Source organism: Lactuca serriola, chromosome 6 (genome assembly GCF_051521515.1).
Source record: "Lactuca serriola cultivar US96UC23 chromosome 6, Lser_US96UC23_V15, whole genome shotgun sequence".
NCBI classification, from domain to species: domain Eukaryota; kingdom Viridiplantae; phylum Streptophyta; class Magnoliopsida; order Asterales; family Asteraceae; genus Lactuca; species Lactuca serriola.
In genome coordinates, this window is record NC_136413.1 from 155,785,638 (window position 1) to 155,857,726 (window position 72,089).

A 72,089-nucleotide genomic window follows, 5' to 3' on the forward strand; every position below is an offset into this window, starting at 1 on the left:
GACTGGTGGAGGGTCGTTAGCCGAACGGGTAGGACAATGACTTTAATCCTCATTAAAAGTATAATGATACTAAAGTAACTAAATGTTTTATACATTCCCAATCTTATTTATTTTACGAAAATGTGAATAAGGTGCTAACCCATGAAATTACACTTTGCACTTTGTTTAAGTCGTTAGTGGAGCGTGTGTGGTTAACTGGCACACTAACTTGGACTTAACAAGGTAGGCAAAGGGTAACTTAATGTTTATCATAGTATCGATGGAGCGTGTGTTGTTAACTGGCACATCGATTGAGGGGTAAATATTAAGGGTACCAAGTAATTTACATAGTTACTTCACACCTTGTTTTTGTGATCCTTCGCATCCCAGTCACAAAACTTGAAGGGCACACTCGAGATTGAAACATGTCATTGAAAAGTTCAGTGAATCTCAAAGAATCTAGGAGTTTCAAAACCAATTAAAACCTAATAATTTATTTCGTTTTTCATGGTGGAAATTGGTGAATCGTCATTCACCTACCTTCAAATATTTTATAGCTTGGATTACGGCATCCCTCTTCTAAGTTATAAAATATTGTGTTGGGTCCTAGCCTTAATATTACATTTGGGTGTTTTATTAAGGACTATATTTATATCTAATCTAAACTTGTCTTTCTTCTTTTTTATATGTCTTCAAAAAATGCTGCTTTTGGCTCAAACCCTACCGGCTCCTTCTCTCTCATGAACCTTTGTGGGAGAGTCATCTTTGATGGTTCCAACTTTATGGATTGGATCCAGAACATCAGGATGGTCACTAGCTACGAGGACAAGGAATATGTCCTTAACAAGGAGCTGAAGGAAATTGATGAGTCCACTGCTAATCCTGAGGAGATCGCTGAATTCCGGACTCGTGAGAGAGATGCCGCGAAAGTGGCGTGTATCATGATGGCCACGATGACAGCCAAGCTCCAAAAGTCCTATGAGGACTATTACCCTTTTGAGATGCACCAGGACTTGATGGACCGCTACCATCAAAGTGCTCACCAAGAGAGGTATGGCATCATCTGCTCAATGATAACAACCCGAATGAAGGATGGTGAACCCATCACCTACCACTTGCAAAAAATGCAAAGGTATGTGGACCGGTTGCTGAATCTAAATGTGAACTTCCATGAGGAGTTGGAAATTGACATCATTACTCCTTACCTTCTTGTTTTGATCAATTCCAAATGACATAGCACATGAACAAGGAGGAAGTTACACTCAGCAAACTTCAAGGACTCTTGAAGACCACCGAAAGTGGTCTTAAGGGTAAGTCGGTTATTACCACTCCTACTCCTATCGTGGCCCCTGTCTTGGAAATCGGGCAAGGAAAAGGGAAGAAGTGGAAGAGCCCCTCGAAGGGTACCAAGGGAAAGTCCCTTGAAGGCTCCTGTTCAAATGGAACCAAGAAAGGTTTCGTCACTTCCTCTGCTAACCCTAAAGAGGCTGAATGCTTCTATTGCCACGAAAAGTCGCACTGGAAGTGAAACTTCCAAAAGTATATGCAAGATGTGAAGGATGGGAAAGTGAAACCCAACCATGCAGGTATTTACACTATATTGTCTAATAACTCACCCCATTCTAACTCTTCGGTCCTTGACACTGGTTGTGGTGTCCATATTTGTTCTGATTTGCAGGGACTAAGAAGAAGTGAGGATGTGGAGCATGGGAAGATAAGCTTAATCATGGAGAATAGGAAAGCATCACCTGTCACCAAGATTGGAGTTTATACTTTGTTGCTAAGTAGTGGGTTAACGTTAGATTTGAATAAGTGTTGTTACTTGTCTGAAATGGTGAGGAATATTATTTCTTTTCATGCTTTGTACAAACAAGGGTTTATCTTTTCTTTTGATAATGAATATGGTAGTATTAATGCTTTCTTTAATAATGTTCTTTATTTTAAAAGCATTACCTTGTGATGGTGTGTATGAAGTCGTGTCGGTTGTAGATAACCTGGGAAATAATGTGTTGTGTATTGATTCTTCCACTAACTTTGATAAACCATCATTGTCGCATTCTCGTCTTGGACATGTAAGCAAGAAATGCATAGGCCAACTCCAAAAGGATGGATTCTTGGAGTCATTTGACCTAAATTCAAATGATAGTTGTGAATCTTGTCTACTTGGAAAAATGACAAAATCACCCTTCACTGGTTCTTGTGCTAGGGGTGAAGGTTTGTTGGATCTGGTACACACGGATGCGTGTGGACCCTTCAGAACCGCCACAAGGGATGTTAACCGCTTCTATGTGACTTTTACTGATGATTTTAGTAGATATGGATATGTCTACTTAAACAAGCATAAGTCAGAAACCTTTGAAAAGTTCAAAGAGTTCAAGCAGGAAGTGGAGAATCGATTGGGCAGGAACATTAAGATGCTTCGATGTGATCGAGGTAGTGAGTATCTTAGTACAGAGTTCCTTGACTATCTTAAGGAATGTGGGATTGTCTCACAATTGACACCTTCCAGGACACCACAGCTTAATGGTGTGGCTAAGAGGCCTAATCAAGCTTTTTTGGACATAGTTTGTTCCATGATGAGTTGAGATTCGCTACCAATCTCATTTTGGGGTATGCCTTAGAGACCGCCACCCATATTCTTAATCTAGTCTCTACCAAAAAGGTTGCCAAAACACCTCATGAGATGTGGACCGGAAAAGTTCCAAATCTGGACCACATCAAGATTTGGGGTTGCAAGGCTTTCATGAGGCGCGAGACTCTCGATAAGCTCGAACCCCAAAGTGAGAGGTGTATTTTCATTGGCTACCCACAGAAATCCTTTGGTTACCTCTTCTACAGACCCAATGATAATGTGGTCTTTATAGCAAGGAGGGGAGTCTTGAGAGAGAGAGAGAGAGAGAGAGAGAGAGAGAGAGTTCATAAGCCAAGGAAACAATGGGAGGCAAATTGACCTTGAAGAAATTCAAGAGTCAAGTGGTGAAGGAACCTCAAACACTAGCAATCAACCTGAGGAGGAAACTCTTGTTGATCCGACAAAAGAATCTATACCTCTGAGGCATTCCACCAGAGTTAGGAATGCAACTAAGCATTACTATGGTTTCCATATTACTACGGAAGGTGATACACTTATCAGTGATAACACATTGATTGGTCTGGATGAACCTAACTGCTACATGGAAGCCATGGCAAGCCCTGAGGCTGCTAAATGGAAAGAGGCTACGGACAGCGAGATACAGTCCATGTATGACAGTCAAGTTTGTAACTTGGTTGATAATATACCAGGTCATAAGACAATTGGGTGCAAATGGATCTTCAAGAAGAAGACCGACGTGGATGGTAATGTACACACTTATAAGGCTAGACTGGTTGCAAAGGGTTTTTCTCAAACTCCGGGAGTTGATTATGATGAGACCTTTTCACCAGTAGCAAAGATTAAGTCTATTAGGGTTATGTTAGCCATTGCTGCATTTCATGATTATGAAATATGGCAAATGGATGACAAAACCGCTTTCCTTAATGGAAAGTTGGTTGCGGATGTTTACATGAGTCGACCAGAGGGTTTTGTCAGTACAGAGTGCCCTAATAGTGTCTGTAAGCTTGAGAAATCCATCTATAGATTGAAACAAGCACCTCGCAGATGGAATCTTTGTTTTGATGAGAAATTCAAAGAGTTTGGCTTTTCGAGGAGCGAAGATGGATCTTGTGTATATGTCAAGGCTAGTGGGAGTATAGTTAGCTTTTTGGTACTATATGTGGATGACATACTACTCATGGGAAATGACATCCCAATTTTGTAGGAGGTTAAGTCCTGGATTGGGAAGTGTTTCGCTATGAAGGACCTTGGAGAAGCTGCTTATATCCTAGGGATAAGGATTTTGAGAGACAGGAGTAAAAGACTAATTGGACTTAGTCAGAGTACCTACTTAGATAAGGTGTTGAATAAAATCAACATGCAGAATTCCAAGAAAGGAGAGTTATTGATCCAAAGTAACACCAGATTGAGTAAGACTCAGAGTCCGAGTACAGAGGATGAGATAGCTGAGATTAGTCGAGTTTCGTATGCTTCCGATGTAGGCTCGATCATGTATGCTATGACTTGTACTCGTCCTGATGTGGCCTTCGCATTGAGCATGGTCAGTAAATATCAGGGGAATACTGGCAAGGCTCACTGGACTGCGGTAAAGAACATTCTCAAGTACCTTCGGAGGACTAAGAACTTGGTCCTTACCCTCGGTGGGAGTGATGACTTGAGAGTAATAGGGTATAGTGATGCTAGCTTCCAAAATGATAGGGATAATTTCTGCTCTCAGTCAGGCTGGGTCTTTACCTTAAACGGAGGAGCAATTACTTGGAAAACTTCCAAGCAAGAGGCAGTGGCTGATTCAACTTGCAAATCAGAGTATATAGCGGCAAGCGAGGCAACAAAGGAGGCTATATGGCTAAAGAACTTCATTGGAGACCTTGGAGTTGTACCAGCTATAAAGGAGCCTATGGAAATTTTCTGTGATAGTGAAAGTGTAGTTGCCTTAGCCAAGGAACCAAGGGATCACGGGAGATCCAGACACATCAATAGAAAATATCATTTCATCATACATCGTATAGAAGAAGGACTCCTCATGGCAAAGAGGGTATCATTGGATGAGAACCCAGCAGATCCCTTCATGAAGGGACTGGGTAGGGTTAAGCATCTCAAGCATGCGAGGCGCATAGGGCTGAAGAATGATATTAGTTTTAGTAGTTAGATAATTTTGAAATTTGTAAAGTGTATTTGACATTCGATGATGAATAAAAGTTGTTGTTTATTTATGAGTAAAGTGTTGCTATCATTTGTCAATCATTTACTATAATTTCATTTTGTATGTTTTGACTTCCAGAATAAGTATGTTATGGTATATTATATTATTCAAATTCTCCACAGTCAGTCATATGTTGGAAGTAGATATAAATCAAGACTGTCATGAGTTGGCTTGTAGATGTCTAAGTTGTTGGACATAGCAAAGAGGTGCTACAACACTCATGAGTGCTCATAAGTTTTGAGTATTAGATTCAACCCACGCTCACTTGTATCACTTCATGGAATTTATCTCGAGTGATCGTGAGACGGTAATATCATATAAGTCTTCAAACCTAGATATATGACTTGTTGCCTATGATTTGGTTATGCATTGATTGTACGAAAACGCATTGGTAACTCGATGTTATAAAACGTGCCTTTGTGTATAATTCAACAATTAGTAGAACAAGCATATGATTCGAAGTTTATCTGTTCCTTCTTAGATTAGAAGGGATATCTGGGCCCCTCAATGATTTTGTTTTGACCTATGTATTGGGCCCAATCAGAACTAAATTTATGTGTGCAATTAAGTCCTATGTCAAACAAATCGAAAATCGAGAAACAACTACAGGATAAAAATAAGACATTGTTCCATGTATTTGTCCAGCTGATATCTAGAATAGAGGACTATATGATCACTTATCTTAAATGGCGCATCATCATCATCTTAGTTCCGAGAGACCTTGAAAGAGCTACGATTGCTAATCGGTTCCTAAAGTTATACTTGTTGTTATAGTTATTAGACTTATCCAAGTGGGAGACTGTTGGATAAGGTGTCTAAGTCCATAACTATTTCTGGTATGTACTTGACCCGGTTTGGCTTGGTCCATTTGGGTTGCATGGCATCATGTATTTGGATAGACTAAAATGAGAGAAATAACACTTAAGGTTTATTTATATATTATAAGTTCTAATATATTAATAATATTATTTAATTAGTATTAATCAATAATTAATTAGGAATTAATTAAGTGATCAAAAGGAGACTAATTAAATATATGGGTTGATTGTGTAAATCATCCATACTTATATAATGGGCTAGTGCTTCATGGATTATCAAGTTGGGCTAAAACCCATAGGATGCTCCATGGTGTTTATAGAATCCATGGGTCATGGAAATGAAAAGTCATGACAATTAGGGTTTACATGGTGTAACCCTAATTGTAACACACTATATAAGCATCACTTTGTTCACCAAAATCAGTCACTAAGATATACAAGTGAGGGCTAGCCGATTTCTAAGTGTTCTTTATTTCTCTCTAAGTTATTCCAAGTGCATTTGGTGTTGTGTGAGACATTTGAGGCATCATACTTGAGGTTCTAGGCTCACAAGGTTTTCAAGGAATCCAAACTACTACAAGGTATGTTTTCTTGGTTACTTTTATGTTTAAAAGTTTCCTATGTATGCTAGATAGGATATAAACCTTGGAAATCAAATTTTCATGTATCATAGTAAAACATAGATCCAAGGTTTCTAGGGTTGCATGTACACCTTGGGAGTGTTAGAATGCTTAAAACATTACAGAAACATCCATCCACGTCAGACAGCCACCTCATGGCTATGATCATATCCTGAGTCCCAACAAAGGTCGGGGGCTTCGTCTTATCGAAGTCCCAGTACTGGAAGACCTGACTGGCCCCTCTCCCTGTCGCTGTTACAGCTAATGTAGCTGTTGCGGCAGCCATCTCATCTAGGGTTGCATACCTGTCATCAAAATACTCCATCATAGTGGTCTTGATAGACCCAAACATCTTTGGAATCTGACCCCAGACAATCTCGACCACCTCCTTGCGGATGATCTCCTTAACTCGGTCCTCTTTCAATGCTGTCCCATCCTGACTGATCATCTCGGGTGCTACCAGGGCACCCTGGTCGCCTTGCCCTGATCCCGATCTGAATCCAGTTACAAAATGCCTCGTAACCACCATACTGAAAATACACCAAGAAGATATCAGATAATCCGCACAAATAACAGGGAACCAACTCCCAACTAAACCCTAGGGGTTGTGACTTCCTTGCTATGTGTATGGGTCTTGTGTGCTTTCAGTAGTACGAGACCATGCTACCTTCCACACCTACCCATATTTGTTTCAAGTATCACCACAACACCCTGACAATATACATATACATGGTGGTTGCTCGATCCTCACTCCTAAAGGAAGGCTAACTATCTCATAACTGACCTACCAGCCTCACACAACCCACCCATGAAACTTCCACCAACCCTACAGCACTGTTGTATGCTAGCCATACATAACACTAGACCCTATAGACTTTCGAATACCTTATCCTACCCTGAGCCATTCATCAAACAAGAACCGGAAATAAGGCCAAACCAAACATTCTCAGGCTATAAGATCTTAATTATGTACGGTCGTGATGCATACCCTAAGCAACTACAGTAATGATGCCAATTTCATATAAGGTAAACCATAGGCTATCAGGCATCATGGGGTCTACTTACTGGCTCCGGCTGATCGTACACTCTGCATCCTCCTTTAATCGTTTTGAAAACCATTAAATATCATTTTGAAAATCTTTCCTTGACTTGAGACTGGATTCACACGATTTTTCCTCCAATTCACTCAAACCAAGGCTCTGATACCAAGTTGTAACATCCATAAAAATCATGCCAAATTTAAACTTTATAAAACATTTCAAAACCATTAAACGTTACAACTTGTTTTCAAAAACATTATAATATCAGAGTATACCAAAAACAAAATCATAAATATGAGGAGCTGTATGATCACGCATTTGGCTTCCCACGATCATCTAATGTAGTTGAAACAAAACTGAAACTGTAAGCCCAAAGCTTAGTGAGTTCCCCCAAAATACACATACATACAAGGATATACATATAATCACAAACATCATACTATAGGTCCAGTCAACCATCAGGTTGGAATACCCTAGGCCCTTAACCATCCGGTTGGAATGCCAACATACTATGCGTCCAGCCATCCTAGGTATGGAATACCCCAGGCCCACAACCAACAGGTTGGAATACCCACATACTAACAGTCCAATCATCCTCGGGATAGAATACTCACGGCCCACAACCATCGGTTTAGAATGCCTAGGTCTATTGGCTTTCGCACAAGCAGAAGCCTCAACCACCAATCAAACATGTGCACATATAGCAGATAATCGCATACAGTCTATAGACAAACAAACCAATCTAACGGATCATAGCAACATAATAACATCCTATCTACCAGGATAATGATCTAACAGATCATAATATCATAATTCTATCCTATCTACCAGGATACTGATCTAACAGATCATACTAGCATAACATATCAGGATAACAATCCAAAGGACCAACCTTGGTGCCTTCGGCCCTTGAGTATAGTGAGGAAAACTCACCTCACAACTGTCAAACAGAAGTGATAAGCTCAAACTCTCAAATCATAGGTATGAACTCCACCAACTATAATTACTATAGGACCATTTCCATAAATTTCCAATTTACAAAAATACCCCCAGAAGTCAGATTGGTCAGCCCTTGGTCAAAGTCAAAGTCAACGGTCAAGGTCAACAGTCCATGTTGACCCTACTCGTCGAGTACAGTTCACTGATTCGTCGAGTCCATCCAAAACTCGAGAAGTCATGAAATCCCCAGTTGACTCGTCGCGTTTCTAGACAACTCGTCGAGTCCCTACGTGTCCAAAAGTCGAGAAAACCCTAACTGACTCGTTGAGTTGTCTTATTGACTTGTCGAGTTCATGCAAAAACCCTCAAGGCTAATCTTCATCGAACTTGCGGAGTTGGCCATGCAACTCGTCGAGTCCCTTCAGTCCTTTCTCCATTCAGATGCTTTTAAGCCACCCCAAAGCTCCATATTGCAGATTAAGCTTCCCAAGGCATGTTTTTCACGTAAAGTTGCAAACTTTATGTGAATGCAAGGCTCTAAGGGCTTAGAATACCAAATCCAAGCTTATAATGGGGTTTAACTCAAAAGGGAAGGCTCATACTTGCTATGGTTGGAGACTTTATAGATATAGAGACCAAGATAATTCAGATCTAAAGTTGCAACTTCAAATCCTAGCCCATACCCGAAAATGGTTAATCATACATGCTAGAAAATACCTAATCTTGAACATGAAGGGATCTAGAATGAGGAAAGTCTAGGTAATGACTTTTTACCTTCAAAATGATGCCAATAAGCAAAAAAGTCAGATCCACCAGCTCCTCCATCCTCCAATCCTCTTATACTTCAAGTCTTCTTCTTCCAAATCACTTTCCAAGCTTGAAAATCACACAAAATAAAGGGCACACATTAATTAGGGTTTCAAAGCTCAAGGGGACTGTGAGGGGAGGCCAAGGGAGGATAATGACCCTTTAAATAGGGTGCAAAACCCTGAAAATTAAATTTTCATCCTCCAGCTCTAACTCGTCGAGTCGAGTCGCGACCTCTGACTCGTTGAGTTGGTCACTTAAGTTACGCAGCCAAATCAGTTCCTACTCGACGAGTCAGGGCATCCAACTTGTCGAGTCGATCTTTCAAAATGAAAATATAAAACTGAAAGGTTTATACCTGAGAGTCAGGGTGTTACACTACCAACTCGTCAAGTTGGGATACCCCGACTCACCGAGTTGGGTCACTAAAACCTACGGCTACAATCCTTCTCAACACGACGAGTTGGAGCTCCCTAACTCGTCGAGTTCCAACAGTGATTTTAAATGTTTAAAGAATGATTTATACATGAACCAAGCGTTACATTTTCGGTGTTCGTTATACATTTTTGGTGGTGTTCCTGTTAGGTACTAGGGGTAGGTATGATATATGGGCGACCAATAGTCTTAGGTATGGTTTCTGTAGTTTTAGGCTGATGGATTCCTAATTTTGTGAAGTATGATGCTAGAGTTGGTGTGTAGATGCAATTTTGAGAGTTTCATGGTTTGAGTAGTTTTCGCTCTGAGTTGGGTCGTATAGTTGGGGAAGGAGCGATAGTCTTGTAGTTGAGTGTTTTCAAGTGTTGGTTTGTTTGTTGGACTTAGTTGGGTTCCGAGTGGTCTCTCTAGTTTTCTTCATGGTTGCTTTAATTTTATAAACAGGCTAGAAGGACCATATGGATTGTGTTGGTGCTGTTTTCAGAGATTCTAACGGAGATGGATTTCGAGGATGAAATCCAGTTTAAGTGAGGGAGAGTTATAACATACAATTTAAGGATGATTCTTATTTTGGGATTTTGGACCATGAAAAGGCCTTGGGCTTCAATGGAATAAATTTTAGACCTTATTGGACGTGGATATTATTGGTTAAGTCAGTTAAGCTCTTGAATTGTATTTTAGAGCCAAAGGGTACAATTGGAAAGTTATATTTGGACTCCTTTATTAAGTTCAATATGCATTAAGTCAAAAGTAATTAGATATAAGTATGGGGCTTTTCAATACCTTCGGTTGCATATAAAGATCACTTAAAAAGGAGTTGATAAGAAGAAGTTATGGTTGTTTGAAGTTGAAGTGGATTGTGGGAAATTTGGGTTCTCCACGGCGTGGAACGCTATGCAGCCCAAACCCATAAAATTAGGGTTTGGCTCGTATTTAAGGTTTTCAACCCCTTGTTTTAGGTCATTTTCCAGCCTTCATTGCACCAAGAAACCCTCTTTTTAGCTCCCTTCTTAGATTAAGCTCCTCCCATGTCCTCTGTCCTCTTTTGGATGTTTTTGGTGATGTTTTGATGAAGCTTGAAGATCAAGAAAGTTTCTTTTGGTTGTCTGGAATGTTGTTACCGGTTTGGACCCATCAGAGTCACTCAATTTATGACTATAAAGTTCATATCCTGCTCTTTAGTTCTGTAAGGCCCTAGAAACAAGGATCTTAACCAGTGATCAAGCAATCTGAAAATCAAACAAAATAAGAATGGAGTAGAAGAAGATTAAACCAAGCTTTGCACACGTTAATATCAAAGAAACGTCGGGTACAACTTGGACACACACACTAATGATCGTAAACTCTGTGGATCATCAACAACTACTGACAGATACAAACATACCCTATATATAGGGGAAGGCTGGCCGTAAACAAGTTTACGGTCGTAGACCTATTTACGGCCATAAACACACCTCTTAGCCGTAAACGCATCCAAAACACACTATTACATGATAAAAGACCCATTAAGACCTATACATAGATAACCTAGCCCAAACCATAAACTGGACCCTTTAATCTCCCCCTTGGTTTGGGGCTAGCCTTGACTCAGTCGTTTTCAACAATAAGAACATCGGACCTCCCCCCCCCCTCCCCATCTCCCCACGCCACATCTCTTTTCCAATAATCCCGGCGACCATTGTCGTGTATTCTTTAGCAGTAGACTCGAAGATCTATTCAACTACTTTGATCTGATGTAGCGCCAAATGATGAATGTCCCACTTTCCGAATTAAAGTAGGTCTCTTTTTTCGAACAGGCAAAAGCAACCATCTTGAAATTTAATTATAGCAGTCGCAGTGGTTTCATCATAGACCCAGTAAAGCATATTCGCAAGAGATCCATCACAGAAGTTCTGCAACACCGGAATTTGTCTCACTTGGTTGGTTGGTGGCCATATCACAGTCTGGAAAGGTTGATTTGTTTTGGGATCCAGTACATGAGGAAATCTCTTAATAATGGACTCAAAATTCTTCATATTAGGAAATCCCTTCTTTACTTGGTTCTCCAAATAAAGCTTGACATGAGTTGCCTTTGGATTTCCTGATGGATTTACAAATGGAGCATTGCATAGTTCTGAAAGATCAACCCTAGTCCAGGAACTGAAATCATGGAAGTGTTTGTAATATTCTACGTTTGAGCTTTTTCGTTTCACTATCCACATGTTTAACCTGTCATGAAAGCCCCATGAGACAATTCCTGATCTGTCACCGTACTCGTGTCCAAATCTTTTCCTTTCAAGATCAGTGACGGTGACTTTGGGTTGATTTCCAGGAGCGTTCTGATCTGAGCTCTTCTTGAACAGTAGTTGCTTTTTCTTGGCAGATGCTGCTAATTTTGTGTGTTTCAGTGCAACAAAGTTGGGTGCTTGAACTGGTTCTTTCTCAAAAATATCAACGACCCGAGATCTAATTTCGGTGGGTGGGTTAACAGGGGGATCTTGAGATGACTGGTCGGCATTGAATTCTTGAACATATGATTTGAATTTGTCGCCATGTTCCTTTGCCAGTTTCTTCTTGAGATCAAAATAACATGCAGCTAAAGTTCCCATGTGTGTTTGCAGATCAGATATTTGTTTTGATTTCAGTGTCTTATCCGCTTCGAGATCTGCAACACAAATTTTAAGTTGAGCTTTTTCAGCTTCAAGATCAGCTACACGAATGTCAAGCTCACTGTTTTTCTGGTTTAGCACGTCGATCTTTTTTTTAAGTTCGAGTATAGTGGAATCATCCTCTCCTGAGTGGCCTTCCTCTATAGAAATTCCTTTAGCGCGGGAGGAAGGCACTGAGCTTTGTTCTTGGGCCAGATGTATAGCAAGCCTCTCAGAGGAAACATCGTGAAAAGGCCTAGGAGGGGATGATTCTGGGGGAGCTGAAGAACCACCAACTACAAAAATGGTGCTTGGTCCCTTCGTGAGATGGTATAGATGAAGCAGTAGCAAAAGTAGTTGTTGGAGAAGTTGTTGGTTGAGTCTGATTGCCTTGAGATAGTTCTGGAACGAAAACTCTCTACCTCGGATCACGTCTTCTCCTTTTCAATGGAGGCTGGGAGGTCTGAGTTTTCAATGGTTCACTCACAAGTGGCTCAGTAGTAGGAATAACATCCTCAAGGGGAGGAATCCTTGAAGTTGTCTCCATAGGAGTTGTAGTATCAGCCATTTGTTTGGAAGTAGGAGGCGTTGTTTCAATAACATCTTATGTTTCCCTTATCTCCGTTGCTGGATGAGCAACATCATGAATACTGTCAAAAAACGTGTTATGGTCTTCATTGGACAAGAAGTTATCATTGCCTCCAAAACTCAAAGAAATATCATCCTTGTCAAAACCTGTAAGATCTAAATCATTAAATGAATCATCATCATCTCCTTCATTTTATGTTGCATCCTCCGTCGTTCCCTCATTGTAGTCACTCTTAACATGTACAGAATGCAGGTCATGCTCTTCAACCACTATAGCAACAGGTTTAACAACATCATCTTTGTGATCTGATACAGGAATAACATCATCTTCGGAAATGATATCGTCTTCAGAAGTTATGCGGTCTGATGAAACATGAGATTCAGATGCCTCACATGAATCGGTAAACAATCCAAACTTCACTAAGGGATACTTTCCTTGAAAAGTAAATTTTCCCTTTTGGTTTTGCTTCATTAGCCCGACAGTGTTTGGCCCAATAGACTTCATGTCGAGAGTTTCTCCTTCTTTAGTCATCACAGGAAATTGCTCGTTGATGAACACTTGAATGAACCTAGGGTACAACAAGAATTTGTTCCTTGTTTTTCCTTTGATGTTTACAATCACCTCGTCAAGGATAAACTTGGAGAAATTGTAATCCAGTCCCACAGCCAGTGAAATGATGGCAACTGTGTTCCTCAGAGAAATTTCAACCGCACCAGATTTTCTTCCTGATATGCAGTTCACAAAGACGTGAGCTAAGAACCTCCAGTAAGTTGGTAGCAGCTTCTTCATTGTTGGAGGATAGTCGCCTTCATAGCCCATCTTGATGAGAAATTCTTGAACATGGATAGTTTCAATCTCAGTAGGGAAGGTAGATTGATCGTCGATTTTCAGAACGTCCCAGATCAATTGTTCTGTGATGATGATTTTGCAATCCTTTATTGTAGCTTCAACAGATGCAGATCCATCTTCTCCTTTCTTCACATCAGCTGACCTCCAGAATTCTTTGATTAAGCCTTGATAGATTGTTGGATTCACTGTAAGAGCAGTGGTCAGGCAACATTCTCTTAATCCATGCATCATTGACTTGAACTCTCCATGAGCAACAAGAGGATCCGCCAACAGAATTGCCAAGTTGTGACTGTCAGCGAATTTGAGTTCTGCCATTTCAATCTACACTAAATCAATCCAATTGAGAAAACAATTTATTTAAACATTTAAAATTGATGTTTTACTCATGTTGCAGTTTAATTAGACTCTTAAGTGAAACAAATGATGAAAAGTCAAAGTTGGGTTGACCAAAACTGAGTTTACAGTCAAAAGGGAGTTTACGGTCGTAAACTCATGGCCATAAACAATTGGCCGTAAACACCGGCCGAAAGCTCCTAGCCGTAAACACCAAAAATGATTTTCTTCGATTAAGTCCTTAATACAGATCAATTTGATGTGTGAATAGTTTATTGAGGATCGAAAATGCTATACCTTCAGTTTCAACCGATCAATTTCACAAAAATCACGAATTTTTTTAGAGAGAGAGAGAGGATTAGAGAGTTTGCGGCCAAAAACTTAGAAAATGAGGAGTGGAAAGGTTTTCGGCTGGAACAAAACTTTATATACCCAGTCCAAAACTATGGGTTGCAATCCACAATGCATAAAATAAAGTCCAATACCCAAAATTTTAAAAATAAAACATTTTGAAGACAAAAATTTAAAAATAAAAATAAAACTAATTTTTAAAAACTAAACAAAAAAAATTATCAAAAATTTTATCAAAATGAAAAATAAAAATAAAAATAAAAATAAAAATAAAAATAAAATAAAATTGAAATGAAATTGAAATTCAAAAGAATTAAAACTAATTTCACCTCAACTAACACTAATACTATTTTTGTGATATTGGGATCAAAGTTGTTAGACAGCCTTAATCCACTTATCAGTACTTCTGCCTTCATGTCCATGTCTGGTCGATCGTCGGTATTGTGGTCCACTTAAACACGAAAGTTTGTGACAAATTTAGGACATACTATAAGTGACAAGACATTCGATCCTATGAACTTAGATAATATTCCTAAAAGACCATCCAGTTGACTACGACCAAGGATATTGTTGTCCACCTAAATTGAGCAGCGAGATCTACATACAACCTATATAATGTTCAATTTTAATTGTATTAGAACGTGTTTCTTGCTTCCTGATATACTCCAATAATCAAGGTCTTCCAGAATACTCCTTACTTTAGATGAGCAGATAATTATTAAGGAAGAACTCAGATTTAGAATGCATATGTTGTGCACTTAGGTCAGATCTCTTCCAATCGGCAGAGAATGAAGCATATGACTAACTAGAGTTTAGAGGGATTGAGAAGTAGAAAGTTGCATATACTGTGTACCAGGTCAGATTGTTAATCACGCAAAGGAGACAGTGTATGTCTAACGGATTAGGAAGAATAGCATAGAAGAAGATGCAGAGAGACAAAGTTGCATATGTTGCATTCCAAGTCGGATCTCTTCCAACCAGCAGAGGAAGCAACATATGACTAACAGATAGAAAGAAAGAAAATAATTTTCTACAGACCTAATTTATCAGAATTCCCCAGTTGCCCCGTCAATACCGGAATTAAGGACAAAGTCCGCACATTGAGGAAAAGTTAATCCACAATTCTAGATACAGATCATTTAATGTATCTATAGATTCTCATATATATCTCTCTGCTCAACCTACCCAAGCGTCGTCTTGTCAGGCTAAATGGAACTATCTAGGTCAATGATTTGTCAGGTCTCTAGATTCCTTAAGTTCATCTGATCCTAGTCATGTCCATTTTAAAAACTTTCGTGCCTACCAGCGCATCTAACACAGAGCTTAGATAATTCGACTTTGGTACCTTACATGGATTCAGATTGCCTGTTATCACATGATTATATCACTTCCCAGCACATTACCTACCACATTATTAACATTGGGAACCTGTTCCAGCCGAATGAGTGAACGCTTATAACAATCTCTGATGAAATGAATTCTGATATCAATGTGCTTGGTTTTTGAATGTTGGGCTGGATTTTTAGCAATCTGAATTGCAGCCTCATTATCACAAAATATAGGGGTTTCTAGATAATTCAAACCGTAATCCAACAGTTGATGTTGGATCCAGATAACTTGAGAACAACAAGCAGAGGCAGCAACATATTCTGCTTCTGTTGTTGAGGTTGAGACGTTGTGCTATTACTTGCACTGCCAAGACATCAGCCGGTCACCAAGGAATTGACACCCTCCTGATGTAGATTTCTTGTCAAGCTCACAGCCTCCATAATTACGGTCAGCAAAAGTATATAAATCAAATTCAGAATTTTTCGGATACCAAAGACCTAATTTTGGGTTGCCTTTGAGATACCGAAAGATTCTTTTGACAGCAATAAGATGTGAAATTTAGGATTTGCCTGATAACGTGCGCACTGACAAACTGCAAACATAATTCTTGGCCTGCTTGAAGTTAGATACATCAACGAACCGATCATCGATTTGTAGTGAGTTTGATCTACGGATTCACCATCAATATCTGGAGATAACAGGGGTCTCTCGGCCATTGGCGTCAGGGCAGGTTTTGCGTCTCGAAACCCGAACTTCTCAAGCATATCCTCCACATACTTTGCTTGATGGAGCAGGATTCCGGTTGATCTTTGTTGGACCTAAAGCCCCAAAAACATGGTCATTTCGCCTAACGAACTCATCTCGAACCTCTTTTTCATCACTCATTCGAACTCTTTGCATAGCTGCGGACTTGTAGACCCGAAGATAATGTCGTCAACATAGATCTGAACTAGAATTTGATCATTACCCACATGCTTGATGAACAAGATTTGATCGATAATGCCACGAGAATATCCATGCTCGAGCAAGTGCTTTGTGAGAGTTGCATACCACGCTCGAGGAGCTTGATGTAACCCATACAACGCCTTATCCAACTTGTAGACGTGATTGGGAAACTTTGAGTTAACAAACCCAGGGGGTTGATCAACGTAGATTTCTTCCTTCACCGCGCCATACAAGAAGGTTGTCTTGACATCCATCTGGTAAACCGTGAAGTTCATGTAGGAGGCGTATGCAAGGAAGATACGGATAGCCTCCAAGCGAGCCATCAGAGCATAAACCTCGGTGTAGTCAAGACCCTCCACCTGTCTAAACCCACGAACCACCAATCTCGCCTATTGCACACTATGACTCCGGAATCATCCTTCTTATTGCGATATACCCACCGTGTGTCAAGAGACTTTTTTCCCTTGGGTAGTTCAACCAGCGTCCAAACCCCGAGTTTTTCAAATTGATTTAACTCTTCGTGCATAGCATCTACCCAGCTGGGCTCATTCAAAGCCATTTCAACATTCTTTGGCTCAATTTGAGAGATAAAGCAAGAATAAAGACATGTATAAACATCTCCACTCTGACTTCTTGTTTTAACACCATCACCCAGCTGGCCAATGACATTTTGGATCGGATTATCGCGTTGAACACAGGAAGGTATCTCCTGGCTGATATCATTGAGTGAAACGGGAAGATTGTGAATGTTGATAACTCCATCATTTGCTGAATGATTCACTTCAGATGAAGCTGTCTCTTTAGAAGGATTTGCTACAAACTCATTAGCAATTTGCTCAGGAAAGAGAAGTTCCATAAAAGTTTGAGTAGCAGCATAAGAATCTCTGGACATGAACTCTCTTTCAATAGGAGTAAGAGGTGTGGCATCAGCATCTGGAGCGTGTTGTTGACTTGGAGATTCTAGACAAGTAATTAGAACAGATGACTCCACCGTAGGAATTGCAGAAGACACTATCGGCAGTCTGTAAACAACTTCTTCGTCTTCATCTTCAGGTACAGTCTTCGAACCAGAAGTAGAATCAGATAAACTATCTGAATACACATTGAATGATGTGAACAAATATGTGTAATCAAACAGCCAATCAGGACCCACTCTAGCATCCGTTACATTCTCTTCCAACTAGCACACATCGAAGGATTCTACTATTTGATTTGTTCTTTTGTTATAGACCCTGTACGCATTGCGAGCAACATACCCCATAAAATAGCAGTCATCAGCTTTGGCATTGGACTTCGGGTTGGACTCCAAGTAAAAAAGGGTACAAGGGCAGCCAAATATGCGGAAGTGACTGATCGATGGCTTGTGACCATATAGAATTTCGTACGGAGTCTTCATCTGGGATTTGTTGATCAAAACACGAATTTGAACATAACATGTTGTGTTGATCTCCTCAGCCCAAAAGAAAACTGGCAGTTTTGAGTCACACAGCATCGTCCTTGCAGCGTCTTGCAATGTTCGATTCCTCCATTCAACAACATCGTTTTGTTGAGGCATGTGAACGGAACTATATTGACGCACTATTCCCTTTTCTGCTCAAAAGTGAACAAGAACCACATTCTTGAATTCTGTTCCATTATCTGTTCGAAGCACCTTCACTCGGTTATTGGTTTGGTTCTCTATCATTACGATGAACTTATTGATCAGATCAGATACCCTAGCTTTGTTGGATAAGAAGAAGACCCACGTAAAACGCGAGAAGTCATCGATCACAACTAGAAAATATGAATTCATGTTGATGCTTAGGACATTGACCGGACCAAATAAGTCCATGTGCAATAATCGGAGCACTTGATTGATTGAATTGACCTGTTTGGGCAGGTGTGGTTTTCTGTGATGCTTTCCCTAGGCACATGACACACACTTTTCAAATGTTATGAAGTCTCTGATAGGTAGGCCACGCACCATATCATTTTTAGCAAGACGATTTAGATTCTTAGCGTTCGCATGACCAAGTCGTCGGTGCCACAGCATAGCATTTTGTTCTGAGACTTTAGAAAAGAGGCAGGTGAATTGTTCAGGAATGTTTCTATTTATGTCGATCATATATGCATTTCCATCCCGCTTTGATTTGACAAGAATCCACTCATTCGGGATGACAATGCCTGGCTTCAGGATCATACACTCTTTATCAGTAAAATGTGTTGAATAACCTTTATCACAAATCTGAGAAACGCTCAACAACCTATGTTTTAACTCGGGAGCAAAGTTGATGTTCTCGAAACTCAGAACTTCGTTTGTCACAGTTCCTTTCTGAGTTATTTTTCCACCTTCTCTGCCTGCAAAGAAAATGAATCCCCCATTAAAAGTTTGAATATCGTTCAGTTGGTAGATGTCTCCTGTCATATGTCGGGAACAGCCGTTGTCGACATACCAAGGTCTGACGACATTCCTCCGCAACTGTCCCTGCAAAAATGAGCGAGATCATTTAGATTTGGGGACACAGATCATTACTTTCCTGGGTTGACCCTTAACGATCACAGATTTATCTTTTGAACTTTTTGATTTTGAATTATCATTTAAAAGACTTTCAGATGATGACTATGATTGGTTGGAAGTTAATTCGGGCACCCACTGGTATTTGGGTTTCTTAAAAATCACAGGTGATTTTGAAACATTTTTCTTTCTAGTTTGCTTTGAGCATTTGGATTTTCTACCAGAAGTGGTTGAAGATCCAGATTCGCTCTTTGATGAAACCGACCTCGGCTTAGCCTTGTTCGATTTTGGCAAACTATTTGTGACTTTATTATTGAAAACCTGTTTATTCTTTTGAAAAACTACTCTTTTCTTGTTTTGATTAGCCTTCCAATCATCATCCTGAGGGCGAGATCTCGAGGACTTTCTAGTTAAAGACCTTCCCCGAGACTCGTTCTCTCCTCTTTGAGACGAAAAATGCACAAATGCCCTATAAGGACAATTCCTAGCGATGTGACCGGCAGTACCACAGTTAAAACAAATTTGCTTATTATTATTGTAACTGGTACTGCCTTTGTCTGATTTATTTTCTTTACTGACACTAGGGATGCAAGCGGGGGAGGATATTGGCGGAGACTGCAATCCCCGTCCACCTCCGATCCCCACATCCGTCCCCGTCCCCGCCCCGCCAAATCCCCGATGGAGTCGGGTAAAAAAATCCCCGTCGGATTCGGGGAACCCGATGGATACCCATTTAAAAAATAAATTTCATTTTTTCTTAATCTGAAAATATAAAAATTATAAACAATAATTAAAACGTTCAAATTTTTATCTTTCATTCTCAAAGACTACAAAATACAAAAAGGATTATCATGATATTCTAAAATTTTGGTAGGAAACTAAAACAAAATGACAAATTTACTGTAATCTTGTTTAAAAAAATATATATTTGATATTCAACAGCCCCAACATTAGTACTTCCAACAGCCAGCCTCACAATTTGGCTCCATGGGTTGTTGAATTTTATATCGTCTCACTACAAGAACACATGAAACAAACTACATAAACAGGGAAAAGGAAATTAAACGCAGTAACTTCAAAGTCATAGGAAGTAATTAAAAATACACATGATACAGTCATATAAATCATTAGCAAGCTCATAATAGTATAAATATCCAAAGTATCATAGCAGAAAGATACCAGATAAAACGATTACAAATAGATTCTTTGAATACATATAGAATCGACGCAGTAGAATACATAGACGTTACAGATTCACATATTCGTTAAGATAAATCGAGTCAGTGAAGTGCAAAGAAAAAAAGTAGATATCGATTGCAAATAAAAATCCATTGCAAATCCGTTTTTTGAACAAATCGACTACATATATGTCGCAAAAAAAATCGAGTACAGATAGCTTTACATATAAATTGAAAATCAATTTAGTCGCAAATAACAAATACTCAAAATTGAGTACATAAAATAGTATTATATCTATTGTAATTAAAATCTATTAAATACTTAGAGGGTGTTTGGTTTGACTTTTCAAATGACTTTTTCTTTATCTTTTACAAAAAGTCTAAAAAGATGTTTGGTAAGGTAAAACTGACTTTTGAAAATGACTTTTTCTATAGTGTATTTTGAGTCTTTTTGAAAAGTCACGTATTCCTGACTTTTTCTAACTTTTCACCAACTAAAAATTAGAAATTACCAATATACCCTTGTCCACCCTAATTAACGTCATTCCCAGTTCACATTCACATATACGAATCTCTCTTCTTGTTCTCTCCGTCGGCGACGCGTCTCGATTTGCAACAAACCGGCGACGCAGCTTAGCTTTTCGCGACTCGACTTGCAACAAACCGGCGACGCCGGCGACCTACAACACCGGCGACACTGGGCGATCTGCAACCCCGCGATCAGGTTTGTTTCTTTTCATTACAATTTCCGATCTCAGATGTGATTTCCGATCTCAGATGTTGCAATCTCTTCCTATCTATTTCCGATTTCCATTTGATTTCCGATCTATGATGTTACATTTGATTTCCGATTTCTGATGTTACATTTGATTTCCGATTTCCATTTGATTTTAGATTTCTGAAATTGATATTAAATGTAATTGATTTACTGTGAAAATGATGTGCTGTGAAATAATTGATATGCTGTGAAATTGATTTCCAAATTTTCCATGAACTGGTCTTCTCTCTAGCCTCTGAAACAATTGATATGCTGTGAAATTGATTTGCTGTGAAATGTGCTCCTACCGATTTCAAAATTTCCTTGAATTGTTCTTCTCTCTAGCATCTAAAATAGTGATTTGTTATTCCTGATTTCTGAAATATGCTGTCAAATAGTAATTATTTTGTGAACTTTATGAAAAATGAATTAGCAATTAGTGAAATTGATGAAATATCAAGCTGATGAAATTTTTTGTTCATGGATTATGTTTGTGTTAACAGATGACTGTTTTGACATATTTGTTCCGAAAACCCATGGTAAGTTAAGGGTTTTGACATATTTGTTGTTTAAAAAAATGCAATATTTGATAAAAATAATGTTAACTAAGATCATTAACAAAGTATTATCATTGTATATTGTTGAATGTTGTGACATTGATATGTTGTGATAATCTATTTTTTCTGTTTTGATTAAAATTTTGATAAACTAATGAAATCATTTAGAAAGGTTAATGAAATTGGTTTGTTGCTTAAATGTTAATACTATATGTATTCACAGATAATGGATGAAAACAACACTACAATTGGTGATTGTGAAACATCTTTAAAAATGAAAAAACCAAAATTTGGGTGGGATAATCGTAGCTTCATGGTGTTTATGAATCCTACAATCCCGTACGAGGTGATACCGGTAGTGATGTTTATGAAGAAGGTCCAAGTACACGTCGCACGAGCAATGATGATTTATATATGGCAGCGAGACGGGATATTATTGCACAAGATATAATCACATTACGTAGATGAATGTAATATTATCTATGATATTTTTTTATGAATTATTTACAATTTGTATGAGCGTAATTTTAATATTGTCATGGTCTAATCCAAAAAATTAGAAATATTTTAATTTGTATGAACGTAATTTATATTTTACATTTATATGAACGTAATTCTAATATTGTCATGGTCTAATACAAAAAGTCCTCTTATAAATTATTTACAATTTGTATGAACGTACTAATTTTAATATTTTCATGGTATAATCTAAAAAATTAGAAATATTTTAAAATAAATTTATATTTTATATTTTCTAATAAAATGTTTATAAAATTATAATATGTGTTTAAAATTTTTTTTATATAAAATAATATATGTAAATTAGTAAATCAATGTAAATATGTAAACATGTCCTTTTTTGTCATTTTACATATAAAAGTTAAATCAAACACTTTAACTTTTGACTTTTCCCTTCAAAAGCTAATCCAAACACATTTTAAAAAATAACTTTTCCAAAAAGTCCTTTTACAAAAAGGACTTTTGCCCCACAAAAGTTAAACCAAACACCCTCTTAGAAATGGCTCCCAGTTTATTAAGCACGACCCTTCACAATTTACTAAGAGACATGCTTATTATTCTCTTTCTTGTAAATTGAAACCTATTATACATACTATTAATCCTTAAAAAGATGGTGAACAGGAAACTTTTTATGCCACTTAATTTTATTCGCTTACTGCTTTTGCCACTTGTCTCACGAAATTCCCACACCAATTTCTTACTTAAGAATTTTGGCACATTACTTTGGACATATTGACAGTTTGGTCCTTCCGGCTCCATGTCTTGGAATCTCTGGAAGTCGACATGTGGCCTTCACCGCCAATTCTACCAATCTGTAATTACTTCTTCGAAAGAAAGCCTCCTGTTTTCCCACAAACGATCTACGCCTTCTCTCTCTTCTCTCCTCCTTCGTTCTCCCTCTGTCTCGTCGGCCACTCACCGTCGTTCCGTTTCTCTATTAACTCCGACGTATATAACCGGTGTTGTAGTAGCCCTTCACGGAAGGAAAGCCCACAACCAGGTATATCGATCTAAGCTATTTCCAAAACTCTAATTTCTGTCTGCTCCATTTTTTCTTTTGATAGACCTGTCTCTTCTACAAATACTCGATTTCCCATCGTCGCCTTCAGCTTTTCTCCACCGGCGACGTATTGGATGAAAGTTCTTCTCAATTTTCTATTTTAGGTATTTGCTTTTGCTTGCTTATTCTTCCAGTTGTTGCAAAAAGACTTCAAGTATGTATTTGTTGTACCCTACCGCTAACTCTGCTCAATCCTGCTTTCTCTCCGACCACCATCGAAGCACTACACCAGCAGGCTGTCTTTGCTGTCGCACCACATTAGCAAAGGCCAAAATTTGTTGTTTGTGTTTTTAACTGATGCTCTTCCCTGGAGATGAAATTTTTTGTGGATGGATGGAGAAAGAGAGATTGGTATGAATACTGCTACTTCGTTGACACCTCAATATTTAGGTGTTGTCTGCGGTTCTCGATTTGCTATCTTTAATGAAGTCTGCAATTTTCAGATGGTGTCGATACTTCCTCGGGATTTCGAATCCTTCCATAAACCTCCGTTTCATGTCTCCTCTATCAAAGCAGGTTATTTCTAACTTCAAATCGGTTATTCACTATAGATTAATCGAAGCTACATCCTCACTTTAATCTTCTTTTTCTGAAGGAATTCAATCATTTGCAACTACTATAAATCAGGTAGGGCTGAGAGTACAGTCCAAGTGTTCGATGAAATGCTTCACATAGGTGTTGCTCTACTGCGAATACATTTTATATCATGGTAAGTGGGATTTATGATGGAGAGGATTGAGATTGAGTTGGACAATGATATTTTCAGTGAATTAATCATTGGGTGTTGTAAGAAGGATAATGCACTCACAGATGCAGAACCCAAACGGTGGAGAATATTGATTTTCTACTTTGTGTCATTCTTTTTGTTCTTTGTTCATCTATATAACTATCAAATATTTAACATCAAGAAACTATTTTTAATATCTACCTAATGTGCTATACGACTTGGGCACTGGTGTCGAAATCTTTTCCCCATAGCACATCATTTTTGCGAAGGTTAGTTAATGATCTATCATCTATCAATATTCAATAATATATAGTAACCAAAATTGACCAATTTTAAAAACATGCTTCTCATGATTGATCAGGGTATGTCTGTGGTTGCTCCAAAAGCAACAAGATAACCAATTTATTCTCCAGTTGGTTTCAACAGTTTATTCATCAATGCAATGAAAGGTACAGTTAAGTTTTCAATTTACACTATTGTCCCTTTATTATATATTGGAACCAAATCTAATATTAGTTATATTTGTGTGGATGTTTGCTGTGTAGCTTCTCTCTGTTATACATTTTATACAAGGTATATGAAGAAATACGAGATGCTCCTCTTAACACATTAACTCCACAAAGAATCACGATGATTGTAGAAGATTCCATTAAGGTAGACAAATCAACACTAAAAAGTCGTATCATTATTTATATTCATCACCTGTCTGTTTTTCTAACGAGGCTGTTGTGACGCTTTTATTTTCTGTTCTAAGTAAATGACTTTATTTAGTCCCATAAATATTGCCATTTTATGCAGTTTGGGGACCAAAAAAGTTCAAATAAACTTCAAATAAGGACCAAAATTGCAAAGGAAAAGATTTAGGGACCAAATTTATTTTAAAACAAAACCCACTCATACTCGAGACTACACTGTCAGAACTTAAGTGAAGTTGTGGACAAGGCTGAAAGATTAGTAAGGTTACCACCAAATACTTATTTCTAACTACATACTGATAAAGAAGATGGAACACGAAATGGTAGATTTTCCTTACATCCCCTTTCCATTTATGCACTTTAAAACAAAAATTATGTCCCTATGCAGCTCTTTTGACACCAACCAAAAAGGTAAACAAATATTGTTATTTTTTTCATTTGAATAACTGTGAACGACTATTTTACCTTTTGTATGGAGTTAATGCTAAATACAAATGGCAATGGTCACTACTGAGGATGAGCATACCTGGGTACCCGATTAAAGTCGAGACCAGAACCGGTGATTCGTGGATTGTTGGGACCAGAAATGGAACCCGATACATTGGTCTCTGATATTTTGGAACAACTCATGGAACCATTAGGACCAAAACCGGTTTCAGATACAATTTCTATTTTTTTTAAAAAAATATTTTTATCAAAAGAAAACATGATTAAAATGTAATAATCTAAAATTTTAGGTATACAATAGGTTTTTATGAGATACTAAGATGTATTATGTTGTTCGACAACAAACCGATTTAGTAACAAACATGACACATACCCAATACAAAATAGAACACAATTCTAAAAAACAATATGAACATAAACTGTCATTTGACCATTTTTCTCTCTTATATCCAAGAATAGTAATATCCACAATCCAGGAAAATATATGAACCACCGGTTATATGTGTAAAACTGAATAGTTTATTTGGAAAAATGTGAGAAATAAAAAAATCTTGTATTTGTTTCTTTATGCTTTTTTTTAGAATATCTAGAAATAAAAATTGAACAAAAAACTGATATACAAAATGTCAAAAATTAAATTTTTTAAATTTTCATTTTTTTGTAGAAACAGAATAGTGGAATTGAAATACATGGAAAAATTTAATTCAGTGTGTTTTGTTGTTTTGTAGTCAGGCTTAAAGTTGGTTGATAAACTGATGACAAACATTGTAAAAATCGACATTGAAGACAATATCTTCACCTTCACTGACCAAAAAAGTGAAAACCACCTCCGTCTCAAAGTAAACAACATTGTCGAATCAGAGTAGGAGGGATCCATTTTGAAATGGGTGAAAGTACATTGCTATTAGATGGTGTATTCTAAAATTGAAATTATGCATATGTTCGTTCACTTACTTTTTATCTTATTAAGATAAATGCAATAAATAGCAATGTAGCTTTGTTGATTTGTTTATTATAGCATTATACTTTGAAAATACTGAAATTTCATCATTGCCATTAATAAATTCTATACCCTATTAATTTCTATGCATGTATTTTGCTATGTTAAAGTATTTTGTTTCCTGAATCCCTATGTAAGAAGTTTCCAAAAATATATGTATGTTAACTATATATTCATCAATATAATGATATGTTCCAGTAGTACATTTACAAGATGAAAGAAAGAAATTTTTTTTTTGAATAAGCGTCAACGTGCGCGCTTGATTCCATCTAGTTAAATAGTAATTAATAAAATTGAAACTTATTTCAAATATATATATATATATATATATATATATATATATATATATATATATATATATATAGAGAGAGAGAGAGAGAGAGAGAGAGAGGTAGGTTCAAATGTTTTTCACATCTATTGTGTGCTAGAATGTACCAATAGGAATTTAGTATTAATTATATGTATATTAAATGTTATCCATAATTATAACTCATTTTTATGAATTCATATCTAGAAGAATGAAAGTGTGTTCCAGCAGAATGAAAGTGTATTCTAGTAGATTGCACTCTCGTTTTTCATATTACATGCAACTTTATTGTATTTTAAGTGACTGAGTCCTGAAACAAAATACGAACTCATATATAAAAACCTAGATGTGAATTCATTCTGAAAGAATGGTATTGCTGACATTAATGATAGATTTAATTAGTTTCCATAAAAAAAGAATTATAATTATGGATATCATTTAATATTTATATAATTATGGAAATCATTTAATATATATATATATATATATATATATATATATTTATTTAATTAAATATTTATATAATTTACTAAATTCCTATTAGTGCATTCTAGCACACAATAAAGGTAAGAAACAAAATAACCTAGCCATATATATATATATATATATATATATATATATATATATATATATATATATATCATCTTAAATAAATGAAGGTCTTTTTGTCACATGTCAATCTTTTATGAGTTTTGACACTTGTCATTTTGTGGTATTTTTAAAATAAATATTATCCATTTATCAATATTTGGTTTGTTTCAATTTTTAAAATTAAAGTCATATACTTATATATGTAAAATATTAAATATCATATATATGATATTAAATTGCAATAAATACATTTCTTCCTTTCTTATTTTAAAGTTATACATTAAAAATATTTTTTTTACACTTTAATGTTTAATCTTTTTTTAAATCAACACGTGTAATACACAGGTCTCATACCGTGTGTGTGTGTGTGTTATATATATATATATATATATATATATATATATATCGGGTTTTAAATGGGGCGGATAGTACAATACACGTCCCCACCCCATCCCCGTTTCGGGTAAGATATCTAATACCCATTCTCGATCCGTTACCCGCTAAGGTGGGGAATCCCCGATCTGTTCGGGTTAGGTCCCCACGGGTAGCGGGGAATAGTCGATCCGTTTGCATCTCTAACTGACACCCTTACTTTTCCTATAAGAACATGTGCAAGAATCAGATTGTGTGACTCCATCATTTCTTCTTCTTCTCAGGCTCTGAGTAGAAGATACCATAAAGGCAAACTGCAACTCCATCATTTCTTCTTTAGGATCAACTTCAGCTTTCTCTTCTGGAGCATCATTGATTTGATAAAAGTGAGCACTCTCAGGTCCTGAAATATTTAGTGCCTGAATCTGGTCCTCCCAGTCAAAGGATTGAGCAATCACTGCCAGATTAGCAGTCTCACTGTTGATAGCAGCATTTCCTCGACTATTTCCCACTGGAACCATTGTTCTATCATTGTTTACCCTTCTATCTGGCTTCGGACACTCACAAGCAAAATGACCGGGTTCGTGGCAATTATAACATCGAATCTTGCCCTTGTTAACTCCAACCTTCTTGTCAGCATTCATCCCCAAGTTGTTCTTTCCCGTCTTCTTTGCAAATTGTTTTGCCCTGAACACTGCCATCGCTATCTGCCAAGTAATATCCATTTCTTCCACATCTTCTGGATGAATTTGATCCAGATCAACAAATGAGAGTTGAGGTGGAAGCTCTCCAAATACAAATGCATTATAGCAATTGACAAGTCCAATGGCAAGAGCTAAATTTTCATCGCTTTCTTTAGGATTGGGAGCAGGAACCATAACTGGTGCTTTGGAGGAAGAAGCAGCTTGTGGAACAACAAAAGGTTGACTTTGTGAATGAGACATAGATGATGAAGCAACAAATGGTGCAGCTGATGGAGCAACAAAAGTTTGATTCTGAGGTTGTTGAACGGCAAAATCTTGACTTGGAGAGGAGGTAAAAGATGAAAAGGCATTATTTGAAGAGGTCCCAAGATTTGCAGTTGAGTAGGAATTCACATGATTGATCTCTCGTTGCTTATCATCAAGATCACAGGCTTTGATGATTGTCATAGTTTCAGCAAGACTGAGACGATTGACATCTTTCGTTTTCTTGATGAAAGCCACGTTCATATCCCATGCTTTTCGGAAGTGAATTCAGCAGTTTTTTGTTTATCTCTGACTAAGTCACATAAATCCCGGTTGAACTCATTTCAGTGGTGAATGTGATAAAACGCTGCAACTGGGCTTCTAGAGATTCTCTAAGAACATGATTAAACATATTGAATTTATGTCTTAACATGTCTTGTCAACTCTGTTTCATGTCTTCATTGCCCTCATAGACCTCAAATAAGGCTTCCCACAATGCCTTGGTTGAATCATACTCTCTGAATCCTTGAGCAATATCAGGAGGCAAAGCCATAGTTAAAGTAGACAATGCCCTTTCCTGTTCTTCAACCTTTTCAAAGTCTTCATCAGTATAATCAGCATACACTTTATCAATTATTTGTCCATTTGCAAGAGTAGTGGTGATTCTGACTGGTCCTTTGAGAATGTTTCGCTAAACCTTGAAATCTTTCATCTTGATGTATTTCTCGATCCGGTATTTCCATTCCGGGAACCCTTCTGCTAATAACAAGCGTGGAATGCGAGTGGTTGTTCCATGATTGAATCTAATTCATGATGAATTGCTGGGCTTTGAGAATCCATTTTTGTTTTGTTTTTTTTTTAAGTTTTTTTTTTTTTAATTTGAAATGACTTGAAAAAAAATAAACTAAATCACCAAAAGATTAGTTTACGGCCACACGTTTACGGCCGTAAACACAGTTTTCAGTTAGCTTTCCGGTTGAGGAGTTTATGGTCGAGATTTCGGTTGATGAGGAGTTTACAGTTGAGATTCCGGTCACTGAAGATTGCCTGTTTACGGTTTCTGAAGATTTCCTGTTTACGGTCACTGAAGATAATCAGTTTACGGCCATGAATGGGAATTTACGGCCGTGAACAGAGATTTCAGTTATTGAAGATTGATAGTTTACGGCCATGAATATGAGTTTACGGCCATGAACTCTTGATCATAAATGCCCAGTATTTGATGAAAACACGAATTTTAAGTAGATGTAATCCCTTTTTGCCATGAAAACACCAAATCAAGTCTCAAACAGTGATGAAACTAAGCTCCTTTGACTGTGAATGTGATTGTAAGATGATTTGACATCGGGTTTGCTCTGATACCAATTGTAAGGCCCTAGAAACAAGGATCTTAACTAGTGATCAAGCAATATGACAATCAAACAAGATAAGAATGGAGTAGAAGAAGATTAAACCAAGCTTTGCACACGTTTATATCAAAGAAACGCCGGGTACAACTTGGACACGCACACTAATGACCGTAAACTTTGTGGATCATCAACAACTACTGATAGACACAGACATACCCAATATATAGGGGAAGGCTAACCGTAAACAGGCTTACGGTCGTAAACCTGTTTACGGCCGTAAACACACCTCTTGGTCGTAAACCCATCCAAGACACACTATTACATGATAAAAGACCCTTTAAGACATATACATAGATAACCTAGCCCAAACCATAAACTAGACCCTTCAAGTTCATTAGATCATGTCGTTTGTGGTTTTTGGAACTTTTGGTTCATTTTATGGCTGATCTTGGAGTTGAGTGGACTCCAACATCTTTTAATCAGTTTGGAATGCTTCTTGGACCTCGTGGACTAGGAAATTTATGATCTTTTGCCTTCTCTTTAATCCATACAAGTTCTCTTGCTCCTTTAGATCATTTTGGTGTATTAAAGTTTAGATCTTGAAAGTTTGTGGCATTATTATGGATAAAGTTGGAAACTTTATCCATCTAAACATCATGTTGATTCATATCTAAAGGTTGGAGACTTTGGACTTAATCTATTAAGTTGAGAAATATGTATTCTTGGTCCCTTTGAGACTTAAAATCTTGATATTGGTTGTTTGGACCATTCTAATGGACAAAGTTGGAAAATTTATCCATTATGAAGCTATTAGGTATCAGATCTGATGTTTTGAGTCTTGGTATTTATGGATTAAGCTCTTGATAAAGGGAAATGGGCATTTTTCCAGAGACCACGACGTGGCCAAGAAAAGCCCACAACATGATGGTGCTTTGCCTCTCGATTTTTTGTCCTGATTTGGCCACGACGTGGTGGTTCACTGAGTTGACTTTGTCAAACTTAGAAACCTATAAAAACGAAATTGCCCTTCTTTCCCTTCTCCACATTCACACCCTTTTGACTAGGCATGTGTTGTTTGTGTTTGTATAAAGCTAGGGCAATTTCGTTTTTATAGGTTTCTAATTTCTCCATTTTTGAGACTGCAAAAAGCCAACACAACCCTGGTTCTTTCTTTCTTTCTTGATTATCTCAATTTTTTTCAATGTCGATTCGTTGAGATTAAAAAAACGATTTAACAAGAAGCAAATGTAAAGGATTTCAATAGGATCTAGCTGATTAGAGAAGGTTTCAATAACTCTTATGCTTAAAAAGTATCATACCATTAAATTTCTAACAAAAAAATTATATATTCACTAAAGTCCCAATATTTTGAACGATTTGACAAAAAAGTCCTAAAGTTTATTTTTTTTTACAGTAAAGTCCTAATTGACGATTTGACAAGAAAGTCCTAAACTTTATTTTGTTGACAAAAAAGTCCTAATTACCGGCTAACCGGGGAAAAAGGGTAAAAGTGTCAAAAACTGCCGGTAATTTGGACTTTACTGTCAAAAAAATAAAGTTTAGGACTTTCTTGTCAAATCGATGAAAATATTGGGACTTTACTTATATATCCTTAGTATGTATACAGGAAACGCAACTTCAACTGGGGGTGGAGGAATCAGCTATCACAAAGGGGTGGGGACGAAAATTATGGCTTCGATTGTGTTGAAGCAAGGGTTAGGTCGGGGGGCATCCTTACTATTTGGGATAAGTCTTACTTTTCCTTTACAGAATCAGTCAAATCTCAATTCTTTTTAGTGAATAATGGAGTATGTCAAGGTTCGGGCCTGAACATTGCCATTGTTAATATATATGCTCCACAATTTATTACGGAGAAACGGTGTCTGTGGGAGAATCTATTACAGTTAATGAGATCAAGAAAGTCGCGTGGGTACTCATGGCGATTTCAATGCAGTAAGAAGAAGGGATGAAAGGATAAACTCCAATTTTTACTGTATCACAGCTCTTGACTTCAACAAGTTCATTCAAGATGGCGGACTACATGAATTAAAAATGGGAGGATTTAAGTTCACGTATTACCAAAATGCTGGTGCAAAACTAATTAAACTGGATAGGATTCTTGTATGTCCGGAATTTGTATCAAAGTTCCCACAAGCCTCATGCACTGCTCTTCCCAGGGAACAATCTGACCATTGCCCAATTTTTCTTGAATTAAGCTCGATGGATTATGGGCCTATTCCATTCAGACTCTTTAATTCGTGGATTCTTCGACCAGAGTTTAATGAAGTCGTTCTCAGGGCAATATCAGAATTTAGAGGATACGGGGCTAGGGATGGCAAAAAAACCCGAACCCGACGGGGAAACCCGAAACCCGATCATTTCGGGTCGGGTAACGGGTCGTTATCGGGTTTTTTATCGGGTTCGGGGCAGGGAGTGGGTTATCCTCGCCCCGACCCGCCCCGCCCCGATTATATATATATATATATATATATATATATATATATATATATATATATATATATATATATATATATATATATAATATGTTCAAAAAATTTTGCTGTTAATTGTACGCGTTCAAATATAAAATACTTATTGTGGACAATTTTTTTAGTTATTAACAATCTGGTGTTAATGATCATTTTTATGTGTTTTGACGTATTAAAAAAAACTTAAATCAAATAATTTTTAATATAACGTCCAGTTTATTTTATTAAAATGATGCATCATGTTTTTAATTTAAAAGAGTTGCTAGAACATGTATATTTTATAAGACATTGGGGTACCCTAAAAGAGAATAAAGATTTCGTTATCAATTGTTGTAAACCCGATAAGATACCCGAAACCCGACGGGGAAACCCGAAACCCAATGGGGCGCCCCGATAAGATACCCGAAAGTTATCGGGGCGGGTTTGGGAATCCATGCCCCGCCCCGAACCCACCCCGTTGTCATTCCTATACGGGGCACCTGATCTATATTTTGTTAATAAACTGAAGTTCTTAAAAAACAAAATTAGAAGTTGGAGATTAATGGAACATTCAAAGGAGGCTATAGAGATATCAAAGCTTAAAGGAAGATTGATTGAACTGGATAAAAAGGTCGAAAGGAAGGAATTACAGAGTCCTGAAATTAAAGAATGGGCTGGATTATCCAGTAGACTTTCAGAACTGGAGAAAACGGTGAGCATTGATCTGAGAGAAAAATCAAGATTAAAATGGTTGACAGATGGGGATGAAAATACCAAATTTTTTCATGGTTTTGTAAACATCAGGAACACAAAAAATACTATAAACGAACTCATGCTAAATGGTCAGTGGACAAGTCAACCAGGCGTGATTAAAGATGAAGTATTTAAATTTTTTTCGGCAAAATTTAAAGAGCAATGGAAGGCAAGACCGGAATTCAAAAGTAACGGATTTAAAAAGCTTTCTAGTACTAGCAGTGAGCTTTTGGAAGGATGTGTATCTAAAGATGAAGTGAAAAGGGCTGTATGGGAATGCGGGAATGATAAGGCTCCTGGATCGGATGGTTTCACTTTCAATTTCCTGAAAAAATATTGGGAGGTCTTGAAGGAGGATATTATTGTGTATGTGAAACATTTCGAGAAATAGGGTATTCTCTCCCGGGGATGTAACTCTTCGTTCATAACACTGGCGGCTAAGGTTAAAGACCCTCTATCCCTTGGTGATTACAGAAAATTAGTCTTATTGGTTCATTATACAAAATAATAGCAAAGATCCTAGCTTCAAGAATCCGTTTGGTGATGGGTGAATGTATTGATGAAGTTCAAACTGCATTTGTGGAAGGGCGGAATATTCTTGAATGACCGCTCATAGTTAACGAGTTGTGTTCATGGGGGAAGAAGCTCAATAAGAAGATTTTGCTCTTCAAAGCATATTTTAATAAAGCTTTTGACTCGGTAAATTGGAAATTCTTGGATTCTATGATGCAGCAGATGAACTTCGGAATAAAATAGAGGTCTTGGATAAAAGGTTGTTTGGAGTCGGCAAGGGCCTCGATATTGGTGAACGGTAGTCCAACTGCGGAGTTTCAACTTGAAAAAGGAGTAAGGCAGGGAGACCCTCTTTCGCCATTTCTCTTTATATTGGCCATGGAAGGGTTGAATATAGCATTAAAGGAAGCAGTGGTCAAAGGTGTCTTTCAAGGTATATCTATTCCAAATTCTGATATTAAAGTATCACATCTATTCTACGCGGATGATGCCCTATTCATTGACGAATGGTCTAGCCAAAATATTAAAAAACTCGCGAGGATTCTCAAATGCTTCCAAGTGTCTTTCGGCTTAAGAGTTAACTTTAATAAATCGAAAGTTTTTGGCATAGGTGTTAATTCTCAAGATGTTGAAAACGGGGCCTTACCGTTAGGATGTGAGCCTAGTGCACTGCCATTCACATACCTTGGGATACCAGTGGGGATGAATATGAACAGGAAAAGCTCTTGGAACCCGATACTTGAAAAACTCATAAATAAACTTTCTAGATGGAAGGCAAAGACCTTGAGCTTTGGTGGGAGGGTGACTCTAGCAAAGGCAATTTTGGGTAACCTCTCCACATTTTATTTATCATTGTCAACGAATATGACTCATTATGGGTTAAGATCATAAAGGGTCTACACAGTCTTGATATGATTCAGCCTAGTCAGATATCTTCTAGGTACCTAAGCGAAGTTTGGTGGAACATTGATAAATGTAAAAATGCTCTTGGTAAATTTTCCATTGCAGACACGGAAGGGATTCGATGGAAACAGGTGGATACGGGATGGGACTCAAACTTTGTGTTTGATGGGAAATTTAGATTCGCTGCTCTAAGAGGAAAGATCGAGCGGGTAGGTCATTGGATACCTGATGGAGCCTTCATGTGGTGCAACTGGATCCCGTTCAAAGTGAGTTGTTTTGTGTGGAGAGCAAGGCTGGATCGGATTCCATCAATGAACGCTCTTATTACGCGAGGAGTACAGATACAGACATTAAACTACAATGCTTGCATCTCAGATACTGAGTTCACAGATCATATGCTGATCACGTGCCCGTTTGCAGATACAATTTGGAATCGGGTTTGGAATTGGTGTGGTATCATGCCTCACCAACTAACCAATATTAAGGAGATCCTAAACTTTGCAGCAGATTGTGGACATCCCCCAAAAAAAGAGGAGAACAATGAACGCAGTCATTTTTGGTGCATTATGGGGTATTTGGAAAGCAAAAAATGATAGAATCTTCAATTTAAAATTTATCGGTCCGGATCTGGTGTTTGAAGGAGTAAAATCCATGGTTTATGTATGGATCAAACATAGATATGGTAAGGAAATTTTATATGGGGAGAATGGACAAAATCCCCTTTCTTTTTTATGTAAATTAATGTAATATGTGACTCTCACTAATGAGTGTCTTATAATAAAATTATAATTGCCGGTTCTAAAAAAAAAAAAAAAACATAATCCAAACATTATTTTTTCAAATTGTATTTAAAAGTCAAACTTTACTTTAACATAATAACTGAGGTCAAATCAACAATACCGATGAATCTACAACATGAATACATCTAAGTCTATTTCACAAATCACAATGATACAAGTATATTGTATAATTAGCTTATAAATACAGAACCCAACAAAAAACAAAGAAACCCACCTTTTAACTACCAAATATATTAAAAGCTTTACACATTGTTCCATGCAATCTTACTTGTACATATTTGGTCTGATATAATCACCATATAATGATCGGGCTTGAAAAGTCGGGCCAATTTCCAATCGCGAATCACGGGCAGCCTGACCGAAACCCGCATCCAATCTTGGGTCACGGGCACCCACATCAAATCTTGGATCACGGGGAGACAGGCCCAAACCCACAAGTGATCTTGGATCATTGGCAGACAGGCCCAAACCCACATCCAATCTTGGGTCACGGGCACCCACATCAAATCTTGGATCACGGGCAGACAGGCCAAAACCCACATCCAATCTTGGGTCACGGGCAGACGGGCCAAAACCCACATCCAATCTTGGGTCACGGGCAGGCGGACCCACACCAAATCTTGGGTCAAGGGCAGGCAAGCCGGTTTCTTGGTAAGGGAAGGTGGGGACCATGCGAAATCGATCATCAAGAGACCCAGATGAACTAGAAAGGGATTCTGTAACAAATTGACCAAATTGACCTCCAGAAGGCCCAGTGTGTTGTTGACTAGTCAAACTTAATCTAGAATCATAAGTTAATAAGTTATTATTATTATTGTTAACTCCAGCTCCATATTCATAATCAATTGGTAACCTGAAAAGCCCAACAGAGCTGAAAGGAACTGGGAATTTCTCCATGGATCTGTAAGCAGGAACAGAGGGACCATTTTGTAACAATGGAACTTTTTCGAGGGATCTAAGTGATAATTTAGCCTGTTGAAGCGCCTCAAGAACAGATCCCAATTCACCCGGATTTTCATGAGTTCCAACGTTAGTTTCATATGACTTATTACCTGAAGTTTCTTCACCTTTATCCAACAAGCTACTGTTTTGAGAAGATGACACGTGTCCTGGGATAAACTGTGTAGATTGTGGATGGTTTTGAATTTGATTATCTGACACATTGACATTGTTGACCACGTCACTGTTCTTTGGGTCTTCAGTCTCTATCTTGATGTTGGGTTCTTCACTTAATTTGGCATCAACTTCTTCACTTCCACTTCCAGGGGTAGTTTTGTCATTACAGCAAGGTGATGGTATGACCGGAGGAGCTGCACCCTTAATTTCGTCTCTTTCCTCTGTTACATCTGAGTGGGTCCCAGGGTCACACCAGTCCTGAACATATTCAAGAATATTAAATAATTCTGTCATTAAAAAAATAAAAAGTAAAGAAATAAGATGACATACATTTTCTCTAAACTTATCCTCCCATTCTCTTTGTGCCTTTTCCTCTGCTTCATATCGAGCGATAAATTGAGCTTGACGTTCCAACGCCCTTTCCATGTCTTTTTCACTTCCATCATTTTTTTGTGCCACGTCATCATTTTGTGCCACGTCATCATTTGGTGACCTATGTTCTCTGTGTCTGATCTGGCGACATGATTTACCAACGCGTCTTGGTGAAGAACCGGTGGATGTAAAGCTATTACTACGTCTTCTTCTAGAAGCTTCGGTGTATTTTTTGTCAAGAAAACGTGAGGAGGAATTTTTACTGCTTTTCCAGGATAAGCTTCTAGAAGATTCAACCTCGGAGCTTGAGAATTCACTTTCCTGAGGTTTTGGTTTCACATGTTGTAGTTGTGTTGATGTTTCTGTTTCAGCATGCTGACTGGATATTTCGTCTTGATCTGAGCTTGAATTGAACTGTTCAGAAAGATCGTTTCTTCCATGGTTTTCTAAAATTAGAAGAACATCTACTGTTGCTTTTTCTGCTTTTTTTCTTTGAAGGGATACGTATTTCAGCTGCTTTTCTAACTCTGATACCTGATGCAAAACAATTTATAAGATTTTGAAAAAAAAAAAAGGAAAAAGATAAAAAATTGTTTATACCCTTTTTGACAATTCGTAAGCTCGTTGTCTTGCTGTTCTTGAGACGGATCTTTCTGCTAGTAATCGTGCACGAAGAAAATCGATTGTTTTGACGGTTTTGTCCTCCATGGTGTTTGGATTCCTGATAGATTGAATTTAAAAGAAAATATATTCATTTTCCACAAATGAATATAGACATTATTTGATGATTGTTAATGGAGAAATATATCGTTATAGCACTAACTCATTTCCAAGAAAGGAGGTTTGCTTTGACTTGTGAGTCAAAGTGACTACTTTTACAATTCCAAGATTAACATAATTTGACATTTTCGGAAAAAAAATGATATTTATAAAGTTTTTATTTTGAATAAATACTAACAGTAAAATATTTATGTGATATAAGTATGTCACAGATTATTTAAAAAGAACATCAACTTTGAATATGAAAGGCATAGAAGTCAAGATTGAATAAGTCAATGAAAGCTCGACTCATTTATAACCCTACAAACCAAAATTGCAAAAAACATCATAACCTGATTTTAATAAGAAAATATAGATACTACTATTATAATTAATCAACACATAGTAAGAACTAAATAATGTCATGAATATATGTATGTTTTTAGGGGATACTTCCTCAACAATTTTCACCCATTTACCTAAAATGGGGGGTCATTTTGGCTTAGACTTCAATTCCAAGGTTAAATTGGTAAAATCTACAAGATTGTATAAAGATAGAAAGGGTCAAACAGTGGAAAGTCACCCACAGTATTAGTGGATCTCATTATTGCACAGGCTTTTGAGTGGTTTAAATTCAGGGGTAATTTGGGAAAAAGCTGGACAGAATGGAGTTGTTCTCCATTTGATGGCTAAATATCCCCATTTTTTGTTATATTCCCTGTACTTTTCACCTTAGCTTCTTGCTAATGGTGGTTTTTTATATATGAATGCTTTGCTGTTTCATAAAAAAAAATATTAGTGGATCAACCTAACCTCATCAGGCTAAGTTTGGTCCATATTAAAAAATTACCCATTTTGCCCCCTCCAGTAATTATCACTATATATTATAATGGAGGAAGCACTACTAATCTCATTGACTTTTAATGTTTACACCTAAAAATATATATACACGACATGGACAGATTTTGTGGGATTACTGGAAGACAAAGTAAAGAATCAATTAAGTTCTCCCATCTGACTTTTGAAAGTTAATCAAACTACCTTTCAATTTTATTGTTGATCTGAATGAACTTAGGTATTGAAGAAATTTTGAAAAAAAAAAAAATACTTCATGTACAAAAAAATAGGTATTAAATGTATAAGCATTCATGTTTACTTTGAATATAGAGCTTACTAGGTTTAAAATTTGAATCTCAAAGGAGTAGAGAGGTAATTGGGCACAACTTCTTTCACCATAATTACTACTGATTATGTATTAGTAATTAGACTATTTACACTATTACTCAAATTGTACAAACACTTTAAAGATGTGTTTGTTATGAACCTTATTCAGAACGTAAATAGGGAATTACCGAATTAGCAACCACTTAGATGTAAATCGTAGTCTTTATAAACCATATAGAAGCATAATCCCCTTTAAACATAAAAAGAAGCTATAAATGCAATGAACAGAAAACATAAACCCCACAGAAATATTGTAGCAAATCAAGAAGAAGCTATGAAGCAAATTCTTCTGAAATCTGAACATATCAAATTAACCTTTTTAGCTACAGATCAAGACGTTTAAAGAGCACCCAAGCCATACTCAGTTGTTAGCTGCATTTTAAATTGTCTCATTCTAGAACATAAGGTGAGAAGATACAAAAGTTACAGACTGATATAAACACACAAACACACACAAATCTAAGATTTATATATACGCAGTTACAGATTACAGATTGATCAAGACGTTTACTGATGCAATTCTCTTTTTCTGATTTATTCCAGACCCCACATGAAAGAGAACCCAATATTGATATAAACACACAAACACACACAAATCAAGTATCATCACAGTTACAGATTGATATAAAGTATAAACACACAAACAAACAGAAATCAAATATCATCACAGCTAACCGATGTCATATAAACACACAAACACATAGTCTAAGTGACATGGAGACACGAAGAAAGAGGGATAGGCTTCTTACCTAAATGGTAGCTGGCAGCTACAATTGGGCTTCGGCTTCCAGTCGGTTTCTGAATGAAGGTGGGATAGTGGACTGGCTTGCGGCGGAGAAGAAGTTGGAGCCTCGGAGGTGAGGTTGATGACGCCGACGACTCGACGAGAGAAAATGAAATCGGTGGTCAAGACGACCTAATTTGGTGTTTCCCCTTTCCCCTCCCGACTTGATAATGAAAAGTAACTACTCTGTTTACATCACTACGACATTGACAGGGTGTTTGTGAGTAAGCAAAAATGTTTATCGACTTACCTGATTGTAAAACGAGTTTATTTAAAAAATAATAATAATAATAAAAAAATATTGGAATAAATAATGACAAAACTCAATTAATAAATAAGTTAAAAAATATTTAGCTTAAAATCCCTTAGAATTTTCCTTTTTGAAGCTATTTTAACCAAAAAAAAATCAATTTGAAAAAATCAAAGTTTAGTTTTATATTTTTTTTTCATAAGCTCCTTTTTGAAACTCATGTAAAAGTTATTTCCAAAAATGATTTTAAGTTTTTCAAAACATTATTTTTAACTTATTAGCTTTTCAAAAAACTCAAGTTATTTTGAAAAAGCAATCTCAAACACCAACACCTTTGAATTTTTTTTTAATTTGATTCAAATTGATATGTTTAACAATTAACAAACCATTAACCGAAACAACTAAGGTGTCATTTGGTTTGTTGGAATCCTATGGAATTAGAAGGAATTGGAAGTTAATTCAATCACTTTCTTTTATTTGGTTCAAGCTTTTAAAAGGAATTAAATTCCTAAATGAGTCAAATTTTCCTTCTAATGAGAAAAAATAAATTTCATCCAAAAACTTAAGGAATTATAATTCTTTTTAAGTGAGAACGTTGAATGTTACCGTATTACCCATTTTACTTTTAACACTACATATGAAACCCCTTTGTTGCCACCACCACCGCCACCCATCATCACATCCACTACCACCCACCAAAACCACCATTGGTAACTCCGCTACCACCATCATCCACCCACTAGCACCGTCACCTCCACCACCATCGACCATTGCCACTGCTACCCACCACCGCTATCACCATCTCCACCACAACCACCACCACCACATATCACCGTCGTCACCACCCGATACACTCTACCTCTACCACCACCCACCAATGTCACAACCACCTACCACCACCACCGTCACCACCTATACCACTATACTACCTTCCACCACGACTATACCATCATTGCCACCATCACTATCATCACCTCCGCCACCACCACCAACACCACCACCATTGTCACCTCCACCACTACTCATGACTGCCACGATAACCATCATCATCACAATTACTACCGCCACCACAATCATCACCTCCGCCACTACCCACCATCACCTTTGTCGCCATCATCACCACTACTGACACCGTCAACATCACTGACACAATCACCATCATTTATTAATTTTATAATTTATATAATATATTTTTACATATAAACTATTAAAAAAATAAAAAAAATAAAAAAAAAAAAAAGGCAATTTTGTCATTTCATATTTTTTCAGTTCTATTTTCTACCAACCAAACATAATATGGAATTGAATTCAAATTTAATTCCTGTCAACCAAATAGAATATGAAATTGGATTGCAATCCCTGACATATTCCAATTCCTTAACACATACTAATTCCTTTAAAAATATTTTGCAAACCAAGCGCCACCTTAATAAATACAACCAATCTAACCATTTATTAAAATAAAAACAAGGATGGTATGGAATTGCTTCACCTAAGGAATTTTAGATAAATATGATATTTTGAAATTTTATAAAGAATATATACGAATTATTTTAAACTTAGATTTACAAAATATATAACAGTCAAAATAAAAATAATTATTTAAAATGTTTACAAAATGCTAAAACTTAGGATTAGGGCCTATTATATATTGAAAGTTTATGAGTTGGACAAATGTAATAATAATCAAATTCTTAACACATTGAGATAAAAGAAAAAATTAGCATCAACGTTTAATTATAATCACCAATAAGAAAACTCTCTTTTTTTCTTTCAAATAATTTAGCATATTGCTTATAAAGATTAAAGACCACATTTTACACAACATCCCCCTCAACTACACAAACACAATCAATCAAGTAAAATAAAAGAATGATGAGAAGAAATCCCCACAACCTAAAACACCAATTCCTAGGAATTTACCAAATAACTAAACGCAACATAATTAAAGATTCAATCAATTAAATTAGACCACAAAACCACTCAAAATCGCCATTATTAGACTCAAACTCAACACCACCACCATCGATCCATGCCCTTTTAATCCTGAAGAAATATCTTGTGGCCTGAAAATTAATTTTCATTAATTTCAATTTCAAAAAACAAACATGAATTTAAATCAAAAAGACATGAAAGCAAATCAAGAAAATAATTTACACAACTACTTACTTTTGCATACGGCTAAGGGCACCACAGAAAAGGGCATTATCGGGAATTGGCAACTCTGTTTTGTTGTTTTTTTCAGGATTAACAATCCTAATATATGTTTCTTGACCAAGATACCATGAGTCGAGATTTTCTGTTCGTAGATTCCAAATTCCTACGTTGTCAAGAGAGATCAAGACTGCTGTCCATGCACCAGGATAAACCTACATATATTGTATAAAATTATAAACCATTATAATTTTTTTAAAAGTTATAATTTTTTATATAAAAAAGTAATAAAAAAAAAATACCTGTGTTGTTGCACGAGCAATACCATCCCACTTATTGTATTGTCCCCTACTATCATTTGTCCACTCACCATACCCCATTCTAAGATCAAATAACAAGCATCAATATATAAAAAGATCACAAAACATTTTGAAGTATAATAAAAATATAAAACTTAGAAGTTAACACTTGTACCTTTTTTTTGGATTAATCGGAAAAAAATAAATAAATAAATAAATAAATAAATAAAAAAACCCTTATATTTTGTGTTTTTTCCGGATTAAACATCAAAATTATTTTTTGCTTGAAAAAGACCTTGTATTTTTTTATTTTTTCCGAAAAAGCCTTCAACTTTGTACTTTTTTTCTGAGAAAAACCTTCAACCTTCTAAATGCTTCCATATAAACCCTCAACTTTTTTAGTTTTTCTCACATTTGTACAATTTTTTTTGGCAAAATGGCAAAATCGGGAAAAATGAAAAAATACAAAAAATAAATTTAAGGTTAAATCCAAAAAAACACAAAATATAAGGTCTTTTTTTAAATTAACCCATATTTTTTCGACAAAAATTCTGATATTTTCTCAAATTAACCATTTTGACATAACAAATTACTTGTGAAACCTTGATATAACATGTCAAATTGGTTAATTTAACCACTTATAACTAATTTTTTCTAATCAACCCATAAAAAATTCCAACATTTTTTCAAATTAACCATTTTGACTTTGTCAAAATGGTTAATTTGGAAAATTACCGATGACACGTGATATAACAGGTTTCATCGGTAATTTCTACTGTTTGATTGGAAAAAACAAAGTATTAGCGGTTAAACTTCCCAAACTACAACAATTTTTTCTTTTCTAATTCACCCAATAAAACTTCACAAAACATAAAAAAATTCACATACCCAACAACAAAAAACGCGTATCCATCCACATGGTAGCTATGCATTTTGGTTTCATTGTTTTGTAATATAACTTCCATAAATCCACGATATGTTCCATTAATAACCGATGTTTCCATTCTAGAAGGTCCCGTGAGTGGCTCAGTTGGAAAATCAAGTTTATACGCTCCCTTAACTTTAAACTCATCTGCTAACCGAATTGGTGTTGTGGGATTCACAAATGAGATCCCACTCAGTGTTGCCCTTCTCTTTCCATTAATTGTCACGGGTGCTTTGTTTTTAAGTATGTAAACTTCAGTCACATTTATAGACCCGTATCTAAATGACCCTTGCGGGTTTGGGCGGGCCCCACTAGCTGACACATTCCACCTACATCAACCAACAAGCTTTTAGCAATGTACTTTACTCCTTTTACCAATATCTAGAGAATATAATTTACATTTCTTTAAGCATAACAAACAATATAACTTATAATTCCTTACATACCTAATGGATCTTGCTTGATTCATGGAGAAAGTATTGTCAAATTGATCTTGAGGAGGTTGAGGAAGAGGACCAGATGCTTTTCCTTTGGAATTGGAGTAATGCAATACACCAACACCAGTAACGCGTTGCCATGTGGACTCATTAACAAATCTTGCACTAGCAACAATGTAGTAATCACTACTTGCATTTTGATCCATTGTGACTAAAAATGAGTATGTTTGTCCCACATGTATGTCTAAGCTTGTATAGTTTTGTTGCACTGTATATGAGCCCTCTGTTTCTGCTAAAAGCAAGTTATGGTTTTGAATTCTGAAGTTCAAACTAGTTGATACTCCAACATTGCTCACACGAATGCGATATGTTTTTCCTGAAGATTATAAAGTTAAAGATCTTTAACAAACTTGTTATGAGTTAAGAAAGATTAATAAACATTTCATTGATGTTTACCTGGTTCAACATTTATGGTTTCATGATCGATTTTATCAGGAACAAGAGTGTCATTGTATCTATATGGGCCTTTGCCATTGATAAGAACACCATCAGGCATTCCAAGATCATGTCCAGCATCAAGAGTGTGTCTTAAAGCCTACAAACCCAAAACAGTCGATGTTATGTTATACAAAGTAAATGGGGAAAATGTTCACAGAAGCATTTCATCGAACACTTACTGTGTGGTTTCTTATGTACCAGTCACCTATCAAGATTGTGATATCGCCAGCTGGGTTGTCAAATGGGATAGGAATGACGGAGCGTGGGTTGATTATGAATCCACCAAATCCACCGGATGCTCTTTGAAAATTGAGAGAGGGGAAGTAGAAGTAGCTCCCGATTTGATCTTTAACTTGAAAGTTGTAAGTCCAGTTCCATTTTGGGGGTATTGGGCAAGTAGTACCAAGAACACCATCTTGCCAAGAACTCCGTTTTTGCTGTACGCCAGCCCTGTTTCGAGAGAGATATATACGATTCAATCATACATCTTTCAAATTCGTTCGATTTACCATATTTCAATCTGGATTTGTGAGTATTCATTACAAGATTTCTGATTTAACAACGATGTATACGAATCTTACCAAGTAAGAAGAAGGTCTTCATCTAATTTGTTCCTCACATTGACAACAACGTTGTTGTTGGTAGTTGAATTTATTGTAGGGCCTGGAAATTTCCCATTTATAGCAATAACCTACACGATTTAAATTCATAACAATCCCCATCAAGAACATCCTCATTAAACAATTGTCACAATCCAGATCTGAAGCTAAAATCTCTAATGTTAGGAAAATCTTAAACAAACCCATCGATTGGTGCCAGTAATATAGCAAAACCCACATGCGAACACTAAAAATGAGAAATTTAACACTTACCAATCAATCGTTGGATGAACATTGAGCGAAAACCCAGTTGAAAATAAAAACACAAAATGCAATGAAAAAAAGAACAGAATCTACAGCTAACCCATCAATTAGTTCTCGAAAATCAACAAAATCCAACTGGAGAAATCACAAAATCTGCTAGTATACCTGTTGCGGGACTCCAAGAGGTGAAGCAGTGATGTAAGAAATATCAAAATGGTATGTAACGGTTGGATCTTCAGCTGAAGTGAAGCTTAGAAACAAGGAAATGTAGATGAAAAGAGCACAAGAAAGAAAGCTAGAAGAAGTATCCATGGATTGGAAAGAACTTTTGAAGGTTTTTTGCTGCTCTAAAAGAAGGCAAACAATGAAATCAATGGAATTTCAGCACTTTTTAATGGGTTTTACATATCAACTACAGAGAGAAAGTTAATGAATTTTAGAGAGATGGGAAGCGTTTAGTGTGGGGACAAAGAACAAACGGCTCTTTTTATTGCAATCATAAGAATTTAGACTAAATTTATTAGACATAAATGGTCCATGTGTTTGTTCCGAGATTGCACTCCAAGTCCCTTTTATTTTTTTTTTATCTCTATCTAAGCCATGTGGGTGTAATATATTGGCCATGTGGATGTAATATATTTGCACCGATGGTCCTTCTGTCCAATTACCTTTGTTTCTCCTGGTAGGTGTTGTTTGTTTTTTTTTTAAATCACTTCAGACCATTTATTGTTATGTCGCGCAACACTTGGTCATTTGCAGCTGTTTATTTTTTAGAAGACTTCTGACTTAAAAACTGTTGTGCGTGTGCTGCATGACGCAGCACTAAACCAACTGCTTCAAACCTCTTCACGCCTTAGTTTAACTTACTGCAGCAGTCTGCAGAGGTTAAAAAACAAACATATTTTTATTACACGTTGCAGCCGTTTGTTCCACCTCTTCTGCTACAAATGATTGCAGGAAGTGGTCCGCAAACTTCACACATTTTCTCTTCGAAAAAACAAACAACACTATAGTCATGACCATTGCAAGGGCATAATAGTCTTTTCTCTCATCATTTAATGAAATTCTCTACATATGACTTTTGTATTTCTAATTTTCTTCTTCCCCACATTTTAATAATATATGTGAATACAAATAGTGGCGAAACCAGATACAGCACCCCCAAAAAAATTATTTTATATATATAAAAAAAATATTTGTGAACAAGTTCTATGTTATTGTACCTCCAGCTAAAAAGATTATATCATGTTTTTTATTGCCCTGGATATGATAACTATATAGAATATTTATTGATATTATTTGTACCCTCATATAGTATAAAAAGAATTGATTGTGTTATGATATTGCAGAAAGAATACAATGATCAAGTATATGTTAGTTAGAAGCTAAAACTAGCAGACATAAGACATGTATGATGTTTTGATGTTGTTAAAACAACTGAATATACGCCGCAACAAATTGGATCTAATGTATGCTCACTAAAGTAGTTGACAAGTATGATATTTTGTTATGGTAAAAAAAAGGAAATATGGACAAAAAGAGTTTGACATTGCTAATAAAGGACATTGTTATTGCTGATAAACTACATTGGTATATATAATGAAATTGGCAACAGACAATATTAATGACATCCCAAAGCAACCATTTAAAAAGTTAAATAAATAAACTCAACTTGATAATGTCCTATTTGATATATAGCAAGGTCGTAAAAAATGTTTGACGTTAACTACTCGGTGGACTGAAGTTAAAAGATTAAGCGGATAGACGGGGACTAATCAAGGGCCATTAATTGCTAATTTGTTGAGTTTTAAAAAATTAAATATGACTAATATCATATCAAAGTTCGTAAATACAATTAATATCATATCATAATATAATATGTTAATATGATTAATACAACACTAAGACTACTCGGAGTGGGCAACGCCCCACTCCCGTTATTATGCCTCATAACACGTGATAACGCCAGTGAACACCGCCACACCCTCCCGTTATTACATGTTAAAGGCTTTCGCGTTATTTCCCGTTACCACCATCACATATGGTAACGGCGTTTTTTTGTTTTTTTGTCTTGTAACCCGTGTGGGCGTTGCCCACACCCAACCCTCTAATCAAACATCAAATAATTTATATTGAGATAGAATTTCTTCAAAATGTTAAAACTTCATCCTTACTATTTTACTCATTGTGTATGCAGAGATTAATCGGTCGAGTAGCGCTTAGAGATTAACTGGAGATTAATCGAGACCTAATCGGGATTTTTACAACACTTCTTCAAAATGACCTCATTTGACTTTATTGTTATTTCTTATAGATTTATGTAGAAGAAGATGAAGTGATCAATCAAGCTTGGGATGATAAATTTGACGTAAGCCTAAATGTTCATAATTACCCACAACTTTGAGGCAGCGTCAAAGGAAATGGTGAGAATGAAAGACAATTGTGCCCTCATGTGTGAGGCATGCCCTTGTGTGTGAGGCATGTGGATATGAGCAGCAAGAGAAAACAAATGTAATTGGATGGAATGACCATCTGTGCAAGAAAAATTACAACCATAGGACTTAGATTGTGAGGGAAAAAAAAAGTTGAAGCGTAATTTTGGGAAAAAAAAACACATGAACCATTTCTCTGTAACTTAGTTTTACACTTATTACAAATTAACTGTTTTGTACCTAATTCAACTATAAAATTATAATACAATGCAGTAATTGTAATATAAAATATTATTATAACAAATAAAATTAAAATAAACTACCATTTTAAGTAGAATGGAAAAAATATGGTTCAAAAAAATAATAAAAAAATAATATCATGTTGTATAAAGGAGAAAACACATTTTCAGCTTTCTTGGCATGCATTAATGCATGATAATTGTCTGATTGATAGGGATAGATTTTTGGTATCAATTTCCTGTGGGCATATAGCAAAATTGAGGGAAGCCATGAAGTTACATTCTCCTCCCCTCAAGTTTTGACTTATTCTAAAATTTCTAATTCACTTTCTGTTAATTTAATACGTTTTCATAAATTTAAGACTTTTAACTCAAATTTAAGACTATGCTTCAATTGCAACTTTAGACCAAATTTGAAAAAGTAAAGATAATATGAAAAAAAATTGTAATAAGTATATTGTTTAAGGACTGAAACGAAATTCTGCAAAAAGCAACGGAAGGATTGTATGGCCAGTGGTGACAGCTAAAGGCCAGTTCAAAATGACACCACTACGCGCATTTTAGCAGTAACAGGAAGATAAAATATATGGTATACCTGACATCAGTAATCTATGTGTTAATTAATGTTCGTAATCTTTCTTTGCGTGTTTCATATGCATACTTTGCTTCATAATCACGGTTTCATCAAGACACATGGGAAGCTAAACTATTGGCAGATTGAGTTATCTAACCATTTTTTTTATGTAAATTTGAAAAAATAGCTCAATTTTTTTTTTTTTTTTTAAATGACCACTTTATCTGGAATGGGGCATTCCGGACCAATATTCCAGATTTCGGACTAAAATTTCGGATTTCGAAAAAAAAGACTTTAAAATTTCAAGAACAGGTCCGCAATCTGAATAACATTTTCAGAATTTTGAGAAAAAAAATTGTTTTTTTAATGGTAAAAAGAAATATATTAAAGAAAGTCAGCAGGGAGCTGGATAAAAACAGTACATAAAGAAAATGAAACTAGTAAGAAACTTGAATGTGTAACTAAACTAGACAAATTTAATGATGACTAGAGATTTGTAATGGAAACCAAACTAACGACAAAAATTGTGAGCACCAAGGGCAAAATGTTATATTTGTATAGTTGTAGACACCAAGAGTCTTAGCCATGAAAGGAGGTCAGGGGTGACAACATCCAAGTGACAACAACCATTTTTGAAGTAGCTTCAACCTTTAAAGGGGCAACACCAATAGGGGCAGTACGGACAAAATGCAGTGCTTCAGACCATGGATCAAGAGCCTCCAAATCATAATGGTTGTCTTCATATGACATCCTCAAATTCACTGTTATTTTAAAAAATTTATTTATGCTTATTTGAAAATCAGAGTATTCATTTTTAAAGAATAATATTGCGAAATTTATTTCCAGAAAAACATGATAAACATATTATCAAAGCATTTCCGAAGAAATGTAGTTTGTTTATATTAAAACTTTAGGATGTCATCATCAATACATAAACATAAGCATAAACAGACATTACATTCATTTACACTAGTGATCTACATCTCCTTTAATCTCTTAGTGTAAAGTAGTTTTGTATTGATACCTATGGTACAAATAAACTGAGTGGTCGGGTTGGAAAACCTGGTGAGTACATAGAGATTTCAATCTCACAATGTTATATCATATATATATATATATATATATATATATATATATATATATATATATGTGTGTGTGTGTGTGTGTGTGTTTTAGAGCTCACAACATATACAATTTCACCTTATATAAGCAATTTTTACCCCACCCCGTCGATCCTTACAATGACACGATCTATACTCTCAGATCTAAAATTAACCTATTTACCTAATCCATACTCCTAAATCTAAAATTAATCTTTTTACCTAATCAATACTCCCGGATCTAAGATTAACTTCTTTACCTAATCCATACTCCTGGATCAGGTATGTCTAATCCATGCTCTCGGATCAATAATTATGCTCATTACATACTCTCGGACTAGGGACAATTGACTATAGAGTGCTACTCATGGAATCAGTTGTTGATGGGGGCTGTCTTGATGCTGGCGATTCAGGGATCTGGCAGCCAACAACCAGAGATCGTCTGTGTATTTGGCGGTGCAATGTGAGTTTTCCTTACTGTGCTTATGGGTCGAAAGCACCAATGTCGGCCCTTATGGATTGTTATCCTGGTTTATCGTATGCTTGTATGATGTGATGATCTGTTAGATCGTATCCTGGTAGATAGGATGTTACTATGTCGTTATGATCTGTTAGATATGTATCCTGGTAGATAGGATGATGATATGCTTAGTGATCTTACAGATCTGTCTGTTTATCTGTTGACTGGTTATATGTTTAGTGTTATGTACATGTCGACATGTGTGTGTGGTCGGGTTGAGACGGTCCTACTTTGTGCTAAAGGCCAACAGACCCAGGGCGGCCGCAGATGGACTGAAGGTCATGTGAGGCGGTTCAGTCATGTCGAAGGCTCGGGAGTGGTCCAGATAAGTTGTAGGCCCTGCGAGACGGTCCAGTCATGCCTAAGGCTCGGGAGTGGTGCAAACAGGTTGTAGGCTCGGTGAGGCGGTCCAAACATGCTGAAGACTTAATATACATGTTGTTATTTGTATATGTTATTTGTTGGGTGTTGGTACTTTGGGGGAACTCACCAAGCTTCGTGCTTACAGTTTTGGTTTATGGTTTCAGGTACTTCAGTGGATCGTGGCAAGGTGAAGGCGTGATCGTACACATCTCTCACGTTTTGGATTTATGATTTCTGAAAACTCTGATAATGTGAAAGTTTTGAAAACTATGTTGAGGAAGGTTTTGATTTTAAAATAATGTTTTGGAATTAATGGGTTTGTAAACATTTATATAAAAAATGGTTGTTTTGAAATATTTAAATTTTATGAAATTTTGTAGATGTTACATTTTATAACAAATTAAGGGTTATTTGCAGAAAAATAATATTAGACAAATAAATAAATAAATAAATAAATAAATAAATAACCCCTTCTCATAAAATATCTATCTTTTAAACATTTATCACAAAATAAAAACATTCATCTTGAAAAATGGATCTTTATGAAATGCCAAAATTTTATGAAACTACTTTTTTTCTTGACAAAGTAATGTTTTACAAAAAGTTTGTGGAACATCTTTAATTTTGCAAATATTCTGACCATATGTTGTTCACCGTTAAGTTAATTTTTGGTTTAACAAAGACTTTGTGAAATTCATTCTTTTTGGCAAAATATGAAAATTGTGTTTATATATTTTTATGAAACGCAAATCACACGAGTCTAAACGTAATCTACTTTTAGACGGAAACGAATTTATCAAAAATATTTATAATTAAAATATGATTAAGGGATAAAATAAAATGTGATTAAAAGGGCATATATTAGATGTAGAAAACATGCGAAGTATATAATAAAAAAGCCAATAAACTATAAATTGTATTGAGCGGTGATAATTATATATTTTTTTGTTTATTTACTAATTAATTATTTTTATTAAATATTTAATTGCATTTTATTTATAACTATAACAATCAATGTTTTTTATGAAATATAATTATATAACGATCAATATTTTTTATAATTATAATATAACAATTTTTTAGTACTATATATAAGATTCAAATGAAAATAATTATGAAATCGAGAATACGAAAACAAATTTGGGTTATATACTTCAAATCTTCCATTTAAGCACTTCAGCGTATCTGTAATAAATTTTTTTTTTGTAGGAAGGTAAGAAGTTTGTTTTGTACATATTTTTTTGATGAACAAAATAAATGAATCACTAGATGATTCATTTGTAAGATGATTTACAAGAAAAAAATTTCAAAAAAAACATCTTTATGATTCATTTTTAAGTAAATTAAGAAAATATTCATTTTTATGACAATTTTCGTGAATAACAACAAAATCATTGTATAAATTAATCATCAACACGTTTTTTTGAGAATTTTTTCTTATGAATCATCTTACAAATGAATCATGTGATGATTCATTTTGTTTGTTCGCTAAAAAAATACGTAGAAAAAAAAATTTCTTACCTTCCTACCAATAGTATATATATATAATATTATTGTTAATTAATTTACATCAATAGTATAAACAAACAATATAAATATAATGTATAAATATAAATAATTTATTTAAAAAATGATAACTTTTTATTGCATAATAATTAATAGTAAATTCTAATAATTATTTGCCAAAAAAACTATTTATCAGCGTCATTATATATATATATATATATATATATATATATATATATATATATATATATATATATATTCACATGTGGTTATTCATATATGAATATGACGGTTGGCGGTGGAGGTGGTGGTGACAGTGGCAGTAATGGTAGTGGTGGGGGAGGTGTTGATGACGATCAGGGACATTCATATATGAATAAATATATTCATATATGAATATGTATATTCATATATGAGTATATTAATATACGAATAAATGTGTTTATTCTCAAATATCAAGTAATTATTTATATATGAATATGGTGGTTGGTAGCGAAGGCGGTAGTAGTGGCAGGGGTAGCGGTGGCTATGACAATGGCGGTGGCGGTCGCAGGGTTGGTAAACGCGAGACTATACTTACTTTTATATCCACATATGAATATATAAGTATATTTATATATGAATAAGTATCTGTCTATTCTCAAGTGATTATTCATATATAAATATAACGGTTGGTGGCGGAAGTGGTGACGATGACAGGGGTAGCGGTGGTTGCAATGGCTGGGGTGGCAAACGTGATAATATACTTATATTTATACTCAAATATAAATAATACATTCCTCCGTCGCACCGGTAGGCTAAGGGTTTTGTAGAAAAAAAATGTGGCCACCAAACAATAATGCAATAAACACATGCGTCGATACTTATTTATTGTCGTGTTATTAGATAAGGTTCTTTTTTAAAAGACGGCATATATATTATATTATATATGATAATTCAGTTTTTTTTTATACATCTTTCATTTGGAATTTTTTTAATTCTGTTAAAAAAACTAAGGTTGTCTGCTACTAGCAACTTATATTACATTACATGTGAAGTACCTTTGATGAATTCATTAAAGATATTGGTTTTGTTGTTAAAGTCAGAAGTACTTTGCAAAAATCTAAAGCAAAATCTTTTTGTTCATATATCCAAGAAAGCTCATAGTAACACCGACATGATTGACAACTAAATATTTCTACACTCATCTAAATCATATAAAAGGAAAAGGAAAATAAGTCAAATTTGTGAAAATAGCCAAAAGTATATACAAATGCACAACATCCTTTAAATAGATTTATTCTAAAAAATAATATATTTTTATCATACTTAACATAATTATTATTTTTAAAATTTAAAACAAAAGTTACTTCTTCTGATTTGTATTTTCCTCATGTCTTCTTAAATATCATAATTAGGAATATTGAACAAAAATCCAAACACTTACAAAATTCACATAAATGTACTCTAGATAAATATATTATAAAAAAAAAAATTGTAAAAACACATATAACATTTCATATGGGATAATGCGAGTATGGAAAAGAGATCAACTTACAAAACTCCTTAGGTTGCAACCCAAGTAACGGGCTGCATTAGATGGGCCAGCCCAGCCCAAAGTAAAAACAAACTCAACTCTACAATGATCTATTCAACCTTTAGCCCATATCCCCTACTAGGCCCAAACAAAGCCTAATTATGTATCCTAAATACATTGTTTTTAATCGTTTTTGGATGGGCTTTTCCTCAAATACATTATGAAGTTTATTACCGATGAATCTTGTCAACTTATTACTATAACAAGAAGTTCTTTTTTCGGTTTAGCCCAACCCTAAGCTCTAGCTATGGGCTAAGCTTTTTGTTTCATTTTTTAGATCCCATTGTTTCTTTTCTGGTTTTGCCACATCCATAACACGAAACCAAACACAACAAGCAAGATAAGTGATGGGCCTAGCCAAACCCATCCACTTTCGTTCTTTGTCTTTAAACCCATTTGCCATACTTTTAGGGAAGCAGTCACAGTCACATTTGTGGCATTATTGAACAAGAAGATTTGAGCATCATCATTGATCGCTTCTGTTGGATAAACACGTGAAGTAATGCATGTTCTTCCTCCTTGTGCGTAACCCTCGACTATCGAATGATCCACCTATAAAAAGTCCAACGTTTGTATATCAAGTCTAAAGAACCAATTTATGATCTATAGTTTTGAGTATTAAGCATGAATGACTTAATAGAAGAAAGTTACCAAAATTCTCATGGATAATTTTTCGTCCTTCAGGACGGGAACTGTGCTCCCATAAATAGACTTATCGACATCTTTTGCAATCGAAGATCTAACAAAAGGTGACATTAACTAATAATTAGAAAAAAAAAAAGCGACTAAAAACCATCAAAGATGCTACATTGGTTATAAATGTAATGCACAAACAAAACGTATAGGATCAAGGAGAGAAGAAAAACAATACTTTGATTGATCAATACAGAAGAATGTACTAAGATCTCCATGTTTGTCTTTGGCAATGTAGAAGTAAGTAGGTGTGTATTCGGTCATGTTCTTGTTTGCAAGAACCAATAAACCGAATGGTCCCAATGCATCTCTCACACCGGCTCCACCATGATGCGCACAATTATATGGCACTTTGGATCCTACCTTTAAACCGCTAACAACCTTTTTATCTACCTCAATCTCAACCATAACATCCAACTGTGAATAAGAGAATTCATCACTAAAATATCATCTACATATCAAAAACTATAAGTCTTTTGAGTTTAAGGTTTTGTGTTTAACATATATACCTGAGATGTTGGGCCCACAGAGAGTGGCTCTAGAGACCCCGGTTCAAGTTTAACGTTATTAAACTCTTTAAGATTTGACCTTAGTTTATCCAACTCTTCAATCGGCCATTGGAGCAAATTACTACCTGTCTTTGGATCTAGAGCAACCGTTCTTGGAAGTGCCTAATAACATTTACAAATTAACAAACTTAATGAAGATTATCATAAAAACAAATCTAACAAAAGAAAAGCATACCATGAGAGATGCCCAACCCTTTTTGATATCCGTTTTTTCACTATCGGTCTCTTTAATCCAACTCCACAAAATCCTTCTTTTCTTATGTTGATCATAGAACGTTTTGGATGCATAGTAAATCCCATAATCATATCGTAAACCGATTCCAACATCAATTGAACGATCATCTGGGACCCATTTTCCCTCCCTCAAATTATAATCCCCGAGTGCATAATAATCACATCGATCATCGTCCATGCTAGCTTTAAGAACATGTTTCACACCGGGCCCAAAAGTCCCAGTATCAAGCCCAAAATCATCTTTTGAAACCGGATAAAAGTCAACGCATTCCCACATTCCAGTTCCAGCGACATCATGAAGCCACCCATCTTGAAGCTCATAACTTTTAAAATCATCGGTGTCATACAATAAAGCGATTCCGGTTCTATTAACTTTTGAACCAATCACCATTCGCCACTTACCCTCGGGGGTCAACCATGCGGTGGTGGGGTCACGAAAGTCTTTTATGTCGATCCATGATGGTGGGACCAGGACCGGGTTCGCCGGGTCCTTGACCCAATTGACAAGGAGCGGGTCAGATGGGTTGGCCGGGTATGCTAGGTTTTGGACTTGAACCGATTCGTTGGTTGAACCGGTGTAGAGTACCACAAGTTTGTTATTTGGTAAAATGGTTGTGGACCCGGTCCAAACACCATTGACATCATACCATTCGTCCCTTTCCATTGCTATTGGAAGATGTCGCCAATGAACCATGTCTCTTGATACAGCGTGACCCCACACGATTGGACCCCACACCGCTGCCTCAGGGCTATATTGGTAAAATAAATGATACCACCCTTTATAAAATACCGGACCTATCATAAAAAGAATAATGATTACACATTTAGAACCATAACATTAGAAATAGTTATTTAATCAAGAAATATGTAAATAAGTTATGTAACTTACCATTTGGATCTTTAAGAAAATTACACCATCAAAAGGAAGCCAAACCACCATAAAATAAAATAAGGAAAATGAAATAAATTAGTATTTCTTGAGATATATGTAATGGATTATTTTCAAAAAAAGAAAAATGGATTAGATCTTGAGATTTTTACCATTCATCCAATTTTCCCCTGGATAGAAATGGAAGGCGGGTGCTTGCCAATCCAACATGTCGGTATCCCATGAGAAGGAAGATACGTTCGCAGGTAATCTGAAAGATTTATCTGACACGCCTTGTTCGACTGGATCCATCCTTTCTGGTAATTGAACATCTTTGTCATGTGTGTGGATGTGGATGTTCCCGACAATCAATGCCACCACCAAGCTGGTGGCCAACAACCCTGATATCAGCAGTAGAAGAGACTTACTGGGTTGTTGGCCATTTTCTTGAGCTTGAGAAGGGAGATTCGCGTCTAACAATGGGACATAGCCGTGATCGGCTTCAATAAGAGAGGTGTGAGTTGGGTTTTCGACATCAGACGAAGTTTGAGATGTCATTTGTTAAAACTTTATGGCATTTGTTAGTTTGGTGGAGTTATGGTGGCTTGTATTTCAACTTATTGAGGTTAATATGGTGGTTTAATTTTGTGAAGTAGAACAGAAGAGTGTTGGAGAAATATAAGGAGAGTTTGAAACATGTTTGGTGGAGAGAAAATGTAGAACAGAAAATAGGTGTTAAAATGTGTTTTTCTGACATTTTCCTTATTATATGGTGTAGTTTACATCAACAAAATATTTTCAAAGAAGTAGAGCTTAAATTACTTTTAATATTAGAACAATTCAAAAAAATCGTTATTGATTATTATAATTGTACTTCCAAGGGGTTTTCGGAGTTTTGTTATTGAATGATGACGATCAAACAATCCGTTAAAATAAGAAATGAACGGGTCCACTATATCATCCATCTTAAAGGCCTCTAAAAGCGCATTAATATATTAAAAAGTGCTATGCAAGTTTTGATTTTTGATTTGACATTTCTTACACTAAATCTTCCAAAAAAAAGAAAAACGAAAATACACTTTGGTAGAAAGTAAATGGTAATCAAGTATCTAAATATTCCATTACAATTTAATAATTTCTAGATTTATAATCAAACTATAATACACTTTAGTTGTTTTTACTTTTTACAGACGCGTCATTGATGTTTGTAATTGTAATGTTGATTCTCTTTTATGTTTGTGAAGATATTATGGAAATATTGTATCATCCTTTTCATTTTGCTACGTGATCTCTAATCTCTATTTCGCAAGAGATTTATTATTAGTGGAATGTATACGTTAAAAAAAAAACAATAGATACAAAAAGAGTCGAATTGCTTTTAAATAAAAGTTACAAACCACAAACAACATAACATATATCGGATTCCATATTTCCAACGTGCGACTTTCGATTTTGATCCAATCACTCAAACATTTGGTGGTGGCCATATTTTTCCAAATAACTCTTCCACCCTTTTTGCTTGGTCCGAATAACCATCCATCCCCGCCGCCAAAAGTTCCAATGCCGCGGGCCCCATCGCAGACGCAAACTTAAGTTGGTCCCACTTCACCAACTGCAAATATCAAATACACTGTTATTCTTTCAGTTATTCTTTCAGCAACCCCTGAGCTGATCCACACTGTGTCACCCTTAGGGAATACATTACCTCTTCTTCGGTAAAGTTATATGCAGCAGCTGATTTTGAGGAGAGTCTTTCCACAAATGTATATTTATCATCATCAGGAGTAGTGGATTCCTTTAATGCTTGCAATATCTTCAATGGAGTGATTATATAATCCACCCTGTAAAATTATTAAATATCTAATATATTTCAAAAATAATAATAATATGATATTAAATAAATTGTACCCTAAAAGATTGAAAACATCCTGTTTGTTTCGAACCGAAGCAACCATTAATTTGGATTTATGCCCGTATTTGTGAATATAATTGTAAGCTTTTGTCACCTATAAAAAAAGGAGCTTTTATTAAATCACAATTTCTATAATTGTGATTTAATTGTCATTAAATAATGAGTTATGAGATTAACCAAAGCCAATCCAGGATCTTCTCCTCTTTTAAGAGCAGCTTCTATTTCAGGATCACCACTGTGGTTGCGAGCCCAATCCTTAAAATGTATAAAATTAGGGTTTACTAATTACTAATTACCATATTGGAACTTAATAAATAATATCTAAATAAAATAAAAAGTAAAAAAGTAATGAACAGTTTAATTACCCTAAGGCGACCCACAAATATTTGAATAACAGAAGCACCAGCTTGAGCAGCAGCTGCAGCTTGAGAAAAGCTGAAAAAAACAGTAAAAAGAAATAAAATGAAAAATTTAAATGAAAGTTAAATGAGTAATAAAATTGATACCTGTATACAAAAGTCATATGTGTTTGTATACCCTCAGATTCCAACAATCTTGCTGCTTCAATTCCCTGAAGAAAATAATGATTTTGTATAAAACTATATAATTCTCCAATGACATAAAAACTAAAAAAAAATATATATTTCATTGCATACTCACTTGCCACGTGGCAGGGATTTTGAACAACAATCTCTCAGCAGGGACATCAATACTATTGTACAAATTCAACAGGTTCTCAACCTGCACATCAGTAATTTACAAAGGGTATAAAGGGTATAAATGTCAAGAATTATAATTTGTAAATTGTAGTAATAATACCTTTCCAACAATAGCATGGGTGTCATATGCTAAACGAGCATCAACTTCAGTTGAAACACGACCAGGTACTAGCTTTGATAGCTCACCACCAACATTTACTAAAGCCTGTTAATTTCTATTTACTTATCAAAAACAGTGAATAAAGAAAGTAAAAAAGAAAAAGGTAATTATTGATGCCAAAAATGGAAGGTTTACCTTGTTCACAAAACATGTCATGCGAGCTTCAGGGCTCTCTAGACCATAGCAGTGTTTATCTGCTAATGCAGTATCCACAGCACCCTAAACATAAATGGTGAACATAGAAGAATTGAGATAACTGAAAATGAAAACAAAGTTTAATCAAATTGATAGTGTACATAAACACAAGTTTTACCTTGAAAGCTGTATCAGGGAGGCTGCAAATGCCTAATAGAAGAGATGAACTAACAGTTGCAGCAGTTGGAGGAAACCTATGTGTAGTTCAGAAGGCAATCATTTAGTTTGAAGAACAGTAAAGTATAAGATCAATTCATCAACGGAATATATACAACCTCTCGAAATCATCGAAGACAACAGTATCCGGAACGACTTCGCTAAAGCGTGATAGAGCATCTAATTCAGTCCTTCCACCTACAGATCAAAAGCATCAATTAATTAACTAATACAGTTAATTTCCTCAATTAGCAAAACGAAACTCAAATTTGATCTACCGGTGTTGGGAGAAGCAGAGAAATCGGTGAAGGAGGCTCGGATTTGAGTGCATGATCTGCGAGAGTTGAAGGCGGGAATCGGGAATACGGATCGAACAGGGAGTGTTGATCTTCTGTTGTGCTGGTGATTGATGAGTTGATCAACGGGTGAATTAGAAGTAAATGCAAAGAATTTTGTTGAGGATATGTGAGGGCATTACCTGAAGGAGAGTGGAAGAAGAGGAGAGTGAAGCAGTGTGGAGAGAAGCAGCTGCTGCCATTTTCGATTGATTTGCAGGTGAAGAGAGTGGGTGTGGAATTTGGGGAAGATGATAGAGAGAAAAGGTTTTATATTTCTACTGATCTACTCCCTTCACTACTTCACTGATCACTGTTATTTTAATATTTTAATTTCTTTTTTATTTTTAACATAAAATTTCTATATTTATGTAATTTTATCCATTTATATGAGATTTTTTTAATCATTGAATACAATAAATTATCAACTGATCATTTATAAAATTTAATTGTAAATTTTTCTGAATATAACAAATTAAACATAATATAAAATGACTATAAGGGTGCATGACAGTTTTTAAAAGCTTTTAATACTTAGTTTTTATATAATTTTATATTTTTAAAAACTTTCAGCAAGTTGCAGAATATTTTTATATAAATAGAAGTTGTTGGCTTGTTGCCGAATGTTTTTATATAAGAGCATGGGTGTGGGCAACTAGTTATAACATTATTTTGGTATCATCTAACATACCACATCACTAATGGTGTTATAGCACAATATGGGGAAATATTTATCATGTTAGACCATCCGTTATACCCATTACATACCACATATATGGTGTGTGTCACATCAACACCATATTTCTCTACCATTAACATGTGATACATAAATACACCACCCCACCTCATTTTTTTTTATTTAAATTTAATTCAAAAATACATTAAAACATATTTTTTTTAATTAAATTTAATTCAAAAACACAATAAAACATATATTTTTTAAACTAGTTTTTTATTCAATGAAACAAGATTACATTAATTTAAAACAACAACATAAAATTAAAAAAAAAAAAAACATAAAAATGCAACCACAAACAACTTAAACTAGTTTTTAAACCTTATTTTTAATCACTAAATTTCGGGCACTCTTTCAATTTTCGCCAAACTTTGACGTGTTTAAACGGTGTGTTTTGTGTCTTCATATTGGTGCATGACCACAACAAACGGGTCGCCTTCGTGTACGTTGTTTATAATAAAGTTATAAATATCATTGAATTCAAGGCATTCAACCCTCATATCGCGATACTTCGAATATATTTCATCAAGACTATGACTTTGGCAACCCATTAAATCATAGAAAACGTTTCCAACTTTTATCTAAAAATTATGAGGCATTAATGGGTCTTCTGAAGCCGCTACCCATACTCGTGCTAAGTTCTCTTCTTCATTTTCTGATCAATTCATCCTTTTAAGAGCCATTGCTTTTGGAAGAATGCAAAAGAAGTGTGTGATTTTGTGAGAAAAGAAAGAATAAATTATGTGAGTATGTTTAATAGAAAGTGTGATATTTATAGAAGAAGTTTAATATGTTTGAAAGGTAAAAAAAAAAAAAAAATCAAACTAGCCATTGCAAAACATCAACCAATAGCTATTTCCATTTGATTTCGTGGAACACACAACAAAACACGACGACCACGATCGACCACAACCGGCCTGGATGGTGTACACGGTCGTGGTCGTGGTCCATGTATACCACAATTCTTCTCGTGCATTGTATTCCGTATGACTTTACATCTTGTTATAACACCAACTTTTTTCACTTTATAATTTCTTTTTTATTTTTTTTCGAAGTTCTTTTTTTAATTTAAACAAATATATTTTAAATATAACATAATAAATAAAACATAATATTTAAAAATTATAAATAACATAGAATAAAAAAAATTTTAAAAATTAAAAATAACATAAAAATTAAATTACACATAACATTTAAATTAAAAAAAATACAACACTATTCGTTAAAAAACATTTTTTTAAAAAAACTAAAAGCAATTCGTTATCGTTGTCGTTACCATAGAAGATATAATCCCCCAAGTTCTCTCGAAGTTGTATGTGTTTATTTGCGTTTTGAATGTCAACGACTCGATATAAATACTCTGCTGTTCCTGGTTGAAATTAAACGTGTCTGGGCTCCATTGGGATATGGTGTGCAATATTTCGTCCTTTATCTTCTACTACATTGTTATATATTATGATACATGCATACATGATGTATCGTAGAGTTTCTAAATCCAATGGATGTGCTGCATGTTCAACTATATGTCACTTCGCCTTCAGCACTCCAAAAGCACGTTCCACATCCTTATGTGCTCATTCTTGTCTTCTCTTAAAAAAATTGTCTCTTTCTTCAACTGGGTGTCAGAATGTCTTCACAAATGTGGAATACTGAGGATATTCCATTTGTAAGGTAATACTCATATTTGTATTCGGTTCCATTCACCATGAAAGGAGCATCCAAGGCCTTTCCATTCAAAAGATCGTCGGATATTGGCGACTGATCAAGAACGTTGACGTCGTTGTTGAAACCCGCAACCCCAAAAAATGCATGCCAAATCCATAAATCTTGAGAAACAACAACCTCTAAAACCAACAAAGGTGATCCGTGATGACCACTTCAGTATTGCTCTTTTCCATGCTACCAGACAATTTTTCCATTTTCAGTGTGTGCAATCAATGCTTCCGATCATTCCACGAAACTCATGGCGTTCTTCATGTGACACATACAATTCTTGCAAATCATGCAACGAAGGTTTCCGTAAATACACGTCTCCAAATGTTTCAACAACACCCCTTGATAATGTATACAAACTCTCCCTTGTAGTTCTTTCGGACATTCTCATGTAGTCGTCCATGGATTCGGGTGACTCCCCCATAGCCATCAAAGGAATGGCCATGGCACATTTCTGCAATGTTGTAAACCCTCGTCTACCTCTAGCATCATATCTCAATTGAAAAAATTCATACCTAAACATAAATAAATACAGTTTAAAAATATAATACATTTGTTGTAAAATTAAAGAAACATGTAGTACATTTGTATTTATTTTGTATAAAAGTATAGTAAAGAAGAGATACCGGCTTTCCAAGGCGTTGACAATCCGTAGGAACATATATTCTTACTCAAACGAAATATTCTTTTGAAGTCCTTCGACCTGTATATATAATTATCTGCAATATAATCGCGATATAGATGCTCGTGTCCTTTCTCACGATTTTTGTTTAACATTGTACATCTTGTTAGTAGCGGAGTTAGGTCTGGTTGTAGTAGTTCGTTAATATAATACCGATACATCATCCTGAAGAATATATATCCTCATCGGACGAGTCGAAAGGATTCATAATTTTTTTTTGAAGATGATTAAGATTATATAGAGAGAAAGAGAGAAGTTATGTGTAAAAAATTGTTTAGATATAATAGGTATTTGTATAGGAAAATAATAATCAATTTTGAAGTTTTTTTTATTAAATTGACCGTAGTCAAACAGTTTGAATTCAAAAACGGTCGATTTTTTCCTCGTTTCATCCGGTGAAAACGGCAACAAGAAACGCCATAACAAGACTAAACGAGAAGGGAGGAGCGGTGTTCATCTTGTTATGACACCGTTATGCCCCTCCACGTATCGAAAAACAAATGCCCCACACCGCATGCTTTAAATAAAAGTTAAAGTATTCAGTTTATATTTAGTAACCATCTATTTTAACTTTCAACTACCTCAGTAGTTTTCAAAAAAGATACTCATATACAGATATAGATTTCCAAAAAGACTCATATACAAATAGGCAAAAATGGTTTTCTATGTGTAATTTGTGTCTTTTGAAGATAAATATTTAATATGATATTTATAAATTTATAATACAAAGCTTTCTAATATATAATGATTTTCACAAGTTTAATATAATCTTATATTACATCATCCGTTATATCCATCACTAACTATCATAGTAGTGGTTGTCACATCATCACCACACTCCCTACCACTAACCATGAGATACCTACCACTAAATACACAATTCTACTTTATTTTTATTTTTTAAATTTAATTCAAAAATACATTAAAACACAATAAAACATATTTTTTTATTTAAATTTAACTCACAAACATAATAAAACATAATTTTTTAAAATTAGTTTTTGATTCAATGAAACAAAGATTACATTAATTTAAAACATACAACATAAAATAAAAAAGATAATAATAAAAAAATATATACATATATATAAAAATAAAACTACCAACAACTTAAACTAGTTTTTAACTCTTATTTTTTATGACTAAATTTTGGGGACTCTCTTAATTTTCGCCAAGCTTTGACGTGTTTAAACGGTGTGTGTTTCGTGTCTTCATATTGGTGCATGACCACAACAAACGGGTTGCCTTCGTCTACGTTGTTTATAACAAAATTATAAATCCTATTGAGTTCAAAACATTTAACCCTCATGTCGCGAAACTTCGAACATATTTCATCAAGATTACGACTTTGGCAACCCATTAAATCATGGAAAACATTTCCAACTTTTACCCAAAATTAGGAGGTATTTATGGGTCTTCTGAAATAGTTACTCATGCTAATGCTAACTTCTCTTTTTCATTTTCTGACAAATTCATCATTTTAGAAGCTATTAGTTTTAAATCTACCAAGCAAAAGAAGTGTATGATTGTGAGAAGAAGAGAAAAGAATTGTGTAAGTAAAATGAGTGAATATGTATGGTATTTATAAAAGAGGTTTAATGTTGTTTGAAAGGTAAAATTAAAAAAAAAAAGATTTTAAACCCTAAATATGGCCGTTACTCAACAACCAATCAAATTGGTCGTTTCCATTCGTTGTCCCGAGCACGAATGCCCACAACTAGAAACCACCACGAGCCACCGGGATGGTGTGCACGATTGTGGTTCATGGCCACCTAGGCCACAAATTTGTCCGTTGTGACCGTACCGGACGGCCTTATAGTTTTTAAGACTTGCCGGTCAGTGGATTTTAAATTACATTATATATATATATATATATATATATATATATATATATATATATATATATATATATATATATATATATATATATGTTCAGGTTCATTTGAGAACATACTAATTTTGTGAGACCGTGAGACGCAATCTAAAAAGAATCTTAAAATATATATATATATATATATATATATATATATATATATATATATATATGTTCAGGTTCATTTGAGAACATACTAATTTTGTGAGACCGTGAGACGCAATCTAAAAATAATCTTAATATATATATATATATATATATATATATATATATATATATATATATATATATATATATGTTCAGGTTCATTTGAGAATATACTAATTTTGTGAGACCGTGAAACGCAATCTAAAAAGAATCTTAAAATACAAAATAAAATGAAAAATCTGAAAATTATTTTTTTAATTATTATTTTTTGTCACTTTTCTTACCTAAAAAAGAATAAAAGTAATAAAAAGAATGAAAAAAAAATTACTGTTTTTTTAAAAAATACGTGAAATATTATAATAGAATATTATACTGTGAATATTCTAATGTGATTTTTAGAATGTTAGAATATTATACTAGATTTGAGATATGTAAAATATTATAATATTCTACTAGAATATGTAAAAAAATGATATTTTTTTTTGGTATTTTTAAATTTTTTTTTTGGAAAATATAAATGATGAAAATAATATTTGAAAAAAAAAATCAAAAAATTTCAATTATTTTGCATTTTAAAAAGATATTTTTTATGTACAAAATAAGTGACTATGATTGCAAGTCACGGTCTCACAAAATGAGATCGTTTCACATGAACCTAAGCTTATATATATATATATATATATATATATATATATATATATATATATATATATATATATATATATATATATATATATATATATATATATATATATATATATATATTAACCAACAAATTATTATCATTTTTTTTTGTTGTGACTATGCATTTTCATTAAAATACATATTATAGTAATTAACTAAGTAATACAATTGTAGCAATCACGTGTTACAGCGAAATACATTCAATATTTAGATTTGACTTCTATCGGCTTACAAAACAAGATATCATGTTAAATTATGTTGAGTGTTATTGGTTCCATCAAATTGCATGTAACACAAACTCAAGTAAGTTGAGTAAATAGAATTACAAGATGTTTGATTGTGTAATGAATATTGTGACAAAATCTTTTTATTGTTTGTATAACATATCAAGATTCATCGCTATAAATTTCTACGTAGAATGGTACCATAAAATGATTTATATACTCTTGGTTACATCGTATATGTTACCTCTTTGAAAATTCATCAACTATAGTCTATATGTATAATAGATATGAAACTATCAATAGCGATTATCAACTTGAAGCAACAAATTTTAAATTTATACAATATGTATTAGATCTTGTTTTATTACAAATGATTATCAATTTAGTTTATAAAAAACAAAATAAGAAAGATGTTTTTAACATTATCTTTAAACTGATAACAAATAATATTGATAATTGCATGCATGTACATGGCCGTGTTAGACTCTAGTCAATTGATTTAATTTATAGATATTTTTTGCAAACTAACTTATAGTTGGAAGTTGTATATGTATTTTTGACAAATTAGTTTTTTTGGAAAAATAAATGTAAAGTTTTTAAATATATTGAATCACATAAAACATAGTTATTTTAGGATAGTACGGTTATTTTAGGTTTGATAAGGACGAAACAAAACGAAACCATAAAAACCGTATGAATTAAAAAAAATGACAAAACATACGTACTACCCAAACCATATGACAATTTATGTAATTTATTCTATAAAATACTTTTTAAACCAATATTCGTATAATTATATAATATGCTTTATAGATGCAATTTGTTAATATAAAAAACAACTTAGTCGAGGTTTGATTGATGTTGACCGGGACCATCGTTTTCTCCGCTAACCTTATCTACGACTATCTCTACATATCTAAGAAAATGAAGAAGAAAACAAACCAAGAATAATATTTATGTTATCAATATTATTTAATTTTTGGATTATGAAAATCTGAAAATGTTAAATATATATGTGCATTGGAAGTAACGTGACCTTAAAAATTAAAATAATATCGATGGCAAATTATAATATACAAAGCATTCATTTGTCATCATTTATATTTTCAGTTAAATTTTCTTATAAAAAGAAAGCGGAGACATGAATCTACAAAATAAAACAACCTAAAATGTAACTGAATTATCCAAAAACAAGTCTCCAAATGGATATTTTGTAGAGTCAGTATTGTGAATATGAATCTGAACTCACACCAACATCCATAAAATTTGAGTGAATGATCAAATATACCATTTTGAATTAACGATCACACAACAACTACATATAAAAACTAAACCAGTGAAATTAGAATATAGAATTAAAAATACATGATATTTTTTTTGAATCTTTATTATATGTGTTTTTAAAAGACATTTTTTTCTTTTCGCCTCGGGCCCATTTATATTTGGACCGGCTAACATGTCAATATATGGCTGTCAAGAATATGGGTCATGCTATTATAAGGGTTGTAAAGAACATAAGTCCAAGGGATGTAAAGAACTTAATGTCAAAGAATCATGGTTCTTTGCTATTATCTTTATATCCATCACTAACCATTATAGTGATAGATGTCATATCATCATCACATTCACTACCACTAACCATGTGATACCTACCACTAAACACACAACTCCACCTCATTTTTTTAATTAAATTTAAATACAAAATACATAAAAATCATATAATTTTTTTAATACTAGTTTTTCATTAATTTAAAATACCAAATTACATTAAATTAAAACTACATTAATTAGAATAAAAAAATAAAAATAACATTAAAAAAAAATTACATTAATTAAAAAAAAAATAACATTAAGAATTAAAAATCTAAAAATACCAAGCTTTTTATTAAGCAAGGTTATTCCATTTTGGGGAATTCTTTAACTTTTGTCAAGCTTTGACATGTCCAAAACGTTTATGATTTGTGTTTGCATATTGCTCCATGACCACATTAACCGGATCGATATCGGCTTCGTGTACGTTGTTTATAACAAAGTTGTAAATCCCATTGAACTCAGAACATTTGACCCTCATATCGCGCCACTTCGAGCATATTTCATCAACATTTCGAATTGCACAACCCATTAAACCATGAAAAACACTTTCAACATTTCTCCAAAAAGAACCAGAAGTTTGACCAGCGCCTTCTTTCGAAACTGTCACCCATGCTTGTGCTAATTTCTCTTCTTCCTCTTCTGACCATTTCTTACATTTAGGAGGCATGGTTTTTAAAGGATCAAACAACAAAAATATATGATGACTAAAGGGAGAAGACGTGTGTGAAAATTAAGAAGATGAGTGGTAATATTTATAGGTAAATATTGAAGGAAGAAAAATAAATTGAAAGTAGCCATTAGGAAGGAGGTTAAACGAGATTTAAAGCAAGAAACGAATTTATTGGCCGTTTGAAATCATTGTCCGGAGCACGAAGGGCCATGACCACGACCCACCACGAACCAACGGGATGGTGTGTACAGTCGTGGTTCGTCGCCACCAAGACCACGACCTCGTTCGTGGCCACCATACCGGATAGTCTAAAGAGCATTATAATAGCAAACATATATTCTTTCATAAACCATATTGACATATGTTTGTTTATGAAAAAAGACATTTATGTTATTATAAGGGTTGTCAAGAAACATGTCAAATTAAGAACTATATTTATTTGTACTGAAATAAATGGTTGAATTTATACATAATACATGAACAAATGAAATCGATGTATACCACAAATAGATGAGATCAATGTTATTATAAGGGATGTCAATTGTCATAAACCACTTCTGGTCTCTATTTATATATAAACCATAAACATATGAATAATATATACCATAAACATATGAAATCAATGTTATTATAAGATTATCATAAACCACTTTTAGTCTTAATTTATATATAAACTAAACAAAGAAAATCAACTTATAAATCAACTATATTAAATAATTATGAAAAGTTTGGAAGGGTGTTTAACAAATGTGTTTTTCTTGGGGTATTATAGTTTAAAAAAAAGTATAAACTCTAGACTCTTGATAATTGTTCTATTTTTAAACCAGTGATTTCAAGTATTATGAGGAAATTTTCCTTTCAAAAATGGTTAATCGAAGAAGATAATGTTCCTGATTTTAACTGTCTAAATTCTTTGATGTCTCTGATGGTCTTGATGATGTTGTTACTCTAAATGATGAAATCCATGAATTAAATGTCTTGAGAGTCAACCAGTGGAGTAGTGCGGGTAATCGAACCCTAGATGTTAACAATAATGGTGTTGAGTTTGTACCTGACAGTCATGGTTCATATGTCTATTTTCCTATTCGGGATCACTCTCTCGGTCAAACTTACTGTTTTAGTCAAAACACCTTGCTTGAGGAACAAATATATGATTTGCATATCATCAATGAGGGTCCTAGGAGATATGTTATAGAGTCAAAGTTTCCTAATCATTTTAGTGATTATACAGTCAAAGGAAACATAAAGATGGTGTTGAAAAAATTATTAACTATTTAAATTTATATAATGGCGTTGTTTGTTTTAGTCCTAATTTTGATAAATCTATTAAGTCTAAATCTTATTACAAAGTATGTTTTGATCAAAACTGGGTCAATGTTATAAATGAGAAAATGGAGGCATTGCTCAAAAATTATAGACATAAGTCATAATATATTTACCTAATAGGAAAAACATATTAGGTGTAAATGGGTATAAAGATACTAGTGAAATAGAAAAATACAAATCAAGCTTCGTTTCTAAGGGATCAATTCAAAGAGATGAAATATTATTATGAAACTTTTTCTCTATTTGTAAAATTGGTGATTGTGAGATGTGTTATTAGTCTTGTTAACTCGGTTTTGAAATTATATCAACTTGATGTTAATAATGCATTCGTGTATGATGAATACGATGAAGAGTTTTATTAAACCTTTCCTTTAGGGTATTTTTGTAAAGAATGAAAAACAAGTATGTAAGCTTCTCATTTGTTTGGGCTTAAACAAGCTTAACACAAATGGAAAAGGAAACTTTCTAAGGCCCCGTTTGATAGTTGCTGATCGAGAAAGTGTTGACTGAGAAAAGTCTGTCTCAGTAAGAAATTCTGACTGAGTAAGAAATCATGCTGTTTGATTGAAGATAATAATAATAATAATAATAATAATAATAATAATAATAATAATAATAATAATAATTATTATTATTATTATTATTATTATTATTATTATTATTATTATTATTATATGTTGATGTTTTATTGACTGGTACTTGTGTAAATGAGATTGGAAGTCTAAAATAGTTTCTTAAAACAATTTTTCTTATTAAAGATTTTAGGGTTTTGATTATTTTCTAGGTATTGAAATCTTGAAAACTAAAATTGGACTTTATTTATTATAGTTTAATATTATCTGAATTTATTGCATGAGTTTGGAATATTGAGTTGCAAACCTATAAAAACTCTTATGGAATTGAATTTGGTGGTTAGTAGTCAAGGAATTGAATCTAGTGATGATGTTTTGACAAATATCATCGAATATCAAAAACTCATTGGAAAGCTAAGATATCTTATAATTACCAAGCCCAATATCTCTTTTACGATAACGACTCTAAGTCAATTCATATGTTCACCTCAGGTATAACCTTTTCTTAAATATCACTTGAGCATTTGGAGCATTTACACGAAACATTTACGTTCAGTGGAACACTTAGAAGTCAATGGAGCACTTAGGGTTCATAGAGCATGTGATAAAGGAACATATATATGAGGAAGGAATGGATCAAGTGACAAATGAAATGATCTTCTAAAAAGGGGTATGGATCATCTGGGATTGGAATGGAACACCTTGGTGCATGGATATGCCATCCTTGTAACTTCCCAAAAATCATGATAAAAATTTTTCATTTTTGTAAAACATTTCCACAAACCAAAATATATCAACGACTGTTTCAAGACAATACCATAAAATCAGAGTATTAAGAATCTCTTAAAACATATATCCCGACCCACAACTCATGACTGGCTTGCTCCCACGCCCACACCATAAGACTGGATTGCCCTCCCGACCCTCGGCTTATGACTAGATTTCTCCCCGGTTTGTTGACTTACAACACAAAGTAGTATTGTCTCAACCCAACCACACTATGTCGATATATGCAATAGATAAATTATTGGATTAATGTGTCTAAGCTCATAACTAAATTGGTATAAAATTGTAAATAGAAGCAAAGTCCTTTTTGGGTTTTCCTCATAACCAGAAATAGGTAGAAATGATATTAGAGAGAGAAATAGCGAGAGAGAGAGAGAGAGAGAGAGATAGATAGATAGATAGATAGATAGATAGATAAAGATAGAGAGAGACAGAGAGAGGGAAAGAGAGATAAATGATTTGTTAATATATTATGTTATTAATATATTAATTGGAAATATATAATTTATCTGTTAATTTGTTATGTGATTAATAACATAACATGAGATCAATAGTTAAATAATTTAATTGTTAATGTATATCGTTAATAAATTAATAAGAAATCAATTAGAATTAATTAATTATTAATCAAAATTAATCATGAATTAATCTAAGATTAATTGGAATTAACTAAAGGTGCAAGGGATGAATTGTTATTGTTCAATAGTTCAACAAAAGAAGGAAATTCTAGAACCAGCAAAGGGTGGATGGTATTGGAGGCTCTTATAGGGTTTCTAAAATCCTCTTGGATGCAGATAAGGGAAGGATTTGAATTGAGATTAAATATATTATTTTATTAATTCAAATCTTGTTTTGCCTGCATGTTACCTAAACTATAAATAGGACCCCAAAACCAACTAATTTCGTTCATACCTTTATCATAAGGCTTAGGAACGAAAATTCCTTCTCCTCCCACTCTCTCCTCATCATTCTAGGGTTTCTAGGGTTTTGGGTAAAAATCATTCTAGGGTTCCTAGTACGCATTTATTTATAAATTATTCATTTTGATAGAGCTACTCGACGAGTTGGAAGCCCCAGACTTGTCGAGTTGAAATGAGTCTTGGACGTTGGTTTTAAGTTATTTACTCGACGAGTCGATAGCCCCCGACTCGCGAGTAGGTCTGCTAGATTGAAACCCTAATTTCAGGATTTTTCACCCTATTTAAGCATCTTAATCCCCATCTTTTGGCCTCATTTCCAGCCTCCAAGTCCCAAACCCTAATCTACGAAACCCTAGAGCGTGGTGTGAGTGTGTGAGCCATTTTTGAGTGTTCTTGTGTGTTTTGAAGCTTGTAAAAGAAGAAGAATCTTGAGGACTCCAAGAGAAGATTGTAGATCAAGAAGCAGCATCTCATTCCCTTTACTTTTTGGTAATCAAGTCTCTAACTTGATCATTTATTCATTAGATCTACTTATTTTACACTTTTTGAGGGTTTTGGTTCAAGAAGCTTGACCCTTGGGGTCTGGACGTCCCAAGCAAGGATCCTTTTAGATATGGGATCATTAACGGTTGTTAAGGCATAAATATGCAAACTTTATGCCATTGAAGCCCCCACGCAAACTCTAAGGTATTGTTATGGCCTTTTGTGCCCCAAAAGGCCATGTATGGAAGGAAAGTCTGAGGCTTTACGTGTTCTTCTGGTATCTAGGACCTAGATCTAGGTTTTCATGCATTGGTTTGGAGTAATAAGATTGTTGGAAAAATATCTATGTCTTGAGGAACTAGGGTTTTAACTAAACCCATTAGGATGGGTTATTAGCGGGTAAAGTTGGAAACTTTACCCCTAAAAGGGGCATTTCCACTGTATAGACGAAGTTTGGACTTTGGATTTGAGAGTAGAGGCTTAATCTATTAAGATGGCCAAACAGACAGAGGAACTTGTCGAGTCCATAAAGGAACTCAACGAGTTGGGTCGTGTTATCCCATTTTAGCTTAAGATAGAACTCGATGAGTATGTGAAGGGACTCGACAAGTTGATTCACTAAATCGCAACCATGAGAAGCTCGATAGAACTCGATGAGTCGAGGGGACGACTCGGCGAGTTGGGTCGTGATTTTAGGACTGTTGAGTTAAGGAACTCGACGAGTTGATAGGTCGACTCAGCGAGTTGGTTAACCCATAATGTTGAATTTGATCAGAACGTTGACTTTGACCAGGAGGTACAGTGGTCATTTTACCCTTAGAAGAATTATCAGTTTCGTAACTAAGTGCTTATTGTGATGGTGATAGCCGGGGAGTCGATTGGAGCAGCCATCAAAGATTCCTCACACGAGATTTCAACAGTCAGCTTGAGAGGTGAGTTTTCCTCCAGTAGGAA

At 34.8% G+C, this 72,089-nt stretch overlaps 5 protein-coding genes and 1 long non-coding RNA gene across 6 annotated transcripts; 1 reads left to right on the forward strand and 5 right to left on the reverse strand.

The window, feature by feature from the left end:
* The first annotated feature begins 20,741 nt into the window (after nt 1–20,741).
* LOC145058839 (uncharacterized) lies at nt 20,742–22,071 on the forward strand. Its single transcript, XR_013686536.1, has 2 exons — nt 20,742–20,853; nt 21,667–22,071. It is a non-coding gene; the product is annotated as an uncharacterized LOC145058839 (long non-coding RNA).
* A 12,865-nt stretch (nt 22,072–34,936) lies between these two features.
* LOC145057132 (transcriptional regulator ATRX) lies at nt 34,937–39,355 on the reverse strand. The gene is made up of 4 exons (XM_079004907.1): nt 39,115–39,355; nt 36,983–37,103; nt 36,341–36,916; nt 34,937–36,268 (listed from the first exon to the last, which is right to left on the reverse strand). Exons 2-4 carry the CDS (start codon nt 37,088–37,090, stop codon nt 35,159–35,161), a joined length of 1,794 nt encoding a protein of 597 aa, XP_078861033.1. The 5' UTR covers nt 37,091–37,103; nt 39,115–39,355; the 3' UTR covers nt 34,937–35,158.
* A 1,794-nt stretch (nt 39,356–41,149) lies between these two features.
* LOC145057133 (monocopper oxidase-like protein SKU5) lies at nt 41,150–45,044 on the reverse strand. Its single transcript, XM_079004908.1, has 9 exons — nt 44,741–45,044; nt 44,294–44,403; nt 43,892–44,162; nt 43,671–43,809; nt 43,224–43,590; nt 42,741–43,106; nt 41,856–41,934; nt 41,569–41,768; nt 41,150–41,465 (listed from the first exon to the last, which is right to left on the reverse strand). Exons 1-9 carry the CDS (start codon nt 44,885–44,887, stop codon nt 41,366–41,368), a joined length of 1,779 nt encoding a protein of 592 aa, XP_078861034.1. The 5' UTR covers nt 44,888–45,044; the 3' UTR covers nt 41,150–41,365.
* A 7,754-nt stretch (nt 45,045–52,798) lies between these two features.
* Nucleotides 52,799–55,869, reverse strand: LOC145057136 (acid beta-fructofuranosidase-like). Its single transcript, XM_079004913.1, has 7 exons — nt 55,423–55,869; nt 55,271–55,279; nt 54,323–55,176; nt 54,088–54,249; nt 53,757–53,995; nt 53,537–53,624; nt 52,799–53,437 (listed from the first exon to the last, which is right to left on the reverse strand). Exons 1-7 carry the CDS (start codon nt 55,805–55,807, stop codon nt 53,159–53,161), a joined length of 2,016 nt encoding a protein of 671 aa, XP_078861039.1. The 5' UTR covers nt 55,808–55,869; the 3' UTR covers nt 52,799–53,158.
* Nucleotides 55,870–56,534: 665 nt separating this feature from the next.
* LOC145057134 (Aldolase superfamily protein) lies at nt 56,535–59,029 on the reverse strand. Its single transcript, XM_079004910.1, has 13 exons — nt 58,870–59,029; nt 58,670–58,790; nt 58,511–58,589; nt 58,354–58,429; nt 58,176–58,259; nt 57,981–58,085; nt 57,822–57,902; nt 57,668–57,732; nt 57,527–57,596; nt 57,339–57,416; nt 57,158–57,255; nt 56,955–57,090; nt 56,535–56,861 (listed from the first exon to the last, which is right to left on the reverse strand). Exons 1-13 carry the CDS (start codon nt 58,927–58,929, stop codon nt 56,715–56,717), a joined length of 1,200 nt encoding a protein of 399 aa, XP_078861036.1. The 5' UTR covers nt 58,930–59,029; the 3' UTR covers nt 56,535–56,714.
* A 2,044-nt stretch (nt 59,030–61,073) lies between these two features.
* LOC145060286 (uncharacterized) lies at nt 61,074–61,952 on the reverse strand. Its single transcript, XM_079007979.1, has 3 exons — nt 61,879–61,952; nt 61,451–61,690; nt 61,074–61,338 (listed from the first exon to the last, which is right to left on the reverse strand). The coding sequence occupies exons 1-3, from the start codon at nt 61,950–61,952 to the stop codon at nt 61,074–61,076; spliced, it is 579 nt and encodes a 192-aa protein (XP_078864105.1).
* Between the last annotated feature and the right edge of the window lie 10,137 nt (nt 61,953–72,089).

What these genes read in the sequence shown, in the direction of transcription:
- LOC145057134 (XM_079004910.1), bottom strand. Translation starts at nt 58,929, where the DNA reads ATGGCAGCAGCTGCTTCTCTCCACACTGCTTCACTCTCCTCTTCTTCC. An exon ending in GTCTTCGATGATTTCGAGAG is followed by an intron (nt 58,430 to 58,510) that starts GTTGTATATATT and finishes AACTACACATAG; the next exon opens with GTTTCCTCCAACTGCTGCAA. An exon ending in AAATCCCTGCCACGTGGCAA is followed by an intron (nt 57,733 to 57,821) that starts GTGAGTATGCAA and finishes TATTTTCTTCAG; the next exon opens with GGAATTGAAGCAGCAAGATT.
- LOC145057133 (XM_079004908.1), bottom strand. Translation starts at nt 44,887, where the DNA reads ATGGATACTTCTTCTAGCTTTCTTTCTTGTGCTCTTTTCATCTACATT. An exon ending in AATCAAGCAAGATCCATTAG is followed by an intron (nt 43,107 to 43,223) that starts GTATGTAAGGAA and finishes TGGTTGATGTAG; the next exon opens with GTGGAATGTGTCAGCTAGTG. An exon ending in TTGCTCGTGCAACAACACAG is followed by an intron (nt 41,769 to 41,855) that starts GTATTTTTTTTT and finishes CAATATATGTAG; the next exon opens with GTTTATCCTGGTGCATGGAC.
- LOC145057136 (XM_079004913.1), bottom strand. Translation starts at nt 55,807, where the DNA reads ATGACATCTCAAACTTCGTCTGATGTCGAAAACCCAACTCACACCTCT. An exon ending in AGGGTTGGGCATCTCTCATG is followed by an intron (nt 54,250 to 54,322) that starts GTATGCTTTTCT and finishes AAATGTTATTAG; the next exon opens with GCACTTCCAAGAACGGTTGC. An exon ending in AATTATCCATGAGAATTTTG is followed by an intron (nt 53,438 to 53,536) that starts GTAACTTTCTTC and finishes GACTTTTTATAG; the next exon opens with GTGGATCATTCGATAGTCGA.
- LOC145060286 (XM_079007979.1), bottom strand. Translation starts at nt 61,952, where the DNA reads ATGTTAAACAAAAATCGTGAGAAAGGACACGAGCATCTATATCGCGAT. An exon ending in GCAGATAATTATATATACAG is followed by an intron (nt 61,691 to 61,878) that starts GTCGAAGGACTT and finishes ATTTATGTTTAG; the next exon opens with GTATGAATTTTTTCAATTGA. An exon ending in TTGCATGATTTGCAAGAATT is followed by an intron (nt 61,339 to 61,450) that starts GTATGTGTCACA and finishes GCAATACTGAAG; the next exon opens with TGGTCATCACGGATCACCTT.
- LOC145057132 (XM_079004907.1), bottom strand. Translation starts at nt 37,090, where the DNA reads ATGGAGGACAAAACCGTCAAAACAATCGATTTTCTTCGTGCACGATTA. An exon ending in CTTACGAATTGTCAAAAAGG is followed by an intron (nt 36,917 to 36,982) that starts GTATAAACAATT and finishes GTTTTGCATCAG; the next exon opens with GTATCAGAGTTAGAAAAGCA. An exon ending in AGGATAAGTTTAGAGAAAAT is followed by an intron (nt 36,269 to 36,340) that starts GTATGTCATCTT and finishes GAATATGTTCAG; the next exon opens with GACTGGTGTGACCCTGGGAC.